Genomic DNA, 60948 nt, shown 5'->3' on the forward strand with positions numbered 1-60948 from the left:
TAAACATCAATATTTTGAAAGTTTATTCCCAAGCTGACCAGTAAAATGGTTCACGTAACACACTCTCTGTACAACTCTGAGTACAAGTTTCATGCAAAAATGGCGCAGATTGCCTGGCGCAAAAGGACCGTACCGATGAACCCCGAGAGTTCAACATGGCGCAGACTGCATGGTGCAAAGGGTGGCGCAGCTGCCTGGTGCAAACCCCTGGCGCAGAGTGCCTTTTCTTGACTATGCGCCTGGCGCAAACCTGGCGCAGAGTACGTAGATTGGACCCATTATATAGCTCGTGCAGACGTACATCAAATTTTACTATGCAGATTTGTGTCAGACAAAGTGTACAATATTACCAAGCTGTGCCATGTCAACTTCTACTTAACACTTTGCCATTGTATATCACCCATCGGATGTGCACCATTGACATGTATACACTCTTCACACATAAACATGGGAAGTGAGTCACGTTTACATTATAATTTGTAAACCAGGAGCAAAGAATTTATCTTTGTCATTATTTGTGTTGGTGCAACTTTCAGGGATGTACAACAATTACACATGCTTGTGTCGTCTTGGATGGTGAAGATAGAATCCAACTTGAGCAAAGGCAAGACGTTGGTGCAGGAACTCAACAATAGATGCACCTTATTTATACAGGTTAGATTGATTTCATTGAAATTTTGTAAGCGATGATAGAAGTAGGACATTTTCATGGTGCTAGTTGATAGTTGGTCAGTTATTTTGATAGAATTACCTGTAATTTGGTTCTGACATTAAACATGTCGTAAATGAAAGTAACATTGATGCGATATATGTAATCAACTTATCTATGTTGGATTGACCTGACCAGTTTCTGTAAAATGTAGAATAGATATGGCCTCTGACCTAGTTTGATTCCTGCATCCTCTATTGCCTTGCTTATTGATCTAGCCATTATAATCCCTTCACATAGAGGGCTAGCATTTGTATCAGTTCATCTCAATTAAGGTGTTCCATATATTCACAAACAGAAATGAACTTGTTTGTACTCTCACTATATCTCCGTACACACTGTCAAAGTTATTTCAACTTGTCCTAATTCTCTGACAGGGTTTGATGTATGCCTACAACATCAGTCATCTAATACGTACAGTCATGAATCTCCATGTAACCATGAACCGGCCAATGACACGAACTGCAGTACTTTCCATGTGTAGACTTATTGAGATGCTTAAGGTATGTTAAATTTGCCACACGAATAGTACAATTTCAATTTTATATATAAATAGGTCAAACATGAATTTGTTTGAAAAATTGTTTTAAGGTCTCTTGAAATGTGAATGTATGTTTTTTGTACATACTCATTTCATGTAACATTTACTCTTTATCCAACCTTTTCCGTTTTGGCCAGTACAGTACCTTTATTTTTCCCTCTACTTGTTTGTGTATCTTGTTGCAGTCCATACAGTATACATTTCATCATCGTACCATGTTGATAGCTGAGACCATTAACCACATCTTACAGCACCTGCAGTTTATGGCGCTAGCATCCATTGGCACTGCCAAGGTAAGTCTGTGTAACGCCAGCCATCTGACATGATGTTATGGTTTGATTGATATCAATATTGACAAACAAGTACAGCAAGTTGTGATGAAGCATTTTAGTATATCTTTGCAAGACAAAGTAGAAACAAAGTTTACTGTTTTGATTATCAGTGTAATGACTCCTGATTCTAAAAAATCTAAAATTGGATTGGTTCTATAATCAACTTTTTTTTATTCATCTAGAAACGAATCATCTCTGACAAGAAATACAGTGAGAAAAGATTGGTAAGTGTTCAGCATCTACTGCAAACAGGATGAGTAAATGCCAGGCATTTAACCTGTTCACCCCCAATTCCCTGTAAACAGGTCCACTACCACCATTGATAACAATGGGATCGGCCAAACCATGGTGGTGAAAGGGTTAAAAACCTAGAGTCATCCATAAAGATATTGATAAAAATTTTATGACCAGAGATAAGTCATTCTAGTCAAGCTGTAGAGACTTTTGACTAAAGAATTATGGTGTTTTGAGACTCCCATTTGGTAACTGTATGTTTCCAGGTTAATTGTTGAATCATGACTGTCTTCTTTGCTTTCAGGATGTGTTGTCAGCTTTGGTTCTTGTGGAGAATTCTCTCAATGGTCCAGGTAAGGTGATCACCTCCATCCACCATTTCTCAATATATGTCAGTCACTATAGATAATAGAATAGTGGTCAATTTCTAGTACCTATAGGATTTTTTATTCCATATTTGAGTGGTTGTGTCCCCTTTCTCAACAAAATATATTCCAGGTTAACTGACTTCTGTCTCTTTCTCAAACAGGAACTAAAGAAAGAAGGTTAATTCTTCGTTTAGGAATGTCAGTAGCAACTCAGATGGTGAGTTCAGTGTTTATAGTCCAATGCTTATGATTTAACTTACTTCTGTACGATATTTAATGCTTACCAATTCCATTTTAGTTCAATATTTATGAAATTTGTGTAAAGATGCAAATTGTTTCTCAGCTTGATCTCAAATGTAATTTGAATGATTTGATAAAACTTTCAAAGGAAAACAGACAAACATGATAATGTGAGAAGTCAGTATCAGTTAGAACTAATAAGAGAACAAGAAATTGCAAACTGCAGATTGTGTGTATTACTGAGGATGTCATGATTACTGATGTCAATGATGTATGTGTTGTGGAAAGTTCTTGATCAATGAAGGACAGATAATTATCACAAAATACAGTGTAAGCCCAGTGTAAACCTGTAACAACCTCAAAGTCTACATATTCACAGCATGACTTTATGTGTTTGGTTATTACAGAAAGCTTTCAGAGAAGATGAGCTGAACAATTTCTATTCTATTCTGAAACAGATAGATTCTGTATGTGACCTCAGACACAAGTAAGTCTTTCTGTGTTATTTTATATATATATTCATTGATTGTGTCAGTGTTTAAAGAGGCACTCCCACTTGGTAACATTTTTAAAACACATTTTTTTAATGCCAACGGTCGACATTTGACATGGCGATTCCGCGCGGATCGCGAGATATCAATAAAAACATGTCATTTCCCAAGTGTATTTTTCACAACCCGAAGTTTTACGATCGTTTCCGGTTATGAACCGAAATCCCCCGAAAGTGTGTTGTTGTGCTGATTGACGATGTTCTAAGGAGTCCAAAAACGTTCGAATGACACAATTAATTTACCTACTGCGATGACTTTATACATCATTATCAATGCCTTTACCTCTGGTAATTCTTTTTTAAAACTGCTCCTTAGTTTTTGTCGTTTTCATTATTCTCAATCAGTTGTATTAAATTTTTAAACAATACCACATAGATATCAGTTTTTACGTGTAAAATATTAGTTGCCTCTGATGACTACATTTTGTCGTCTGCCACACAGTTACGTGTGGTTCGATACATAGTGGCCGCCGCATGGTATGCGCTCATACCACGCGGCGGCTACTATGCATACTATGTATCAACCGCACCTATCTGTGCTAGTCACCTATGCGAATTCTGGTGGAATCAGCAAACTTTGTTTTTCGTTTTTTTGCCGAGTCAGTAGGACTCGGCTTTCTCCCATGGGACATGGCCGCTCACCGACGCGAGTGGTACTGCTGTGGCGTACAGCGGCGTCAGCGTAGACTCGTACTCCATAGCTTAGCTGACAATGGCCCCAGTGCCGAACGTTCTCTGTTCGGAAATCAGGTGGGCCACCGGAATTCAAACTTTAACTTTTTTGAGGACATGTTTTTATCAATATCTCGCGATCCCGGCACAGTCGCCATGTCAAATATCGACCGTTGGCATTAAAAAAATGTGTTTTAAAAATGTTACCAATTGGGAGTGCCTCTTTAATGTGATATAAAAACTCTCATAACTTGTAGCTCACTCTAAATATTATTCAATCCCTCCATTCTTAATCCATTGTATGTGAGTCCACCTACCCCCCTACCCTGATTGAGTTGTGCCAAAGTCTGGGAGTGACAAAGTTAATCTGGAGTTGTCACTCTATAATTTTAGTAAGTTTATGATGGTTTGATTTCTCCACAGACTACACAGTACATGTCAGTGTAGTTTCCTGTACTGGCACAGAGTCATATTTCCTCTCTATCTAGCTGATAGGTATGAACATGCCATGGATACATATAGGATACATGTAAGTAACCCATTAGAGAATAAAGTATGTTTTATACTGTCTACCCCTGATAAAGAAATGCCAGTAATGTTTTTATTTAGTCATTTTCAAAGATATCTTTTGAATTCTGCTGGGAGAAAATGAACTTCTTGCCATCACTATCATCCTGTTTTCTGTACAAGACCTTTTAAATACTCATGGATTTGTGCTATGCCTTTCAAGATTCTGAAAATGATCACATAAAAGTGCACTGGATATTGTCGTTGCTCACTGTTTTGAGTAACATTTGATCTTGAAACATGGCAGTACTTACACAGGACCTATTATTGCTGCCGCAGATATTAGACAATCACTGAAACATTCCATTTGGTTGTTTTCTGTACAACAGTACATGTACGGAGCATTGGCTGACTGTGTACCACCTATGCAGCAAGTCAAACACCTTCCATCACCAGATGTACTCATGGAAGCATACAACAAAGAAGTCATGACTCAGACCAATGATGTGAGTTTTCAACACCACAGTTCCCAACGGTGTGCCTGCCAACTTTGAGTGAACCCAGCGGCATGCCTGCCAACTTTGAGTGAACCGTTTGAGTCAATTTACGAATTTCTGAAATTATCCTTGCATGATCAGCCCAACACCATTATATGCAATATGTGAAATCAGTTTTTGTCAAACACTCTTTCAATGACTCTTCAAATCAGTTTGGAGGGCACACTAGGTACAAGACACTTTTCATGTTTCTCCTACAGGATCTGATAACTTAATGGTATAGGTTATAACTGTGAAAAACAAGTAGCTTGTGGCTTTTTATTGTGCAGTATCAGAAATACAACATCATTTACAGTGCCATAGCATGGATTCTGTCAAGTTGAAAGTCAAATAGTGTGTGAGTTTTCCTTCTGTTTCAGCATCTGCTAGCTCCACTCTGCCGGGATGTTGAGACTGATTTGAGGTTGTCCACCCATAACCACCTTCAACTAGATGACCGGAATCCATTCAAAGTTGGAATGAAAGACTTGTCACATTTCATCAACCTAAGACCCATCCGCTTCTTTGACAAATCCATTGACATTAAAGGTGAGTCAGGTTTTCAACAAACTCAAACTTTGCTTCATACTGTGTGTCATTAATGTTGGTGTCTTTGAATTGAAAATCACAAAATGTGAATGCATTTTATTTTTACTTATTGTCAGTAGTTTCTGTGAGTCAAAACTGTTCATAGCACAAGGCTTCAGAGTTGTACAATTAGATCTTCAGAGGTGGTGCAAATGTGTGCAATTTTTTTCACTTCACAAGATTTTGTATTTCTGTCACTGTTGGCACACTATGCAAACTCTCTATTTTTCACAGAACACAAAAAACATATTTTTTTAGGCATTACATTTTTTCAACAACTTTCACTCTACAGATCATTGTCCATTTTGAAGGTGCCCTCTCAAGGTCTAATGATACATTCTAGAGTTATCTTTCCTTACTAGTATAACATCATGTTATCAGCAATGAGAAATCATTTCTTCTATAATGTCTGTTCGACACCATGCTTGGAGCATAGAGGTTACCATACCAATGGTGGTTTTCATACTTTTACAGCTCATGTGACCCACTACTTGGAAAAGACATTTTATAACCTGAATACAGTTGCGTTACATGATTGGAAGACGTATGCTGAGATGAGGAACCTTGCTTCAGAGAAGTATAATCTCAGAATGACAGAGTCTCATCTACCAAGTCAGACATTGGAACAGGTGAGGTGGTAACCAGTGGTAAAAAATTAATCATTTTTCAATTGAGTTTGGAGCAGTATTGCAAGAAGAAAAGTACCTGGTACTAACAATCAAGATCAAACCCTTCCGTTGCTGAGGATTGGTACATCTGTGCTGTTTTCTTGTCATTATTCAATTGGTGACTTTTCTGAAATGATTTATAATGATGTCCCTGTAGAGGGTCATTCATAGGCCCACCCTTGTACAAAGCTCTAAAAGATTCATCTTTCTTTCTGAGAATTAATTTTCCATCACTCAGGCAAGAATCATCAACTCAGGCTCTTACAAAGCATACATACCTTCTGATTTTTCAAGAGTAGTCAATGTACATATCTACTGCACAATTGTTATGCAGCGTTCATTTCACAATTTAAGAAAACATTATTTATCATATCAACCAATATCATCAACTCACTTTGAGAGCCACTTTGAGAGCAAACTTTAGTTCCTCTCTCTAGACTTGTTTGGTCTTTTTTCACTACCATGTTCTATTTCCTTTATTTTTCCCCCACAGGGTTTAGATGTGTTGGAAATCATGCGCAACATTCATGTCTTTGTTTCCAAGTATTTGTACAACCTGAATAACCAGGTAGGCTGCTTTCTGCCCTGTATTTGAAATGTATCCCTAACCTGAAATGTTAGTAGTCTTCATCTTTTCCAGAATTAATATATGAAGAGTCAGTCCCAGTAAATTATGTTTGTAATGAATTCATAACCTTTGGGAAATATCTGATGGGCATCATGCAGACTTCATACAGGAAAAGTTATCATAGTTTAAGTTTTTACAAAATATTATTGTAAACATTTTGTCTGATATTCTCCCAGGGTTTTTTGACTGTTCAGTTACATAGAATATTTTCAGCACTGATCCTTCAATTAAATGATGTATGAATTTCATCAGCAAGGACCAAAATTCCAAAACTCTTTATTTGATTATTTGTGTGTTTGTTGGGGACTTTTCAGATTTTTGTGGAGAGATCCAGTAACAACAAACACTTGAACACCATCAATATCCGCCACATAGCCAACTCAATCCGTACCCATGGCACAGGTATCATGAACACCACTGTCAACTTCACCTATCAGTTTCTACGCAAGAAGTTCTTCATCTTTTCTCAATTCATGTACGATGAACACATCAAATCCAGACTTATCAAGGTAGGATATCTTATTCATGATAAATTTGCAAGCTAATGATATTACACTCACGTGAGTCAGTGTGAAGTTTTCACAATTCTTACGTATCCTTCAACTCATTGCCCCAGCTCTTCTATAAATATAATGCCCAGGGAAGAGCACATATAATGAACATGTTTTATCAAATCTTTTCAATGAAAGAGTAATACAATTGACAAGCGTGAATGTATTGTCAGTTTAATTGTGCCAAGGATTTAGTAAAATTAATCAGTGCTGAAATTACAGTAACAGTTTACATACAATGAGTGACCAATTTTTATTATCTGGTGACATTTTTTATCACAACAAAATCTACTTTTCAAATCTTTCTTGTAACTACCTTGTCAGTGTTTATAATTGACTGTTATCATCATTGGTAGCACCGTAATGGTACAGTAAAACTGGTACAGGTATTGAAGTACAGTATTCACATCAGTATCTCATAGTGTGTTTATGTCTTTCCCGATAAACAGATTGTTTCCAACTTCCCAAAACAGTGAAAAGATTGTACACCACTGTGAAACACAGTTTAATTCACTGCTGTCATATTATGAATGCGCTTGCCTATTCTCATGTTTTGCTGATTTTTTTCTCAAGGATCTCCGTTTTTTCCGTGAGAACCATGCACTGTCAGATCAAATGTACCCCTTCGACCGAGCAGAGAAATTCAATCGTGGTATCCGTAAGCTTGGTTTGACTCCTAATGGCCAGAGTTACTTGGATCAATTCAGAACACTGATCAGTCAGATAGGTAAGTAATTAAGACCAATGTTTACATCAAATTGCACTCACAGAGACTAAAAGAATCCATCTCAGTGCCCAAACCGTATCATCACAATGCTTCAACGTGATGGGCCTTTGTTCCATCATTGTTTATAGACAAAAGTCAACATTTGACATGTGCAGTGTGGTCTGATTTCATGGTGTGTTTGTAGTTATCAAAATCTATTAACCTTCAACAGACCATGGTAACTGTACACTATGTGAAGTTTTCTTCCTGCAATATTCAAATCTCTATTCTGCACATTCTCTTGCCATATATCACATCTGTAGTCCCCTTGACACTATAATGTTCCCTTTGTGTTGTGTGGTCCAGTAGACCATACCAATACCAAAGGAAAATCAGGGGGGTAAACAGGAACTCCGGGGTGAAAAGGTCTGGCATTCCAATGTCATCTCACAGCAGTTTGTCAGACAGTATTGGGAAAAACATTTTGACTATCATATAGTATGTGGTGGTACTATCATAGAAATCAAACTAATCAACACAGTGTGGGTTAGCAGTGAAATACTTTCCATTGTATTCTAGCAATTGATTATTCTGTCAAATGGAAGAATATCATGTCTTACAGACTCACATAGAACCATAATGGATAAAGGTAGAAGAATCAAAACCAAAACAATAGTTTGTTGTCATTTGCAGGTAATGCCATGGGTTACATACGAATGATACGTTCTGGTGGACTTCACTGCTGTAGCAATGCAATTAGGTAAATATACAACCAAATACTACATACAATAAAAAATAGACTGTGTCACCATTACCAACTAATTGTGTGCCTATGCAAGTGTATTTATGATGTGCATGGGGGCTATGCAAGTGTATTCATGATGTGCATGGGGGCTATGCAAGTGTATTCATGATGTGCATGGGGGCTATGCAAGTGTATTCATGATGTGCATGGGGGCTATGCAAGTGTATTCATGATGTGCATGGGGGCTATGCAAGTGTATTCATGATGTGCATGGGGGCTATGCAAGTGTATTCATGATGTGCATGGGGGCTATGCAAGTGTATTCATGATGTGCATGGGGGCTATGCAAGTGTATTCATGATGTGCATGGGGGCTATGCAAGTGTATTCATGATGTGCATGGGGGCTATGCAAGTGTATTCATGATGTGCATGGGGGCTATGCAAGTGTATTCATGATGTGCATGGGGGCTATGCAAGTGTATTCATGATGTGCATGGGGGCTATGCAAGTGTATTCATGATGTGCATGGGGCTATGCAAGTGTATCCATGATGTGCATGGGGGCTATGCAAGTGTATTCATGATGTGCATGGGGGCTATGCAAGTGTATTCATGATGTGCATGGGGGCTATGCAAGTGTATTCATGATGTGCATGGGGGCTATGCAAGTGTACCGTATTCATAATGTGCATGGGGCAAAAGTATCATGAAGGCAATCTTTGTCAGTTTCCAATGATGTTCTGTATGACAGTGTTCAACTGGATAACTATAAATTGTTGGATATTTTATGATTTTCAATTTGGGGCATGTTGTATGTGACCTTGAAGTTAAGGTAGGAAGTTGCTATTTTGCACCAATTCTTTTCTCAGAGTTAATGTCAAGTTTCAAGTGTTAGAATCAAGATATTTAGTTCAAATTTTCACGATAACTCCCGTAGTTAATATTTTCTCCAAAGAATATAAAAATTGTATATTTGCAGCCATGATTTTAAAATATGACACAAGTAAATATTAAAATTTAATTTTTCATATTCTTTTTACATATTTGAATTTTATAATAATTGGATAGTATTAATATTACAAATTAGTTATAAATATGTTGACACTATTTATTGTAAGATTTGTACGGCAGGATTTGTAAATAAAATTGTTTTTATGATTTTACATGGATTTATATATCAAAAAATTATTAAAATTCTTTCAATTTCAAAATGTGATTTTTCAAAAAGTACTTCAAATACAGGAAAATTGTGCCGTACATATCTTATCTGTAACCTTGTTAATAGGCTGTAAAATTTCCATGTCCATATCTCATTTCAAAGTTGGATTAAATTGGTATACAATTATGTAGGAAAACTGTTATTCTGTCAAAAATGTTGAAAACAAGCCATATTTGCACCCCTCTTTTGAAGTCATAGAGCAGTTTTTTTTGGTTAATCTCACTTTTGACACCTCTTTGACACTCAAAGAATCTAAAAATGCATTTACAATAGCAGTCACTCACTCTGAATGCCAGCACCGCCTTGTCAAACTTTCCTGAAAAACAGCAAATAATGACTTTCCCGTTTCAAACATTTTATTAAAAGCTAGGGGACCTCTACCATAGTTAATACACTAAGGACTCCCAACTTCTTCTTTTTGGTCAGTTTTTCAGAAGTTTTAACAGGTATAACTCTGCAATGCCTTTGTGCCCAAATGTCTAGTTTTTTTTATTCCACAGAGAATGTTGACTACTTTTATATTTTAATAGTTTTGTTGAAATTTATAACTGACGCTCTAGCCTTTCCAACCACCTTAAGGTAGGAAGTTATTAATTTCTACTACCATAACGCAGACAGTTAGTTTTTACCAGGTTATTTCATATACATAGCTTTTTATAATGATTTGTTGATTACTGCCAGGTTTGTTCCTGATTTAGAAGACATTGTGAATTTTGAAGAATTGGTAACAGAGGAAAGTATGTCATCAGAAGCCAAGTCTGCAGCTCGGTAAATCAGCTTACAACTTCACTGGGCAATGTTAAGAACTATTAAATTCATTACCTGTACCAAGTCACTGATTGGTTTCCTGTTAACTGAACTACTCAAAAACACATCAATACTTCTAACCAACAACATTTATAGGGGGGGGAGGAATTTGTTGTAGCATCTATGTGTACAAAAGCCTAGGTTAATTCAATTACCATTGATGAGAAAGTTATCCATACCTGAAACAAACAGAGCAGATGTCTTATCTTCAGGAGAAAAGAAAACTTCCCGAAGATTAAACACAATTATTGCATTTTGAATTTTTTAAGCATAGTGACCTTGACATTAATTTTGCCTTTGACTCTGATCTCACCATTCTTTGCCTCCTTTTCTGGTACTCTGTTGGATGCATAGTATGCATTGATCAGAAACATATTTCATTGATTTGCACCCATGAGAACTCTAGTCCTTGGGACAGATCCAACTGTGCTGTGTACACAGCAATTTTAAACCCTCAGTTTTACCTATCATCTGCTGAATGCAATCATGTCAGTCAACCCTGATCTAACAACATAAAATGGAGGCATTTCATCAAAATGTGCCATAGCAACATATTTTCATGCTAAAAATCTTACAATTTTTCTTAATTGTAAAATTGCACAAAACAAGTCTTTACTTCTTGTGTATCAGGAAAATGAAAAACTATGGTTTTGCTGTAGAGTTGAGAGAAAATGTCATCTATTTTGACTCTTGAAAATCACCATATTCTTTCATTTACAAATTTGCAGGAGAACCCCTAAATTTCATTCTGATAGTGAAGGAGAATAGCTTGAAGTATTCTTTGGCAAAGTATTACAACAAGTTTTTATATTCTGGTTGTGTAAATGAATCAAGTTCCATCATGGCTAATCAGTCTATCCTCCAACTCACAAGATTACTGAGCTCTCTGTTACGTAAAAATTTCCAGGTATTTCTCCGCGTCAGCTTACAGTAATACATGTCCTATGAAATGCTGTTTGTGTGTTAGATCAAAGTCTTGTGTATCATTGCTAAGTCTCATGGTTTAGAAAAATCCCGGAATCATTACATGATCAGTATGAAGTTTGCACCACTGGTAAAGAACAGTTTGGAGTTTGATGTCCTGAGTAAATAGGATGGTCTAGCAGCAAGGAGTGAATGACCACGGTGCATTCCATAAAACAGTTTGAACACAGTGTGTGTTTTGGCAGAGTAGTCTACCAGGAGTTACTTCCGACAGTTTAATGAGCACAGTCAAGCCACTGTCTTTGATTTATGAAATAATCTGGGTAGTATGCCAGCAAAAGCAGAATGTGTATCTGATTCCACAGGGTGTGTCATTGCTACGGCCTGGAAGGCTGGTTTGATTTCAGCTGTCAATAATAGTGTACATCAGTGAAAGCAGAGAAAGAATCAACAGTGAATACACTGTAATGTAATCCACAAGTACGATACCAATAAGTGACACTTGGTGATTTATGACATGATCTGTATATCATGCCTTGCAAAGTCTTGAGTCCTGTAGAGTATCACTGCTCTTGGCAGTGATACTTCTGTACAAATTGAAAGCTTGCCAGATTTCAAAACACATTACTCATAAACAGTGAGAGAAACTTAAACAGAGAACGCCACATTAACCCGTCAAGCCATTTAGCAAAATGCCTTGTAAAACAGAGAGTCATTTGGCCAGATAACAAGTAAATTGGCGGTCAACTTCAGTGGTCTGGTACAGTAATTGTAATACAAAAGTCAGCAGGAAGCCCAACTCTGGCCATAAAATTGATACTGATACTACAGGCTGCGTAAACATCGCACAGTGGTACAAACCATTTCTCTCATGGTGTATCTTAGAAAATAAACTGAATCGAATGAAGAATAATTCACAATTGACACCGATTGAGATTACCCGCTGATTATAGTGTTTGCAATTGCTGTACCCAACAGTAAAGTTGATCGCCAATTTATTTGTTATCTGGCCAAATGACTCCCTGTCTCACTAGGCATTTTGCTAAATGGCTTGACGGGTTAATGTGGTGTTCTCTGTAAACACTGAACTTTCCAAGGATGTGGATGCAAGCTGATAGCCAGCAAAACAGCTTTCTGTGCCTTTTCATACCTCCTGCCTCCCATCCCTCCCGTTCATTCACTCTGCACACCCCTCCCCCCCCCCCCACACACACACACACCCATTCAATCACCAGCTGTTGAAATGTTGTCATCCACCCCTGCACTTTGCTACATCCCTGTGTATGTGATACTTTTGATCACTTTGTCCCTGGTAATTTGCCTGTTTTACTTTGAATAGTGTCCCTGGTAATTTGCCTGTTTTACTTTGAATAGTTTCCTGGTAATTTGCCTGTTTTACTTTGAATAGTGTCCCTGGTACTTTGCCTGTTTTACTTTGAATAGTGTCCCTGGTAATTTGCCTGTTTTACATTGAATAGTGTCCCAGGTAATTTGCCTGTTTTACTCTGAATAGTGTCCCTGGTAATTTGCCTGTTTTACATTGAATAGTGTCCCTGGTAATTTGCCTGTTTTACTCTGAATAGTGTCCCTGGTAATTTGCCTGTTTTACTCTGAATAGTGTCCCTGGTAATTTGCCTGTTTTACTCTGAATAGTGTCCCTGGTAATTTGCCTGTTTTACTTTGAATAGTGTTCCTGGTAATTTGCCTGTTTTACTCTGAATAGTGTCCTTGGTAATTTGCCTGTTTTACTTTGAATAGTGTCCCTGGTAATTTGCCTGTTTTACTTTGAATAGTGTCCCTGGTACTTTGCCTGTTTTACTTTGAATAGTGTCCCTGGTACTTTGCCTGTTCAATGCAGTGTTAAACAAATCTTCTTTCTTGTTCAGAATCTACAAATCCTTGAACACATTTTTTGAAATCATCTTCATTACTGAAAGACAAAATTGTTCATTTTTTTCTGACATAAGCAGAATAAAGCTTGATAAACATTTTGGTTTCCAAGTTGATTTATTGTAAATGATGGACGGATGTTAAAATGCAAAAGAAAACATCATTAGCATACAATCAAAATATTTCAAAAGGCAAAGGAACAAGCAGACCCACCTCACAAAAAAAACCCAACAACACAAACACAGTTAAAGCATGGTTGGTTTAACAGTTCAGAATTGAACATTTTATTCAGCTATAAGACGATACGAAAATGGACTGGCCTGGAAATAAAAGTCACGTTTCAAACAATTCATAATATTGTTATGTAAGGTAAATACATTGATTCTGTTAAATATGTGTAAAAGTGTGGATCCGAAATGGAAGTAGTGTGATTCCACTAATGCTATATGGCATCAAAACTAAGCTAGACACAGACTATGTATAAACACATGATGTACACTAGTCTAATGAATACCAGCAGGTGTAGTCTTATCACAGTGTATAAAAAGTTCATGAGAACAACCCTAAAAAAGTCAAACAGGCTTCTTGTATCAAATAACATTGAAATGTAATGCATCGCTTCCTCACAGCAGGTTTTATCCAAATACTGCATAGTGTAAGTCCCGTTGTTTCTGCTATACATTAGATTTCCCAAAGCAGATAAAATCCTGTTTTCCTCATTTTTACAACCTTGTAGCCCAAATTTCATTTAGTTTCCCAAATCTTGAATTCCTCAGACTCACAGCATTGATTGCCTTAGATCACAGCAGAATACAGTGGTTTGTGTGATTCTGAGATTTTTCCCTCCTTCAGTTGGTGAGTGTCATCTAAAGCTCAGGATAGATCAAGTATCCACTAAATGTAGTGTATCTTCCTTCACTGCTGTAAAGAATGTATCCCTGTCCTAGCTGAAGCCATATCCTGTCTCCTCTCTCCACATTGATGATTAGACTGTTACTTGATGTGTCCAGGTAATCTCCTTTGCTGTCGTGGATGCTCAGTAGCAGGCGACCGTTCTTGATCAGTTCCACGTAGGTGTCGTGTGTATCAGACCTTTTCTGCACGTTGACCAGGAAAACGTAAACGCCGGGCGTGATGCAGGTGAAAACGCCAGTGGATCTGTCAAAGCTGTCTCCAATATCTATGAATATGTGATTGTACTGAATGACTGTGTCTCGTGCTATGGGTCCCAGGGCCTCACCACGGCCAGCAGAGAAAGCAACCCTGTTGTTGGTCCAGGTGCCGGCATCACCCTTCTCTCCTTTTGGTCCATCAAATCCAGGAGGTCCAGGTGGACCCTGGATGACAGAGATTCCGCCCTGTTCAGCCGGATACTCAATTATTCCTTGGTCATCACAGGTAATCTTACAAGACATCTCAGCGGATGTGGCTCCAAGGAACACACACAGAAGCAGAATGATTGCGAACGCCATTGTCCACAACACAGAGGCTGGCTTGGAGACTACTGCAGATCAGTGTTGTAGAACCAAGTGTGGCAAGGGCTAATGGGGATATGGATGTACTTGGGATTTTGGCATTATGTAGCAAGGCAGACACAGGGGGGTATCACCATATATAGCTGTTTATAGTCTGAAGACTGTTACTCATTACAGTCTCATTGCAGAAAGAATGCACCATCCTGTGATGGAATGCTCCATCTGCAATGGACAAACCTGATTGCAAAGCCACATTTTTTATGTTTCCTAGGCTATCAAGGAGCAGGAACAATCAGTTTTATTATTGCTGTCACTGTAACAGTACAGATCCAAGGCATGGTAGAGAAAGACGTCAACAAGACTGTACAGAGCATAGTGGATTGTTTGTACCAGCTTACCAGCAAGGGCATTTCCTTAGACTTTTCTAAATGTACCAAATTCCCCTAAAATGATATGCCTATGTTTTGGAAGTAAAACATTTCATGTACAGTAATATGAATTCATGGTCAGTGCCCAGTAGATAAAAGAATATCAAATTTCTTCCAACAGAGTGATCTTATTGCTCCCCTCTATTTTTCCATCGACAATCTGACTTCCCTCCTATACTGTCCCAACTGAAAGTGGATAGAATGTTTCTTCCTTGGTAGACATCGTAATTCAGCAGTATCATGAACTTAATCAATTTCACAACTATTACACTTGGTGAGGTCCAGAAATATGAAACCTTGCTCGCTCTCTGTCTCCAAGATTGTTATGACCATTTCAGTGAGTAATACAGGTAATATTACTCTAAGGTCATGACCTTAACCTGCAGAGGTCGTGACCCCACAACTCAGTCTATAGCCAACTTTTCTATGGTGCGGTGACAATATTTGAAACAGATGTTCTTGTCATCCATACTGTCACCTGCAGTTGTTTTATGGAGTAAGGTCTGCTATATTGCTGAAATCTCAAGCAATAAACTGCCATTTAATGGAATACTTACAGTATTTTATGCTATGGGACAAAAGGTTTGTGAAACTTTGCCATTTGTTTTACCCTATACTGTAGAAGTGATACTGTCTATAGTTTTACACTGAACAGTGAATGGCTGATTTGTCATGTAGTATTTGTAAGCCAAGTAATAGCAGAACACATTCACTTTCAGTGTCTGTCCAGCAGAACATCAATAAATCTTTCATCCCATTTGGCCAGCCCCTACAGTGGTATATTACTTTTCCAAAGAAAACTTTATGGTTCTACCAAATTCTGGTGATGGAAGGGTCAGATTATCAATATTTTTGCAAGACTCAGAAGGGACTCCGAATAGCTCAGAAATGTTTGAAGTTTGAGGGCCATCTATTCATGTGCCTAGATATAAGAAGGTTTGCATTCTTTTTTGCAAAATGTGCTAATTTTGGATATCATTCATATTGCTTCTGTCTGCCACATCAGTGTGGCAGAGATCTGGTCTTTTCTGGAGATTAGATTGGACCAACTACAGGTAAATAGGTGTACCATCCAACACACACAAGATACAAAAAAGGAATCAACAAAATCCTCAGCTGAGCCACAGCAAAATAAAAGAGTGAATTTAGAAACAAGAAATAATACAGAGATATTTTTGTTGATATTTTCCACAGTAATTTAGATGCAGTTATCAACAACCTAACAAAGAACTTTGCTGAAGGCACTGAATACTTCAAGGTGGGTATGTCTGGCTGCAAACCTAGATTAAATTTATGTTACAGAATAATACACTGATAACGCACATATCTGAAACTATTTCACGTCATGACAGTTCAAGACAAATAAGTGAAGGCTTGCTTGTCAAATTTCTATTACTGTTAGTCCATTTGACAGCAAATAATTATTCAATGAACTTGAGTATGTTACAGTATGTTGAGTATGTTACAGTATGTATGTTGAGTATGTTAATATGGTGTCTTTTTTATCCTAGATGTTGGTGGATGTGTTTTCATCTGAATTCAGGAACCCAAAGAACATGCATCTCCGAAATTTCTACATGATTCTGCCACCATTGGTAAGTATAGTGTCTGCATTTGTAAATCAGACTTCATCAAATATGGATAGGCAAACACTTAAACCAGACATCTCATTATTGCCCTCTTCCTTTCATTTGCTTTCCAACTTTGTTGATTTCAGACATTGAACTTTGTGGAATATTCCATCAGCTGTAAAGAGAAATTAAACAAGAAGAACAAAGTTGGTGCAGCCTTCACTGATGATGGATTTGCAATGGGTAAGGCACACCATTCTGCATCCATTGATGTCTCAACGTTCAAAGTCATAACAACCATGCATTATGGGATATATTTGATTTGCATAATCTTGAGGGTGATTCCCATGACTGCACTGTTGATATTGAGGCTGTGAACAAAAGTACCAAGTTATCTACATGTGATGACAGCCCTCAGTGGTAGTGTGCAAGAGGTTTCACATTTTGAAGACAAAGATTCTTTGTTTTCGAATTGAAGATGGTACATGCATGAATAAATTTACCACAAGTCACAGTCTTTGTTGGTGGTTTTGAAAAATGTTGTACTTTGAATATATTCAGTCTGTGACTACCATGTTTTAATCACCACCAACAATGCTTAGAGACAAAACTAGGATTGTGATCCACCAATCATGATTATGAATATGCAAGTGGAAGGCTGCCCTGATGTCTAACAGTCCACCAACTATGTACTCCATGGTACACTTCCGCCTCTGACAGGACAAAACAACTGTGATTCAGTTTTGTGACTATAACAGGTGTGCAAACACACACAAATGTTGGCACACTGGACCCAGTAGGAAGTTGTTGTCCAATGGCACCATCTAATTGAATCCATTTGAGGATCACCATGACCTTAACCCTAGCCTGATCCTGAAATTGACTCTTTCATTTGATGCTATCTGACAGCTGACTCTATTGTTCATAATATCAGCAGAAATGTTTGACATTTTGTAGACAGTAGCACACCATTTCAAGGTGTGATTGTGAAATTTATAACATGGACTGAAGTGTTAAATCATTGTACCAAGTTTTGATATCTGTTTATTCATATCTGTGAGACTCCTCTATGCATCCTCTTGTCATCATCAGGTGTTGCATATATCTTGAAATTACTGGATCAGTATCATGAGTTTGATTCACTTCACTGGTACCAGAGTGTCAGGCACAAGTATAACACTGAAAAGGTAGGTCACAGAGATAAAATGACACCCACATCTACAAACAGCAATAAAATCACTCAAGTCTGTCTGATTGTTATATTTTATCACTCTCTTTGAAGAAAAAAAGACAGAAACTTCCACAAAAGAAATATACAGTGAATTAGTGAATTTATTAATGAACAGCTAAAGCTAAAATTCGATATGCACCAGCACTTAAGGGATACAGTAGGGCAAGGAAAGAGTGTCAGAAATTGTTGTCTCTTATTGTGATACCTCTCATAAAGTTTAACCCTTTGAGTGCCAAAGTCAATACCGTATATGTTGCCTTTACAAAATATCCCAGTCAAATTTTGTCAGATTTTTGCCAAAATTTTGATTAAAAACTGTAACTAATTAAATGTGATGTCCATTTGCTCCAAAATCGTCAAAACATACTATACAGTAAAACCTTTGAAAACGTAGCAGTCTCTTTCCTAGGAGTCAGTCTTTTTAGATCATAATATGTAAAAAATATCTCTAAGACTGAGCAACACAGGGTCTCTATACGATCCATAAATCAGTTTTACCATAACAAGTATAAATAAAACGGAATGTCACGTAGTACCGGTATTAAGAAACTTGAATATTTAATAAAACTATCAGACAGTTCCAATGCTTGATACTGTCTCTTCGTGCAAGTCACCTTCCAGTTCTATAGCACTGTTTCCAAAATACCATTCTCATGTCAGATGTTTTTGTGATGTGATCTTTTTTGCCAAGATGTTTAATTTGCCTAACAATGGTTATGTTTGTGTGTAGAAATCAGTGTCCAACCAACAGAAACCAGGCTTTGGACAGAGTGATGAGAAGTTAGAACAGACTATGGTCTTGACACTCAAGCGGCTGGAAATGTATCAACAGGTAAAAATCTGCATGTATACCAGTACACCTACCATTCAAAGAATTGATACAAAGTCCCCTACAATACACAGAGTTCAGTAACCACTCATTCACTTTGGACATTTTAAAATTATCGATATTTGTCCAGTAAGACAGAACTTGGTGCATAGATGTCCCTATCCAGTGTGTTGCAATAAATACATGTAGGCTACATCCCCTACATCTTTGTGTCTACAAAACACAGTGGTGCCTCCTTTAAACCCTAATACCAGGAACACCTTTGTTTATTAAGAGATCTTACTCAATCACTCAGTCCAGATTTGAGTGTTGACTTCTTGTTGTCCATGTTGCATCACAAGACCTGTTTAGTCACACCTCAAAACAAGAAATAATCTTAAAAGCACACGTTCTCTCGAGGTACATATTTTTTGCATCTCAAGTAAAATATGTATGCTTGGCAATTGAATCTACAAATTTAATATCTCTAATTGTCTTGATCCGTTCATATTTGACAGGAATTTGATTTACTGCACTACAGCCTTAGCAGTGCCAGGATCTTCTTCCGAGCTGACAGAACTGCTGCTGAGGAGCAGAAAGATGAAAAGAAAGAGGAAAGCAAAGGTATGCTGGACACATCCATATAGATAAACCCATCACCATCACATCTTGGGTTATATCTCATTGCATTTGATGGTGTTTCAGGATGTACACACTGAAAAACAAGGCTGAAAGACATTTGAGAGTGTTATCATTACATCTTGATCATGTATTGAGAATTTTTCATGTAAAATTGTCCTGTCAATAACATACCATTTCCCTGATTTTCTCACATTTTCAGCAGAGGAAAAGCCAAGCAGTAGTGGGGAAAGTGCTGAAGCACCAGGTAGTCAATTCAATATTAATTTGTAGAATGCCAACATCAATTACATGCATGCTTTGTGACCACATTGTAAACAAGATTAAACAAGATTTGCCTTGCATTTTCCAGAAAATTATGTAATTATATGATTTTACAGGGGTTCAGTTCTTTCCTATATCAAGAGTTCTTAGATCGTAAACCAGATATCCGAAGTTCTAATGTACTTGTGATTATCCATCTCACAGTAATGCCGCGCCACTGACATTTGAATTGCTTCAGCAGGGTATGGTATTTCCTTACTGCATACTCAGATTTTCTTAAAATGTTTCAAAGAGACAAGTATTTTTTTGTTAATCTCAGCATACAGCAAGCTATGAAATTGTCAACAAATCTAGGTTAGTTATCGGCCAGATAGCTACATATCAGTCATACCAGAACTTGCAGGACCTAGTCTAATGACTTTATTATCCAAATGTTACTTTTATCTTTCAGGTCCATTGGCACCACCTCCTCCACCACCACCTCCCCCGACCCCTTTGATTTGAGGAAAGACAGTAGCACATCCAAGATTTCAAATCTGGTACCCACGATTCATAAATGTATGATCAGATAAGAAAGAAAAGAGTGTCTCAATATTACTGCAAATGGTTTTAATGATGCAAAGATTATTCTCATGAAATTTCAATTTATACACAGAAATAAAAAGCAGTGTATATTTCATACAGAGCCATTAAATATCTGGTGTCAAATGTCAAAATTTCAGTTTGTAGAGACTGAATATAAATGTACAAATTGTTTGAAAATCATGAAAACTAAATCGTCATGCAGGTATTTTGATGAACTAAATGAGTTTCTTTTCACTTTGAAAATATTTCAAGACATGATTATGACTATTTCCAGTGAGTGCATTATTAAGACATCTAATATCCCCCTTCTTTCCTGTGAAAGACAACATGTTCCTCTTGTGCATATTCTGCTATTGTAATTTCATTATGACAGAGCTGTGATTGTTATGAAGGGGAGGATGAACCCTTTCATCATCAAAGTTTGGAATACCCCTATTGTTTTATATTGTTAAGTTCAGCTATCATGCAGGAACATAGGGGTGGCAGGGTTAAGAGAATGAGTATTTTGTAAATGGCATGATCTTTATGAAATAAAAGTGATTTATCCAAGTGTCTCATATCATTTCAGAAGTTGAATTCATTGCATCATTTCATCAGTGAAAGTCATTGGTTGAATCTGGTATGTTCATTGATCAGTGCTCAGACTAGGTAGGGAATTTAGTGAAAGTCATTGTTTGAATCTGCAATGTTCATTGATTTGTGCTCAGAATAGGTAGGGGAATTAGTGAAAGTCATTGGTTGAATCTGGTATGTTCATTGATCAGTGCTCAGACTAGGTAGGGAATTTACTGAGACTGACATTGTAATTTGTTTGTAAAATAATTTGCAGTCCCAATGCGTGTATGTGTGGGTGTTCACTTGTGTGTGTCACTCAAATTCTTGAATTCCAGTCTAAGGTTTATGTTGTTTTGAAGTCAATATCCAATTTATAGGAGATATGAAAATATTATATCAAGAAAGTCACCATCAAAGGCTTTTAGGGGTATTGGCCCATCCACCTAGTGTGGGGAGATTGTGGGCAAGTATAAAAGAGAGAGCAGTTGTCCTCTAGCTGATCCCCGGACCCCCCCAACACACACACACACTCACCACCCCTAGGTGGTAGACATTCCTTGCTTGACAATGGTATTTTTAACTGTGACAATTAATAAATGTCAGTGGGACAGTGTCTCCTGGTTTAAAATTCCTGGCTGCAGCACAGTTCTGTTACTTCATTCATGTTCTGCCACGTGATCTATGTGGTTATATCTCAATACAGATATCACAACCCATGCATCAACGTATAATGTAACAAATCCACAAACCATGCATCTGCGTTCGTGTGAGGTGAACACACTGGGTAGTGAATTTATGCATGCATGGAGTGAAAAATGATCGACAATCAGTTTCTCCATGAATCACAGACTTTGTGAATTTCACTATAAGTCCACTACATCCCAGTCAGAAAGAAATCACAATTACTCGACTACATTACATTCAGTTAATTAGATTTTCTTCAAAGACTTGTAACAAGTCTATGCACTTGGAATGGCTTAATTATCATTTATATTCAAACAATACTCTCAGGAGATGAAGAATAAATCTTTTATAAAATAAAAAATGTTGAAAGCATCAAAAGTTTAATTCTGCTGTTGTCCCCTCGGGTGAAATGTAAAAAATGGTGCACATCCTTGCAATCATCCAGGACTATCTAATTAAGCAATAAAGCACACCCAGCGATGGTATACCACGAGATTTTGACCAGTTAACAACATATATGCACGAGCGATAGCGAGTGCATATATGAAGTGAACTGGTCAAAATCAAGTGGTATACCGTCGCTGGGTGTGATTTATTGCTATTATATCATAACAGTTTATTGAAATTCTGGCATGGAACGTCATAAAAGGACTTTTCCTCAAGCCGAGAGCTAGTGCGCATGCCAGCTGTGGTATATTGCCAATATATCTGATTCTTTTCGCGTCTCGACCAATCAGATCGCTGTATTTGCACCATCAATATACTGGTATGATATAATTGAAAATATAAATCCATCAATATACTGGTGTGTCATAGAAGACATTAACTGAAGATAAAATTCCACCTGTTGTGTATGTTAGGAACTGAAAAATGTTTTACCCATCCCACGAGGGGAAATTCAGTTTATGAGATAAGAATGTCAATGACTGGTAATGTAATCATACAGATGATGTTGAAATACATATGTTCAGTTTTCAAAATGGCACTTTATTGAAACAAAACTATTTGTGTAACTGGAAGGACACACACTTGTTGTTACTGGTTTTCAAGTTTACTAAATTCCTTAAATTGTTGATGGGATTTGCAACATACAGTACCTATAGGCACCCAGCCAAGACACAGTGAAACCCCCTTGGCTAAATCCTAAACCTTAAAGCCGCACTTTTCAATCCCAGGTTCTCGCATTAGTGGAGTTCTCCTCCCAGTCAAACACTTGGCCAGTACGATGTTTGATTTCTATAACATTAATTACACAAACTGATCCCAACCTTTTGGCGCCTTTTGTTAATCCCGCAAACTGAGTTTATACAAGCGTTTGATTGACGGTCGGTTCAAATCGCAAACGGTCATGATTCCCCACCAACAACGCTCGAGTTTCCTAAAAAATTGCCTTCCAGTCACGTTAGAATTTGAATATAACCACTGAGTACGATCGGCAGCAGCGTTGCGCTGACCGCTTGGCAGTCTGTCTGTGTTTTTGCGGCCGGAAAAAAAGTAAAAAGTGGCATTTCCTGGAGCGTGGGCCCGTGTCTTGCCTGTTCGGTGTCCACTTAAACAGTGAACGCCGCCATAGCTTCACGTCTTTTTAAAGGGAGGCTCTGCCTTTAAACGCAATGTTTGAAAAAATGCTCTTTTGGTAACACTGCATTACGCACTTTTACACAAGTTGCATTTGATTTCAAACCATCTTATCGAAATAAATGCAAAAAGATGTGGAGCTTTCAGGGGTTTTTTGGTTTTTTTTATCTTGTAAAATATGTGATTGTTTCCAATAAGAAATGGAAGACTCATTTTCGCAAGTCAGAGCTTTTTTCTGCTCCGCAATGCTGTGCGCAAGCTGTAAACAAGCTGTAATGCCTGCAACTGTTGTCACAAAAGTGTTTGTAATTTATGACAATGCTGTAAGTATTTCAGATCCCAAGCAATGAGACATGTTAAGTTTTGACAAATGCCTAAACGTGCAAGTACTTCTAAAATACAGTTCACTTTTTACATTAAAATTGGCCCAACATTTGACACAGAGATGTCAAATATGGTTCACTGGTAATTCCAGAAAGCATCTACTTCTCATGTTCAAGGGTAGTTTTTGGTGTCTCGTCTTCATTGGATGATGACGCCGGACCAAGTGCTATTCTCCAACACGATCCCCGGACCAAGTGCTATTCTCCAACACGATCCCTCAGGAGCCGCATTATATATTCCCTGTCTAACAAACTCCGTTAAACGTCTGTCTGCTTCTTCATCACGGATGGCACCTGGATAATATGCTGACATGATCGGTCGAGGTTTAGCAGGTTTAGACTTGTCCTTTCTCACATCAATATCATCAATTTCCATCGGAGTTGAAACCTTGCGGGGTTTATCCCACTTACAGGGAACATCTGTCGCCATTTCTGTACCTCTGTCCTTGTGACGTCCATCAAAGTCATGTAAACTGAATAACAGCCCAACACAATGTTTACATGTTCCATGTTCACCGCTGATAAAATAAGGAAGGAACCATCATCACAGTTTCTGTATTTAAAATTTACATCTATATATAGCATGGGGGGTTCAGGCTGAATATTAAACAAGTAGATGTAAAGATACACAAACAAATAAACAATACAGACAGGAGGAAAAATTCCAAAGACAAACCTGACAGTGCACAAAAAAACGTTTTACTATCAAAGCATACATGAACAGTGTGAGCAGGGTTTCGGCATGCATACTATTCCATTCAGCATCATTTATCATGCACTTCTGTAAACTGGAGATGACCTTTCAAAAATGGACCATCAAAGTTAGCATATATAACTGGGGCTTTTTAAATGGAGGCACCGTGAAATAAACAAACATATAAATTGGGGCCTGAAAAATTAGCGAAATTAACTTACTCCACACAGTTACATCCTCCACATATGATTTCAGAGTTTGTTTTCATTAGGAGCCACATACGGTATGGTTTGTCCCTAGGGTGAGAGGTATCTCTTCTACACGCTGATGTTACGTAAATATACTGGGTGTGTGGGACACGGTATTGCTTTACATCAGTGATGTGTCCATTAACGAATAGACGGTGACCACTATCCTTACGATATTTAGCCATCCTATCCCTTGTCCACTGACAAGTATCCCATAAGTATATCATAACATCTGCGATTACAATCGGGGGAAGGGAGCGGAGGTTACTGTCCCACTCAGTTATTGTCTCTGGGTTCGGCAAAGTAGCAGGCTTCTTTCGCCCGGAAAGGTCGTCCTTTGAAAGACGTCTCCTCTGACGATCATCATGCTGTATCGCTCGAATGTCCAGCTCGATTGCCAATTCTGCTAAACGTACCATTTTTTCCTTGCTTGCATCGTTACATGTTAGCCCTCTTGATGTCAGAAGGTTGCGTAGTTGGGGAGCTTCCATTAAGCCTACACGCTGCATTTTGACTTGCCACAATCAGGCAAATCTCTGAGCAAATCCCGCGCCCAGGGCTGAGGCAAATTCCCAACTGTGTGCGCCCTCATACGGTATAACCGCTTGAATCGACTGTGCCACCGAGGGACGGTGAAAACACTGATTTCTCGTTTAGGGAGAACCATTTGATTTCGGGGGGGATATGGAGGATTTTGAGGGGAAAAAATTGTCACCAGGTGAGATAGAAGGAAAAAAAATTGATCCTGTCATGGCCTGAAAAAAAAATTGTCATAATAGACAGAAGAGAAAAAAAAATTGTGACTATGCACCAGAAATTAGCAAAATTTGGAAACCTTATTCTCATGTATTCTATGCCAGTGTGCCGCAATAGGCGGCGCAAATGTTTTTACCACAAGCAAATCTTATGTTTTTTTCCCAGCATTTATGATATAAGCATGCACTACATAAGTCTACTTTACACCTCAGTGCACTCAATGTTTTCCTTCCCTTTTCTGACCCAAAAAATCATATTTCAGGATTTCTGTTGCAATATCTCAATGGCATAGGCACTATCTAAAGGGGACTATTTGATTTCTGCAAATTGTGAAAATTTAAAACACAAGACAGGAGTCAATAAACTAGTGTTAAAACAAATATATTATTTTCTCAATATAAATATGTTAGAAAGATGTACCTTGACAATGAAAAATTGAGGAACAACAAATATAATGAAGTATAATGTGTGAGCCTTGTTTCTCTGACCACAAAAGATAACATCTTCCCTGAGAACTTACATCAATGCCACACCGGATCGCAAACATACCATATTCAGGCTTTTCATTAGAAGCTGGCAGCTGGAGAAATGACACAAGAAGGTCACAGATTTTCCGTTCCTGTATATTCATTTGTCTTCAGTCCCTGGCAAACAGAACTGTTTTTCACAAATTGTATTGTCATTGTTTGGTTGTTGTATATTGTGACTCAAACACTGATCATGCAAAAAATGTAAAAAATATCAGTGGTCAATGTCATTTTCAAACAGTTTTACCGAGTGCAAAATAAACTGAAACTCCTCTCAGATTGCACCATTAAACACATCGATTTCTCAAAATTTCCAATACGAGAGGGGAACCCCCCTCTCGTGCTCTCCCCCTTGGGGTATTTTAACAGTTTCACTTAGTAAAAAAATTACTAAACACCTTTCACGTTGCACCAGACTGCACCATTACACACATCAATATCTTAAAAATTCTTTCTTTGTCAGGAAACACAACTTTATAACGATATCAATATCAAAAGATTAGCAATTGCAGGAATCAAAATGATAATAATGCAACATCTGACATTATTTACTGTATTACTTCCTTTGTAAAATACACAGTTTGGAATATTATAAATTCGGTTACTCTTGATTGGATTAAAGTATCTTTACATCTTCAATCCTATGTTATGCAATTAAAATGTTATCTTTCCTCATGGATGAATACATTATATTTCACTTATAAGATGATGAACAAAACTGAGGATTTTATCACAAAGTTTTCAAGCCTTGTAAGACTTGAAGGAGAAGAATGCACCCTGAATGCATTTATATGATGATCTTTGATCATGTTGCCAACTGAACACACAAACAATATTCCTCATCAAAGATGACAAGAAAACCCCCTCATACTATATGAAAAAAAGAAGCTAAGAAATCGGGTGGTTTGCATACATTTGCATAAATTAACACTTCTTTATCACGATACTTTCAACTGCTTGACAAGCTACAAGGTGAACCCAACCAATATTTAAATTTTGGGTTAGCAAATTAGTTAAAAATTGAATAAATATTTGCAAAAAAGTGATTTTTGAGCAAAATATGCTGTGTTGGGTGCAACGCCCCCTTAAATGACTGATTTTTTGTTTTTATCAGACAAGTTGCATTGTAATTTTAACGCATACACAGTTATGTAGATTTGTTTTATTTGCGACCTTGTTGAAATAAATAAATTTATTTTTCAAAAAACAAAATAACAACAATCTGCCAGTATAAAAACACTCAATGTTAGGTCCTATGTTGGGTGTGTGGACGACTTATTATTGCTCCCGAAAAGTGTCTAAACAGAGAGAGAGAGAGAGAGAGAGAGAGAGAGAGAGAGAGAGAGAGTGTGTGTGTGTGTGTGTGTGTGTGTGTGTGTGTGTTTGTGTTTGTGTGTCCGTTTTGCACGAAACGACTAGGCTGAAAGCGAGTCCGAGACAAAAATAAACCAGTCATGTCTAAAAATGTCATTTCACAATGTCAAGAAAAAAGAATTTTATTGCAAAGTGATGGAAGTAATATGTTGGTATATGTTGGACACGTATGGCCGGACAGGTTACACTGTACATGCAGTTACCATTTTTGTCGTTAAAAAATCAACACATTTAACTGTTGATTTTTAGTCTCTTCTACCCATGCAATAATTCACAAAAAGTTCAGCTCGTGTTGTAGGTACAATTACCTTTCTTCTATTTACAATTATTTTGATATTGGCAAAAACAAATACAAATAATGAACATTTATTTATTCCGAAATAAAATATGAATTAAATACACAAGACCAGCATCAACAGATTAATAGGTAGGTCAAGGTGGATATGTATGTATGTATGTATGTATGTATGTATGTATGTATGTATGTATGTATGTGTAGATTGGTCGGTCGGTTCGTCGATTAATCGGTAAATAGGCAGAGTTATCTCTACTCCCATTGGCACGCCGATAATAAACTGTGCTTAATTTTCAACGCTTGGTGCTCCTGAAGGAAGAGAGTTCTTAAACTCGTTTGATGTTCGCCGACAACTGAAGAGTTTTCTCAGAAGTGGTTTGTTTTTCTTTCTTGTGATATCTTCAGCGCTGCCGTCGTCGTAGTAGTTGCTGCAACTCATCTCCCCAAAGATGGTGTCCATAAGTTTAATCACGTTGTCGTCATTGAGGGCGCTAGTTTCAAAGTAAGGATAATTGTCGATAATAGAACCCATAAGTCTATGAATTTCTTCAGTCATGATAACTCTGTCAGGACTGTCTGTTTTGTTACCGACCAGAGTGACGCTGTATCGTCTGCTACCTGCAAGATAGAAGATAAAGTCATCATGACTTTCTCTTTTTGTGTCGTCAGCAAAATATTCCATACTTCCTACCTTAGCTCAACCCGAAGAACAGAAAAAAATCCTTATTTATGACACTAGTTTGCTGATATATTTAGGTTTCTATTTAGTCACATATATTAATACAAGCCCTAATCTGTATACAAACATACAAATATATTGCACTAAATGTGTACTTGGAGATAAATGGATATGTCAGGACACACATGTACCGTACATGGAGTATTTTTGGAAACATTATTGTTCTAAAATTTGAAACTTTGGAGTGAATGTCCTCTATTATTTCGCAAGACTGAGAACAATTGAAATAATTGACAGTTCAAGCTGTCTATATAACAAATATCTGTCTTTTACCTTTTCATTATTTTGAAGTAAAACTTTCAAGCGACTATTTGTATTCTTGTAACTTATCGATAAAAATTAAATTACGCATGTAAATAAAGCTTTATTTGATAATTAACGTTCTGAATGTTAATCTTTAACATATGTAACTGATGACTTCTGTGCTTCCACTGTTTAATGACTGATAATTGAAACTTCTAACAAAATACGATCTTACCTTTAAGGTTTTTAATCAGAGCGCATGCGTCGATGGCGTCACCCAGTGATTTCAAATCATCCAACGCGAAAACAATCATGAAATATTTCGATGTATTGATCCAGGATTTCTTCAGTTCAAGAAATTCTTCACTTCCGGCTGTGTCAACAATCTCGACTTCGAACCACCTTTCTATTATAGATATAAAATAACCCGTGTGAACGATTATACTTGGGTCAAATCGTTGACAGCGCGCTCTTCAACAGTAAAAAACTGAAGCCGCTGAATTACACCTCATTATTACGTGACTTAGAGTAAACAAGGATAAACAAGTAAACCATTGTTTTCAGTCGTTTGCAATGAGCTGTATGGTTCACAGCATGTGAATTAGACTGGAAGCAGAGTACAAATGTTGTGGCATTGATTCTAAAGTTATCTTAAATTTACTCAGCTAAAAATTTTTGGAAGATTTTAGAATGAAAACAATGATGACACGTCCACCAAACACTAACTCTTGTCTGGCCCTGTGCCTTGGTAGAGAGAATAAACAATAATATTTAATAAGTTTAAAAACAGATTTTCTGTAGCTTTTTGGTTGGAGTAAGAATTTGAATTCAAGGGAAACTTCTTTTTCAAAATAATAGACCTCGCCATAGATGTGATTGTTAATGTATGTGTTGACATTATTTAGTTTATTTGTAGCAGTTTAAGAAAACTTATGAAAGTTCGTTTGTTTTCTTTTCGTCGAATTTTTAGTTTGGCAGGAAAACAACACATTCTTGAGTGACAGACGATACTTTCAAATGATGGCGTCCGAAACTGTAAGATGTTTGTTGATCCTATTTATTGTACAATCTCTGGCAAGTTCGTCATGGACTGAGTTCAAAGCTCAAAGAGCCAAGCCAGTGATTTCAATGGGATAACTGTGTTGCCATTAAGGTAGAATAATGGCCCTCTGGGATAGATATTTGAAGTCTCAATTTTTTGTAACTGTTTTCTAGTCTATCACTTGTTGTTGGCGGCTCATTTTAACACTCTTTGAGTAAGAAAAAATTTCACCGAATTTATTTTTCAATAATCGGAAAATTAATTTTTTCCAATTGGGTTAACAGGATTGGCGAACATTTTGATTTTCAAATATCGGAAAATGTTAGGGAACTTGTTCCTTGTACCAAATTTTGAACAGCTTCCCCTGATTTTTATTCTTGATCTGGTGAAAAAATGGTTAAATGTTTACTTGGGAAAGTGTGAGCAAAAGTTTAAATCTTTCACTTTCGAGGCGCATACTACCTTAAAGCAAATCTTTATTTGAATGTATTTTTACCATCGGGTTCAACTCATTCAACATCACATTTTATGTCTATAGCCCCTATTTCCAATGTGACGGGTTGGTTTGCAAACGATAAATTAAGAATGAAAGTTTCAAAAGTAAGATTTACACGAAATATAAATAGTAGTTTGAAAAAGAATAGATCTTACCTGGCCTTTTCACCAAATGCAGAAATAAATCTTCAATGGTGTTTGATGGATATAATGTATCCTTTTGAAATAAATAACGGCGCGATATCGCCGATTCGCCGAGACCTTTCCCACCAAGAACCACCAGTCGCTCAACAACATTCAAACTCATGATCGATTTAGAAGTTTCCGAGGAATATTATTTCGGAAAAAAGTTATGTCTGAATCGGGGAGTGAAATAAACACTGGGTTCCAAGACAATAAACAAACTTTAATGAGAAAATAGTACGTTTGTCTCAGATATTTTGACTTCATGAAATTCTTACATAGAGGATATGGCCGAAGTGTGTTCGTTATTTTGTCCTTTTCAAACAAATGATGAAATCCTACACTAAGTTATTATTGGTCAATGATTAATCTGCATAATGTTTACTGCAAAAGGCCTGAATAATATCTGCAATCATTGCAAGCGATTAAAATTTGCGTTAACGTAATCTGCATATTCTTAATTCTCAAACAAGGAATTTATTCAGATTTGCATTTAACTGCCTTGCAATTTAATAATTATTCGAAAATTATTCAAGTCTATATAACGCCAAAGAGTTTGTGGATCCTACCTTATCTATTTGCTGAATTGTTTGTAAATCTGTCACGTGATCCTCCAAATATCATTAGGCTTTAATATAAGTATTTCAAAAAACTTACGGCGTCATATGAAAGTTTTAAATTTGTGTGTAAATTCTTTTTAATTATAAAATTGCAGATGTTAAATTCTATTTGGTAACGATTTTCATCAGTCACTTCTGATGTCCATAGTTGTCAGACAGATCGCCATACGCCGCCTTACTTCAGTCAAATTTTACGTCGTTCGGTCATAGACAATTTGATCCGTTAGTCAGGTCAAGTAAAGGCCCAGTCAGTGTACGTTAGGATTATGGAGTGAGAGATACACAATATTGAACGAGAAGCACTCATTTATTTGTTAATTTTTCAGGGTAATATCCCTCTGCTTGGCAGGGGTGCCGCTTTAATTGTCCACACTGTCAAAATATAACTATATGTAAATTACCCAAATCCTAAGTCTGCTTGGTTATCCCCCGGAGACGGCTTTTTAAAGTAAGATGTATGAGAAATCTGGTATGGGAATAATTCAGTGACTCACCCATCCATAAAGTTATCCAATATTTACCCAAATTTCAAACGCTCTATTCCCGTTGAGCGTGCGAAATCCGTTGTTTGACTGGTGAAGGTAGAACGCACCTCGGGGACAGACATTCGGACTCTTAAACTTTTACAATTCTGTTCGGATATACCACTTGTGGGGGTTCATTTTAAAGCTCTTGGTGAAAAAAAAAACTTTTCACCGGCTTATTTTTTCGAAATTCGAAAATTTTTATTCTTCTCCATAGAGTTAACACAGGGATGGCGGCCATTTTGAATTTCAAATATCGGTAAATCTTGTGTATTTGTTTCTATAGTACCAAAATTTGCACGGTGACCCCCTATTCTTATTCTTGATTTTGAAAGAGAATGTTTAAAAAGATTCCTCGAGAAAGTTAGAGCAAAAGTTTAAGTCTTTCACTTTCGAGGTGCATACTACCTTAAGTAAGCCTTCCTGAAAACAGAATTACCTAGCATGGGATACCTGATTGACTGCATGGCTAACTGAATGTCTCAGAAATGGCTGACTACTTGACTCATGACGGACAACTAATACACTGATTATAACTGACCGACTGGCTTACTCCATTGTCGAGTGGAAATGAATGGAAAATGTTTATCCAAACACGGCCCCTTTGTTGAGGGACGGTGATCCAAATAGAAGAAAAGACAGTTTGATGTCCAGACAAAATCCAACTGATCGATATACCCCCTGCTCTAAGAGCATCTTAAATTTGACTGGAAGACATGAGCACGTGCTTCTTACGTAAGATTGTTTTAGACACATTTAGGAAACGATGAGGTTCAAAGGTGAGCTAAATCTTAAAATGGATTATGGAAGTTGTACAGCATTTAGTTTGTGGCAAAGATGATGAAACTGTTTGTGAATTACAACTTGAAGAAAATCACTAACTATAAGAAAATTTCAAAAATCTTTGTTACTATCAAGTAATTCTTTGCAGTGTAATATTTTAGGAAATATGACGACACTACCGAAATTATATATTTAGGCCTAATCAATTTATTTCATGTTACAAAAAATAAATTTATGTTGCGAAAATCGGATGAACAATTTTGAATATTATGCGTAAATAAATATTGATTGTGAAAATTACTGATAATAAGTGGCGTTCAGAATATAGAAAATATGTATAAAAAATCGTTAGAATGTTGCCGACAAAAACAGGAGTACGAACACGTAAAAATCAGTCAAAATCGCATGTCGCAAAATTTATGTATAAACACTTTATTACGCAAATAAGAAAAAGAAAAGGAATTCAAACTATGTTACCTGGTCACTCGGGAAATGATAGAGGGCGTTTAAACCTGATACAACTTTTGATGAAAGTATCTAAAATGTATCTACATATTTCCTCCGAAAATCATAAATACCATTCCTCTAAAAATAGTATAACAAAATGCATCATGTATTTTTTGTCGTATATAAACGTGTTCATTGCCATGTCACTTGGACTTTCCGTAAGTGCTTTTATAGTCGTAAGTCCACGTCCACTGAGTTTCCCAGTTTTTAAGACCGAGGCCGACTTTACGGACTTTTTTCCCGCTGGTGCCAAAATTGTGACTGCAGTCTAAAAAAACTTTGTGTGCCTGTTGACATTTGAGGAAGTTCTGGTATCAGAGTTCATGTGAGTACATTACTGTTATTTGGAAACGTCCTAGTGATAGGAGTTTCATGCTGTGACTTTCTACGACGATTATTGTACTTTTGCGTCGAGCTGCTTCGTGGCTGTTCTCCATGGACTGATGCATCCGGACGGAGTTAGCAGTGTGGACAAGCGTGTTAAGAGAGCTCTCGTCGCAGTACAGGGTCTGTGGACACAGTTTTTCAAAGCTAAAGAAAATACACATTTTGTTACTTGGTCACGTTAGAGTGGAGATAATTTTCAATATTATAAAGTTAATTCTTGCTGCTTCTACGTGACGTTCATTAATAAAATAAGAATGTGGAAATGTTATCAAAACTTATGTATAATTTCCTTTATTTGACAATTTTTTGTTGCGACAAGCAGTTCCGCTTGGAATTGTACCACTTTGCTAAAGACAATTTAAGACCACCATTTCCATTTGCCTTGCCGACTTCCAGTGGTCGTAACAATGTATACATATATTGACGACATTTTACAGTTTTAAAGGCATACATAATGACTTTTTGGATCTATCAAAATGACACAATTAAGTTCTGATTAATTGGGCCTAGCATCAACAATTGTTTAGTTTTGGACACAGAAAAAAGAAAAAAATGTTGACATTGAAGAAGACTACATAAGGAAACTCGTATAAAATAAAATGTCTATTGCCATGGTAATAACATTGTACATAATGAATTAAAATGAACATGGTTCCTAGTCTTTATACATAACACGTAAAAATTAAATTCCAAGTAAGGTTTTTAATGGTTGCAAACCACTCCTATACAATGGCTTGTTCTACCTTTCGAAAACGTTAAAACTGCAACAAAAGGTTCTTGTACAAAGAAATCCAGTGGAAACGAAAGTAAAATGTATATGCTAGACACGGGGGTACTGAACTAGAGTAATATCGAGTTACAAATTAAACTTATGCTCATTACATCATACAAAACGGTAATGACTAGAATTGTTGTATTATAGCCAACGTTCCCGATGTACAATTATAATGCTCAGAATAAATAGCTGTGAAATCTTAAATGAATATAGATTGTGTGAATGTGATCTGATGCCCGTACCAATATTTTCCACCAGAGGGAGAGTGCGTGTAAACAAGGGATATTGACCGCAAATCGTGACCGCAAACCCGTAAGGGGGTTGAGGGTGGGGGTGTTGACAATGCCACAAAAATTAATGGTAGTTTTAATTTCGACTGATATCACCATCTTTGGTATTTGACATATTTTTGTAGCATAGGGGTGAGGAATTTGACATGGCTTAGAAACAAATGTAAAATTCCCCGATAGGCCCTCTCTCACCCCTCCCCCCGCGTGGGCCCTCTCTCACCCCTCCCACACCGATGGAAAACATTGATAGGTCCATTTACACATGCCTGATGAAAACGATAATAAAGCGAATACTTTAAAATGTTTAGGTGGCGGGGCATTGAGTTACGAACGCTATGTTCTTCCCTCGACAGTTTTATTGTGTTGAAAATATATGTGAATAACATGTTTAAAAAAATATCCTCATTTTTGCTTTCTGAGAATCATCTAATCGGCCACACGTGCATATAATTGAATTTAAAACACTGCCTTTCTGAAAAGATAACTGGAATCTGCCTTTCCCTCATTGAAATAATACAATCCAACTGACCTTAGACGGCAGTAAACAAGGACTATCAGTGTCATTTCTTACATATAAAACTGAAAATTACAGTCCAAGCAAGAATTTATACATGTAGTTTTAATACTGACAATGCACTGCAAATTTATCAATGAATCTGTACCGTTTTGTCTACCGTTGGAAAACGTTAAAAGCACAATAAATTAAATTATCAGCATATAGATAGTACACATGCAAGAATCAAGTTTATGATTGCTTAAATAAGTGTATAGTTACACAAATTGCATTCAATTAGCTTTTGCTTATTTGATGGCAATCCGAGCATAAATGACAGTGAATTGCGACATACGAACAAAACTCAATAATTCAGGTTCTTTTAGAGAACCTTGCCCTATTTTAAGAGTACAGGAAATACAATATAACGCATTATTCTACATCTACCATCGAGAACAATAGAATTTAGCGTGCGCTAAAAAGCCGTACGGAACTCGCGTCCGTTCCGTACGGCACGGTTTCAAGGCGCCCCATTCCCTGCGGCTGTATCTGCGCGTTCACTCTAGAACGGTTTCAAGGGACCCCTGGACGAGTGCCAGAACAAGTCTCGCGCGCGCTCTGTACCTCAGTGGGTAGTGCACACACTCCAAAACTTGCAGAAGCGCGTCCGAGGTAGCGTTCCACACTGGCGCGATAAAATCGGAAGAAAAATTGTTGACATTGCACGAAAACGGTCATTACTCCGACATTTTGATGCCCCGATCAGGAATGTAAGATGTATAATAAAAGGTTATTACGAAAATACCGCAAAGGATGCACTCGGACATTGGCGCCGCGCATCGCCCTCCGCTTCGCGTCGGGCGATACGCTACGCCAATGTCCTCGTGCATCCTTTGCGGTATTTTCGTAATAACCTCATATTACATATCTACTATTTTCCTCTGCAATACATTGACATTGCAAGCCGTGTGTCGTTTATGACAGAAATTGTCCTAAAGAGAAGAAACAATTGGTGTATTAAAATAAGAAAGATATCGACAAACAGGTGCTGCATTGCAATAGTAATCGCACTGTATGACATTGCAAGACTTCTCGAGTTTAAAAGTTCGTAAGAAAATGTTGGAAATGTAATAAAAAAGTCAGAAAATACACGTAAGAATTGTATGTCACCTCATTCGGTGTGTTAATGATGAGAGTATAAGTTTCCAGGCAAGACAATAATTAATACGGGAAAACATGACAGTGTTTTTGCATGAATAAGATTGATAAGAAAATAACTGATAGCCAGCTAATAGCCAGCTAACATTGGCTAATAGCGTCTAAAAACGGCTATTAGCTTGATTAGCTGAATAGCCAAGGATTTTGGTATCATAGCAGAATAGCTGAATAGCTGCTCAACAACCCCAAAGCAGCTATTAAGTTTCCGTCATTAGGTCCCAAACTTAATAGCTGACTAGCCGCTAATTATCCATTGAGTCATTGTTGTAAACCCTCTTAGCTGAATAGCTGCTAAATATGTCAAAGTTGGCTATTTTGGCTATCCAGCAATCCCGCACCTTTATGGCTGACCCTTACCTCCATAGGTTGACCCATGGAGCTAGAAAAGGACGTCTCTTGCTCGGAGGAGGGACTGTCACAGTGATAAATCGATACCGGTTTTGGCCGTGCGATCCAAGAGTACATTGGCACTTGACCATGTGTACCTAGACATGTATAGATCATCAGCGATTATACAGAGGTACAACGTATTGGTGTAAGCATGGAGCCAGATCCGTTTCTAGCTCCATGGTGTAAGACTACGACTGTATTTTTTGACTGACTGCACCAGCGATGGTCCGCATCAAACAGTACTACAGGAGAAAATTTACACGGCAAATTTCCATGGACTTTTTCCATTTTTTTGCAACCACATTATACCTGCATTTATTGTGAAGTCACATTTCCCAGCCGCAAAACATTAGTTAAAGTTAGGTTTTTCTTATCAGTGACGTGTGCATGTGAGCAATTTTACTGTTGCTTATTTATGGCCTGGGGGGTCGGAGGAATCTGAGGGGGGTTACTCAAAAATGGAAAGCTACAAGGGGGGTTGCTCAAAAGTGGAGAACAAGAAAGGGGGGCTACTCAATTTTGTTGATATGTACTGAAGCATTTAGTGAAGTTATGAATTAATACAACAATAATAGTAAAGAACAGCAATATGTATGCTTGAGATATGTATGTTCATATCCGGTATATGTACACACACATATAATATATATATATATATATATATATATATATATATATATATATATATATATATATATATATATATATATATATATATATATATATATATATATATATAATATATATATATATATATATATATATATATATATATATATATATATATTTAAGTATAGGATAAAGCCCGAGTACGAGGGCTCTTCTGGTATATAAAGTCCAACCCAACGATAAAATGTCGAGGCCGCAGGCCGAGACATTTTATCGTAGGGTTGGACTTTATATACCAGAAGAGCCCGAGTACGAGGGTTTTATCCGACTTAAAAACTATTGCCCCTAACTGATATATTTTCGTTTTCAATGTGTTTTACGGTCAACCGTCCCCTTTGTCAATGTAACATGTTTAGGATATGAATTAAACTTTTATTTGTGAAATAGCCTTCCCATGTAATGGAACATCCTATAAATGCCCTAGGGCACATTATATAAATGCCCTAGGGCACAGCAGATTTTGTGTTGCAGCTGGTTTCCGCTGTGTTACCAAATTTGAATATTAAAACGTACCAGATGTCTACAGAATATGACATGTTCACTTTTGATTGGACAGTACTTTACTACGGCGCTGTCATTAGTTTCTGGAATTTGGTGACCAAGGCTTTACGAGTAAATAAAACACCCTGAATTGAGCACTCTGATTGGTCAATCAACAGTAGATAGTTTTTAAATATATATATATATATATATATATATATATATATATATATATATATATATATATATATATATATATATATATATATATATATATATATATATATACAGATGGTTTCAAGTGGAAACTAAAATCTCATTACACTATGTGTTTCACGTTATTGTGATCTTGAGACGAGAATGATCAGCTATTCGACGTGGCAAGCCTTTAATGTTACAGGCTAGTACTGAGTACATTTTGATTTTCAACTGTGCCTGCATTGAACTGTAATACCGACAGGGGCTCGTTAAATAAATTTGAATTTAAAAAACAAGCACTAACAGTTACATCAACGAATGACGACCCCATGGAATGTTTGAACATGGTAAACGCTGCCACTCCAGGATCATCCGAATGTTGAATTGTTCGCTGATCGCTGAATGCGGTATGACCACGATATAAATCAAGACTAGGGATTCATGTCAGAATAAATGACAGACAAGATTCTCACTCGACAGCATACGCCCTCACTGTCTACATAAATGCCACACTTAATCAGGTTTTATCTTTTCAGGTGACTTGTGAATACCTGTATAGGACATCCGGGGATGCCTGCTCCTGTTGGGACAATATGGGTATACGTCTCCCTTTGATGTACGATCTGCACAGAAGCGGGAAGTAATATTTGGTTCTGGTTCGAGCAGTGAGAGAGTCATGATTGGAATTCTTTTTCTGTCGTTAAGGGACTGGTCAGTTTCTTCAGCCTGGGGGGGTGGATTCATGGGGGGGGTGTCACCCTGTTTTTGACTTTGGTGATAGGGGGGGTCACCATGTTTTTGAAATGCCCAATAGGGGGGGTCAGTGTGTTTTTTGAATTTTGACACAGGCTCATCATTGCCTAAAATGCTAGTGTCAGCCACAAATTCATCATTCAGTTGTATTTTTCGGCGCGCCCTTCGGGCGCGTAACTTTAATAATCAGTCATATTTTTCAGCACGCCCAACTTTAAATATCAAGCATACATACATCAGAGATATCTGTATGTTCAATATTTTTCAGCGTGCTCTTCAAGCTCATTACTTTAATATATCATACATCTTTCAGCATGCCCTTCAGGTGCATGACTTTAATATACAAGGCAATATATCAGAGATATCAGGATGTTTCATATTTTTTGGCGCGCCCTTCGGGCGCCATACTTTCAGAGATATCTTGATGTTTGCTAAGTGAAAGTGTACCATTATGAAATCTGCATTTCATATGAAAAGGATGACAAATTCCTGATACTTTTCTGTTCTCTCTGTGAGAATTCAGTATGAGAAAGCAACATGCACAAATATTTCACAATATATATTTGATACAGTGACTTATTTTAGAGATAAAAAATGACAAGATATCTTTCCTTCTCATTGATGCAATTATTTTCCTTTGTTTCATAGGTTTTCTGTAGAAAGATGCTTTTTTATGAACAAAATAACAGTTAAAAAAGGCAGTTTTTGTCATTATTAGCTGTGCTTTTATGGTTTCAATGTTACACAAGAAAAGATCCTCTCAGACACTGTACACATCAGATTTGGCTAAAAAAGCTCTCTATGGCTCCTCAGTAGATTTAATTGGATGGTTGGCAAGTCTTAACACCCATCAAAGTTTTTGATTCACTGCTTTTTCCTCTTTGATATTAATGATTGACATCCATTTCTGTACAACAGTTCAGGACATCTGGTTAAGCAGAGAAAGTGTGAAATACATTCACAGCTCATTCAAAATACAGCTCATTCAAAATGTACTGTATTTAAACTTTAAGATTGACACTTTGAAATTCCTATCTTACAACTGACATGTCAACAATTTCACTAAAACATAGAATGACTATTTAAAATATAAATATATGTAAAATGTAAAACATAATATATATATATATATATATATATATATATATATATATAAAATTTATGTCCATCTTTTGTTTTACCTTTGTCGCGCCCGGGGGGGGGGGGGGTCACCCTGTTTTAGAAATTTGGAATGGGGGGTCACCCTGTTTTCAAAATTTGGAATAGGGGGGTCAGCCACTTTTTGACGTCGGCAAAAAATAATCCACCGCCCCCCCCCCCCCCAGGCCGAAGAAACTGACCAGTCCCTAACTTTTTGATGTAAAACAAATTAGAAATTCTTTCCTGGTCCAGAATATTTTGGTTTCCGAGGGGGACACCCCCCTCCTGACCTGCTTTTGCACCACATCTTTGCCCTCTTGTAAAATATTCCTACGGAGAACACTGCATGTCATCAGAGCACTAGATATAGACCTGTACATCAGCCCCTGTCACAGCGATGGAACCTCTTTCCAACACAGACCTGTACCACAGGGTTTAATCAGGGTCTGTACAGGGCCTGTCGCAGCAGCAATCCATTTTACAGGGGTCACTCAAAATTTCTGTAGCAGAGAGGGGGGTTACTTAAACACGTCATGGTTGGCAGGGGGGGGGGGTTACTCAAAATTTTGGAGTTTCTTAAGCAATTCCTCCGACCCCCCCCCCCCCCAAGGCTGTAAATAATGACGGCTCCCTAATATATGGCACATCGGCACAGGTTACATCAGTATTTTAGGCAAAGCAGGCATGTGGGACTTGACAATCTAGCTTAAATTCTTCCTTTGAAGAGCCAAACAGTATAACAAATGTTTCTGCACTCAATATACACTGTGACAGCATAGGGACTTGCAGAACAGTACATCACTAGGATTATCAGAGTCAGCGATTCATGGGTGTAAAAATGGAGGAAAGTGCACATAAACACACACACACAATGACATCACTTCTATGAGAACTGAGTTTTCAATAGAAATGTTTTTAAGCCAATCAGATCACAGAATCCCACTGACATCACATCTTTGTGTGCCAGTTCCAGACAATGGGAAAAAAGGCAAACTTAGGCTTGCAATACTTTGGTGTGTGTTATCCACAAACAGGTTAAATATTTTCGTGTATGTGTTAGAAATACTTTGATATACACTCAGGTTTATTTTAACCCATCACATTAGACCAAAAATTTGCTTATATTACAAATAGTCAACAGCAAGTTGTAAAAGACAAGTCTTGAACAAGATCAAAATAACAGAAATCACAACAAAAATAGGATACATAGTAATTCCTGAGTGCATAAATACAACTGTATAATACACATCTTCCTCCACTGCCTTCTTGGAGTTCTTTCAAAACTGAATCATTTCAAATTTTGCTGAAGTGTTGAGAGAGAGAGAGAGAGGTTGTATTGAGTGAACAGACTTAGTTCAATGTAGGTGGTTCCACAGTGACCATTAGCGCATCATTTAAACATGTCTCAAAGAATGGATTTGATTTCAGTTTTTTGCTTTCTTTTATCTTTTAGTGGAGCAGGCACTTCATTTGGAGTTTCTAGTTGATTGACATATCATAGTTTACACTATGAGAGTTACATAACAGACTATAAAATAAATCAACCATTTCTATATGTCATATCTATATATTGTCACTGACATATGCTGATGAATGTAAAACCTGGGAATAATTTATGAAAGAAGTTCTTGCTCCTAATTCCCAACTGTATTTGATTCTTGTTGTAGAGAGTGTTATTTCTTGGAGTGCTTTATCTTTGATACATTTCTCAACTGATTTTTAACAATGTAGTGTGTTGAAAGTTGAAAACTTCCATGTGACAGGGAATAAACCTGATGAAGCACAGTGAAGGCAATTGTTTTGCAGTTAGATGCAGGGTTATGGCTGTTTCTTTTCATATACATTCATATATTATGTCATTATGGTCATTATGTACGTAAATAGCCCATGTGATGAATATTCAAATTACACTACCATAATTTACATATATGAGAAGTCTGTAATGTCAGTTGTGGGCGGTACTTTTTTCTGTTGAGTTTGCCACGGCCAAGTACAATGTGCCTTCAGTCGTAGTGTGCCGGAGCGCCCACACACGACGTATCTTTCAGTCTAACATGGGTAGGGCAGTTGCACGTATTATCATAACACTGGCTAGTTACAGTGGCTCTCAAGATGCATGCTAAGTGGATAACAGATTTCAATTCTGATAGGAGAGTGTACTTTGGGCTGATCGTGCATTTCATTGACCTGGTCAGGTCAGTACAAAGTGTTAACATGACAAAGTCCACTATCATTTAATCTCTTGGAGGACAATCAATGCCATTCATAAAACACAAAGGAAAAAAATGTTAGGTTTGTCGCTTAGAAAAAATTCAGCTGCTTCAACTCCTCCTGGGAACTTTGCAGAATAGACAAACCCCTTTGTTACCTAGTTGTACTTATTATCATGTCTAATGTTGGCAAAGATTACAGAATGAATTGTCCAGCATGTGAATAACCCATTTTCATTTTCTTTCATTTACTTATATTTTACTAAGAATGCATATAAGAAGGTACCAAGGTGTTCATCCCACTACCCAGGTATGTAAGCGGTCTGAAAACACCAAAGTGCGCCGGCAATCTGCGCCGGCGCATTTCAAACTGCGCCCCCATTTTGCGCCGGTATATTGCGCCGCCCAAACTGCGCCCTTACTCTGCGCCAAAACACTTCCTCCGAGTGTCACAACATCGAGTAGTCGCATCGCACTTGCGTAGCAGGACGCTTTAGCAGTGTAGACTGTAGATATTAATATCCGTGCCCTAAAAAATGCAGCTCGAAAAATGACGTGAATTTGCAACAAGTTACGCTTAATAGTAGTTGTTTTGAGACTACGCACATACGTACGTGGACACATGGAGGTAGTTAGCGGACAGTACCATAAGTTACTTCTCAAACAGGAGCTTGCAGTAAAGAAATTTTCTTTCAATAAGGTGTGAAAATATATCTTTCGCCAGTAAGATTTTTGACATGTTTTCAGAATGGAGTCTTGGAGGTACAAGACCATGGGACGATTACACTCACTTGGCGGTATCGTGAAGGATATGGCTTCAGCAGCAGTCAAAATTTGTGAATTTTGCATCTCCATTAAAGGCCAGGGACTTGATACCCGGGATCAAGTTAATCCCGTTCACCTTTGACATTCACGGACGGGATCGAATGTTTATGTCTATGTAAATTACGGTCACGATTAGTGTGCACTGGAGGTTGTACACAGGCTAATGTGTTGACATGCAAACAACAGATTATACGACACGGAATATAACGGCAAAACCAGTATACAAGTACAGAGAAACAACGTTTCATGAAGCCCACAATGCTTTTAGCAATAATAGGTGTACTTCAACAGAAATGACAAAGGTACAGTCAATCTAGGACGCCGCTGCAACTGGCGTTATTACGTTCCGAATTCGGCTTACCCAGTGCTCTGGCTGCAACTGTACAATTATTGCAGCTAAACGATAGCGTAGATGTCGTGCCATTACCAAGATACTCTGCTTTTCGATCGTTTTGTCTACAGAACTACTAAAAACTCTCTCATTCGACAAGAAAAAATAATTACGGTTTGAAATCGGTGCATTAATTTATATTTATAAAATAATAAAATGTGACATCACCGATCATCAGAAACGTGGTGTTGAAGAATATATATTTTTTGAACAGAAGACTACGGCGACCATTTTCTATAAGTATACATGTAATCTAACTTTAGCAAACTTGCGAGTCAAACATCCAAGAGTAACGTCAATATTTTTGGTTTTGTTCTACTCATGTTATAAAATAAGTCAAATTTCGGGAAAGTATCTGTACATTTTCGATATCTGTGCAGTGCAAATTTGTAAACAGACCCTGCATTTATCCATCCTAAAGACCATGATCAGTTCGCGACTGCAGAAACCCCCCCCCCTCCCTCCCTCTCTCTCTCTCTCTCTCTCTCCCAAAAGTTTGGCCATTTGATGTTTTATTTTGCCGACATTTATTTAACGGTTCACGATCACCGCTCAATGTTGATGTCGATTTTGATTTACGAAGTTTCTTCGTAACTAGAGACATGTCACGGCCTGGAGCTAGTTTTCACTATAAAAACATTCTGTGTAAACATTTTTGCTACCGAATGGAGGTGACAGGTTACTTCGTGTGTAAAATATTGAATGGCAATATGAATTTCACCGTTAAGAAAGTCTATGACTTTCAAACTAGTCGCACAAACAACAATAAACATGGCGGAGCAACGATACCGACATATTTTTTTTCCTCGACCTCTGATGAGAGCGACTCGCTGAAATTTTCCAACCTGGTATTGGTAAGTACAGTATTTGGCTTTGCCCCTTGTGCTGGGTTATGTACACGTAAACTAATTATACAAAAGTTGTATTCACTGTAAATCAATAAGCCTTTCGAACACGTAAGATATTCGGATATCTGAACCTCAACATCGGTTACGCAGCTCGAAAGTTATCCTCCGAAACAGGACAGGAACATTGGTCAAAGCCGGATTTCGTATGGTATATAGATATTATGGAAACAGGCGGCTCATTGTTAGAAAGCATGCAATGCATGATGCTCCCTAGCTTGGTCCTTGGATTGTTGTTGCCTTCCGTCTCGCCCCTATACACCGTCAATTGTCTAACAATCACAGGATTTAGTCACATGTGTCTTCAAATTTTGATACATTAATTCTACCAATCATCAAGCGCGGAACAGATAAAAAAACAATGGTCGCGGCTACGGGTTCATGGACGTTCACGGGGAGAAACACCACGGATTTGTCGCAGAATTGTTATGACTAGCTTTATGTTTTATGGAGAATATGGGCGATCAGCGTATGGTCGCACATCGACCGATGCCAAGATAAAAATATGATGTCAAAAAAATTTCGTTTTGTTTTATTCAACTGAGTCATCGCCTTTGTTATCGCCTAAACATCCTCGGGTTTTTTCGGGCCGACTGCAACATGAATATATCTTCCCAATGCATAAAATACGGCCGTTCATGCAATCATAGACCCAAGTTTTTGTACGTTGGTAATAGAAACTAATGACAATATAGGTGAAGATGTTACATCTATCAAATTAGGACAGAGTATTGAAGATAAAATTACTTTTATCGATCGACAAAGAAGAGAAAGAATGAGTCAGTAAATATGGAATCATAGACGGGAGAATCGAGGGTTTATGATCAGTTGGGAACAAAAATATTTAGATTTTATTGACTAACACAACCAGAAAGGAAATTTTATTCAACTTTGAAAAAGTCACCGCCTTTCGTTGACATAGGATTCCATGGCAATGAACCAACACATAATGTCGTTTAGCGCCTCAAAATCTTCTAAAACGGCACGACGATAATAACTAAAATGAATGAACAATTAAAGCCCGTATTTAAATGACACGATATCAGTTGTCGTTTCAAATCAAACGGGAAATGCCATATTCTCGGTGCTCCGATTGATCCATCCATTGAGGTAAATTTCACTTCCATGATCCGCCCATGGATGTAAAAAAATAGATGATCCGCCTCAGTAAATATCTGAAGTTTCTACAGGAACCTCTCGTCCGTTCACGGATCTTTTTTCGTCTTTCATTTTAGTTTCAAGTTGTTTATAGGGTAAGGAAGCTAGAAATCCATCAAAACATCGCTCCAGGGTCTATGATCAAAAGTATGAGCGCGTTTGTCATCAGCTGTCAGCAGGTCGTTTTCCAAACCGCGACAGGGACTCGGAAACCCGCCATAGTGTCACAGGACTCTAGACCTAGATTGTATGTAATTGTGTGCTATCGTTTGGTCAGTTTCAAGGTTAATTGACTCTGAATACCTAATCACGGTCGTGACTCCCGTTTTTGACATAACTATATAAATACCCATCGGGATTTAGTGAATAAAGTTCTTTGTAGTCAGATATAATATTCTATTCTCCATTATGTAAAGATGAATGTCTCATTCATATTTTTATTTAGACGAATATATTCTTGGTGTTTGAAAATAAGTGTGTTGCAATAATTTCCATCGGGGACTTCAATGATGAATTCACTAAGCGGTTCGCTCATGATACACAGCACTCTGTACTTCCATGGAGATCGTATCGCTGTTTTAGCAATGACTTTGATCGTAAGTTTTCATTCGACCAAAGTGATGAAATAAATGCTATGTACAGACCGAGTTCACTTCACATACTCACTATCGCTCACACTTTCAAAGTGAGCACGTACACTTCAAGCCTTAACATTCGCTCTCCTAACTTTAGCCATGCACTTGTCGATTTCCGGAACCCTTACATACCTTACGACAGGAAGTCAGTCACAAGAACGGTCGCATTTGCTGTTTGCACGTTAAATGAGAGTCTCAGACCAGGTCTCAAATTCACTCGCAAATACATGTATACATCACAAAGCGAATGGGTGTCTCAACTTCAGTCGCAAACATGATCGCACTTTGACTCTTCTATGAACTGAGTCTCTCAGAATCAGTCGCATTCCTTATCATTTGGGGTCATATTATTGGACGATTCAAAGGTCGCAGAATTAGAGCAAGAATTACGGTCCACGAGGTTCTGATCAAAGGAGGGAACGAGTATGGAGTGTCCGGTTTACGGCTGCACCACCTATTCAGACACTGAGACAGAGGACACTCTCGCCATATACTGAATATAGAGTTACCCTACGAAACGTATAATGGCAGAGATATTTGGCCATCGAAATAGTTTGAGAGTAAAATTTAGCGTCTTTTTTAACTGTGAAAGTATTTACCGACAAGGTTCGGGTAGAAACTACAAACAGATTCAAAGGTCGATTTACGATGCAAATGACACTCGACTGGCAGAGTTACCTTCCCTCTCGGGTGATGTTATTACATACTTCACATACGTGTCGGAAAAATTACTCCCATCCTCCGCATTTTAGTGACACATTTCACCATATTCCCCACGAAAAACATGAATATTTCTTTGAAATCGCCTGACTAAACCAAAATAGACTATTAGTACCGTGCTTGACATTGAAACTTCGCAATGGCGCAGAGTAAGGGCGCAGTTTGGGCGGCGCAATATACCGGCGCAAAATGGGGGCGCAGTTTGAAATGCGCCGGCGCAGTTTGCAGGCGCACTTTGGTGATTTCAGACCGTTTACATAGCTCCACTACCATACTGCAACGCTACTGTCCAAGTATTCAAATCTGCAAAGATAGACTTTTCTGAAGTGTGCATTCCTTAATGTCGGGGCTGCGGGCTTATTGTGTGGCATTCACAGATATTCAAATTATGTATCTTTGAAAGGTAACTGAGACAGTCTGCATTGAGTTACCTGAAAGAAACACTGGCCTAGAGAGAAGATTGTATAAGTTTACCTTGAGTTAATTAATCTGGAACCATATAGAGAATTGCTTATCACGTTAAATTGACATTGATGATGCTAATCTATTGTACTGGAGTATGATTAGCATTTTCAAGTATGATGAATTGATCATATGACATTAAATATTAACCCTGATGGATTTCAAAAGATACAAATTGCACTCCCTATGTGTGCAGTTTCATAGCTATACTTAAAAAAACTTTGACTTACACGATAAAATCATCCAGATTTATTAAAGTACACATTCCTTTTTACATAAAAAATAAACATGCTTCTTGTAAATCTTCTGAATTATTCAGAAACTTTGCTCAATCATGCTCAAAATTGCAGGACTTCACTCACAAGTATGAAGGGTAAAATTTCCCATCAATTAAACATTCGGAAATTCTTGGATTTTCTCTATCATATAATTCCTGCTACGTGTTAAACTCAACCCTCCCTGCTGACGACCACTACTTCGTATGCAGACTTTGGTCTAGGATCAAATGAATTTGGCAGCACAGATTATAACAAATATGATGGTCCTACAGCTGGCTGTTGAAGCATCAATGCTGTCCAATGATTGCCTAGCAACAGAAAGCTGTGGTAACAAAATGTACTTGTGCAAATCATAACATAAAACATGGCTAGTTAGAGATTATGTTTGATTAGTACCAGTCCGTGGCCTACACAGTGGACGTTTAGCATCCTAACATCAATGAAATTCTCAAGGAAATGTCATTTTGAAAAGTCTTTAGTATTTTCACTGTTGTCTAACCACATATTACTTTTGGCAATACTAAATACCTTATTCCTGTCTCCAATCTCCTGGCCCAATCTTTCAACAATGTATCCAACTTTGACCCATTTCCACGCCTATTTTTGAGTCCACCAGAACTAACTTTGCTCACTGAAAACTAAATTTGTTACAGTCAGCAGTGTTGAAAAGGCTTCACTTTGTAACTCAGCAATGTGACTTAAACTGAAATCAGGGAAGCTGAGTCAAATTTTCTTAGAAATCATATCAAATCTGATCAAATTATTTTCCATTGTAAAGCTGCTGCAAAAAGAAGGAAAATGATTGGGTTTTAGCTTGCTGCACTGTGTTGAATGTGGTTTTCTGTGAAATTGTGTTGAGTATGGTCTTCTTCACATGTTTTGGAAGTTTTCCTGTACACATCCAGCATCATTTCTCGGATTTCTTCCATCAAACTGGGGATGTCATCAGTTGTTTTGCCTTCAGTGGGCACTGGTGGTAATACAGTGATGATTACATTGCCTGTAATTAAAAAATTCAAATAAGCTTTCATTTTACAAACTATTCCATTTGGAAATAGAACCTGATGATAAAGAAAATTGTGCACTTTATCCAACTTTGAAATTTCTGACTCACTCATTCCAATGAAATTTTCCTCTGTCGTGTACAAAACTGATTACATCCTTAATTCTCCCACTCCTGAACAACACTTGCAAATTGCAAATGAACAGAAAAATACCAACCACTATACCACAGTGATGACATCAGAGGCACTCTAGACAGACAGAAAATATCCTGTACAACAACAATCATGATCAATTCATGATTATACACACTTCAATACTACTGTTCAATGTGAAAGCAAGATAGGATATTGAAAGAACACTGAACAATGATAAAACATTAACTTACACGGGTCAAACCTGTATTGCTTTGGATTGTAAGTGTCTTTATAGTTGGAAAACACCACTGGCGTAATGGGTACCTGTTTTCAAGAACAGAATTCTTCTCTTAATAACATCTACAGAACTGATTAATAAAATGGAGGATGGATGTCTTGTTTACATATGCTAATACATTGCTTATTTTACTGGTGAGCATGTGAAGAATTCAAAAGTTGCACATGCTACATACATGCTGTGAAAGGTGCAGGCCACTGGGAAGCAGATACATTTTGAACCAGTGAAATGCTACAGACTTTCGCCACAAGATTTCATGAAAGAATTTGAAAACATGACAAATTCTTACCTGTGCTTCTACTGCAATGAAAAAGGCACCTTTTTTGAATGGCAACATATCCCGGCCTGTCCCAGAACTGCGAGTTCCTTCTGGATAGATCCAAACTTTTGTCTGAAAATTACAACGAACAATTATTCTGAAGAAAAGGGTTTGTATATACAACACTGACATTACAATGTGACTTTGAGAACACTGTGAGTAAAATATTTTCATGTATGCCGCAATGTAATCTGTAATCACAAAGATAGATGACACTCTCTTGCAACAGAAATGTTCATGATTTTTTGTAAAAAATATAACACACTTTTCAAATACAAACACTGTTTTTTGAACATAAAATCTAAAATCTTTGTGTTTCTGTACACTCAAGATAATTGTTGGAAGTTATTACACTTTTGATACACTTAAGTTAGGAAATACTTCTTTCATGTTTTCTTATATCTGTCTTCCTCTTTTTCTTTCTTTCTTTCTATCTTTCTTTCAGCCCACAGTACATGTGATCTTTCCAGCAATAATGATGACACCTATTTACCAGTATTTACTTACTTGTTTTTTCTTGATGATGTCTGTGACCTTCTTTGTAAATTCCTTGGCTTTGGCAGGGTTAAATCTATCCACAAACACCACACCACACAGCAAGGATGCAATGCCAAAGGTACCAGCATACATTAGTGATCTCTTAGCAAGCATTGTACACCGACCACTTGGCCAGGCTTCCATAACCCCTGCCAGAAATATGATAAAAACTGATAAATTAAATTAAATTAAATCAAATTGTTGATGTCATCTAACCTGGTCAGTTTTTTTGCAGGTTGATTACATTCAACACCTTTTCATTTTTCCTTCACCAAATTCTTGTGCAATTTTTGCAGTCACATCCAGAAGCACAAAGCATCATATTGAAAATTCTCAATTATAAATCTTAAACCCATACAATAAAAGCATCTGTCTGTTTGGCATCTGTATAAGGCTTAATTTTCAAACTTTTCCACTAACATTTCAAGAATATGAAATGTGAGAACCTCCACACACACAGGGAAGCTAGGATAAACAAACAGACACACAAAATATAAATAAACACAATAAAAAACCTAAAAAAGCAATCCTACAAACAAATCCACAAACAAAGAAAACAAGATAAATAAATAAATATTAGAGGAAAAAGCAGACTGAATAAGAAGTGAAATAACTGACATGCAACATATTCAGGATGCAACATCAGTATCACTACTCCAGGGAGTAGAGATACTGATGCCACATCTTGAATATATTAATGTGTTGTTCAGTCAATTATTTCAATTTTTATTTTCTATGTTTGTTTGTTTGTTTGCTTATTTATCCCAGCTATCCTGTAATATACATTGATCAATTATACTGATAGTCACAAAAGTGTTGATTAAGCCAGGTTAATGCACACAGAAATTGTTTATGTAACTGAAATCAGTGGCATCGGTGTAATTAATGTAAATTTTCCTTTTGGCTCCTTGCTGTCAAGACTGGATATAATTGTAATAAAAATTACTTCACGAAAGAGTAAAACGAGAATGATACAGCACAGTAAGTTAAATTATACTGCCACTGATTTTCCGTTACAAAAACAGAATTTGTCTCTGCATCAACCACACTCAATTAAAACTTGTGACCAGCAGAGTATTCTCTTCATAGTACCTGTATGTTATCATGTGTCGTTATCAATTATTATCAATCCTAAATGTGAAACAAGATGCAAGCACCACTTTTTGTTCAGATACAGTGTGGACGTTAAATTTTGACTTCAAATGTTTTCTCTCTACCATGGCAAAGAATTCTAATGCATTGAAATATATGGGATAAATCAGAGAGTTACTCACTCACCAATTTGATCAAGAGCACTTTGATGGTTAGATAAAATCACTGTGGGCTCCGTTCTTTCTAAATAATGTCTATTTTTCACGTCCATCTTGAATTGAAATATGTATTTTGTACACAGTGCTTTACACCAAAATGAAAAATAACTGTTGAGAAACAGAAAAAGAAGAAAATTGTATACAAATTTTCAGTTTTGCATTCCTGTCTAGAATCTCCCTGTAGTTTTGGGAAGTTTTCAAGTGGGATACCAGAACTACAGAGAGATTCTAAACAAACTTTAACAATGTTCTACTTGCTGTGATTCAAGTGACACAACTAGACTGAGAAATTGAAAAAAACAATTAACAACCACATGAAGATGTGTTATGGCTCCTTTTAGTTGAATATTTAAAATGAATAATCTGAAAAGAATAACATTAGAGTTCAAATCAAGCCGTTTGAAACATTTGATGACAATATCAAATAGAAGACAATGACAAATGTCTGTAAACTGCATGAACAAAAATATTCTAACAGCCTATGGCAGATCTATGGTTCCTGACACTGCATAGTGATACCATTCAAAATAGTAATGAGATTGGCATTGCTTAAGTATGTTCACACTAGCACAACTACCAACTTATAATAAGGGAATACTTGGTATCAATCTGTACAGGTCATTCATAATGTGAAAAAAGACACTACGGTATCTATCAAAACAATTCATAGTAATGTTTTGATGTCAGGACTTTACATCCATCATATAAACCCTCATTGGTCTGAACATAAAATTTCAGCATAATATCATGTCCTGAATAGTATGTTTTCCTGTTTTGTTTGTTTTTTCATCAATCCAGGACCTCTATAATTCAGTAATTATTTCTTTGAGGGGGAATTTAAATGGTTCAGAATCATATTGATATGAACATACACGTCTAACATCTCTGTGACATAACATTACGTAATACCATACACATACAGACAGAATCATAAACAACATGGCACCAACCAACATAAAATATTTCTCTTATAAAGGTCAGAGGACAATATTACACAGGCTTTGCTTTTGCACAGTCTATCTTTGAAGTAACTTTTCTTTCAAACGTAGAGAGAGCTAACAATCATTTGAATTTATCCAGAGGCAAATTTTGGTCGCAAATTAAGTTTGCACACAGTGAGAGATACTTATGCAGTCATGGTTTTGCCAAGAAAATTGCATCCCATCATATCCATAGTAAATCCCTGAGACAATCGTTCACCTTTGTAACAATACATATATATGATATATGATATGTAACAATACATATGATGTGTCTGCAGTCTAGAAAGCCAAGGTAACTTTTCTCCTCAGATGGTTAATACTTTTTCTCCAATACCATACCATGGTGCAGTCCAATTCACTTGCTTCTCATCCCTAACATGTCTGTTTACATTACTTTCAGGGGTAACAATATTGTGCTCTGTAATTGGGGGTTTAATCTGATAACATTTTCACTCACATGCATCCACAAATTAATATGTTTCAGTCATCAAATCTGATATAAAATCAGTCAAAATAGACTCGTTTCTTCCTTGTAGCTAGCAATCTAAGCATTTTTTGACAGTGATAATTCCAAGTCATTTATTTGCTGACAGGTTTTGAACAAAAGTGCTGGTCTATTATTGTGTGGCTACTCAGACCACACAAGGGAGGTGGCTGTTCTGTAAAGGACCTTGAGCATGTAAAATGTTACAGGGCTGCCATAAGGTGACCACTATAAATAGGTGATTGCTCTGTAAGGCTAAGACAGGTTGACTGTTAACATTAGGGGAAAACAACTTTGTTAATTTGACCTATTCAAAGTTAAAACTACTACAAATTGATAAGAGCTAATTAGGCTGCTAACCTACATCTGGTACAGATATGTCCCTCTTAATTCAAAATAGTGAACTAGTTAATAAGGTCCTCTTTCCATTACCTGAACCTCTTCATGTAATTTTAATATAGAGTTTGTTGCCATAGGAACCAAATACTGCTACCAAGAAGTTACACAGGTTGCAGCCACAGGTAAAGGTGAACACAATGTCAGTAACTGGGCCATGTTTTTCAACCATATACATTTACCTTAAAAACCAGTCAACATACAAGTCTGAATTCTCAAAGTTAAATAATATCATGCCGAATGATCCTGTCTGTCTCTCACCTTGAATTGGCCATTTCTCCTGGATTCAGCAATGACACCGGAATGACAAGGATTCCAACCAGTATGTACCACACACCTACTGCCACGATTTTCAGCCAAAACCGTGCCACCTTACTCAAACAACAGAGAAAGTAGAGGACCACAGCAGCTGCTAACACAAAGACACCCATGTCAAGATTTTTCCATCCCATCATGTCTGCTAAAATCATCAAGGGATTAACACAATGTTCTCAGTCACAGCTTGTGAACTTATGACATGCTCAGTAGATTTTACATTAGTACCAGCACTTAGCAGACACAACGTACAAAGTCTAAATACAGAGAGTAATATAATCAACCACACCTGTTAATGTATTGTTTCAAACCGCCAATATTCTCACTTTACATATCAGCTCACTGTGTAAGGGACAGTACAATTAACCCACAGGAGGGGTAGGTGAATGGAAAAGGTAAAATCCAGTTGCTAAAAAATGCAAACCTGTTGATTTAGTGAAAAAGTTAACTGTGGGTGAATGATTGTTATTTCATTTCACTTTTGTTGAATTGAGGAAGAAGTAATTAAAAGTAATTTACTTTACTGTTTACATGGCTGGAAAGTTCAGTTGTTCAACTTTTCTTTGCATTGCTGAGGGGTTAATATATTCATCGTAAACAAAGATCAATGAGTTCACTTGCATTATAAAAACAAAATTACCCTTTATGATCAAAGCAAAGAGTGCAATTAAAAACTGGTCCCTGACATCACAGAATGTCTGTGGTGCCCCTATTAATGACCTTGAAGACCAAACTGAGCCCCTAGATTTTTCAAAATTATTGTGATAGGATTCATTTATATGTTTTCTTTAGATTTCCCATTGACAGTAGACTGTCTGCTTTGGCCTTTGCTTCACCCACCCTCATGCCTGTGTGCCTAGCTGTGGGTAGATGCATTCAAAACACACAGTATATAAATTGCTTGCCTATAATAACACTGGCTACACTGGTAGTTCTCACAAAGAGGGTACGAGGGGACTATCCTATGTTGTCATATGTATCATAGATTGAAACCCTGTCTTAACTGGAAACCTGTCAAATCTGAACATTTTTCTCAGTCATATTCTAATGGATCCATGATAAAGAACCTCTACAAACCAAACACCTCTTTTAAATCGAAAAACTTTCCTCTTTAAATTGAACAACTTTCTTATTAATAAGTGTCCTAAGGATTCAGTTTAAACAAGTTTTGACTGATATTTGCCTGCATTCTGTGTCAAACTTGCAGTATAATTTGTTCACTCTATTGACACTGTAAAGGGTAATACACTGATACTGAATCTCAAAGTTTAAGTATCAAACTATGAGGACTTTGAAGTTTGGACTTCATAAATATCTATTTCTACTATACTTTGTGCAGTCTGTGGTTCACATTGCCCAGTGTTGCCATCTTACTTTTGAGATACATATAATCACTTAGAAATATTTTTAAATTGCACCTTTTGAATTTATACAGCTAACATTGCTCTATGGCAAATTTCAGCTTTCAAAGATGTTGGAAGCTGATGAAGAATGAAGCATCGCCATTTCATTTGACTTTAGATTTTTAAATTTTGCTTTTACAGATGAATTTCAGTTGTATGCAAAAAAGGAGGTTTTTGACCAAACAATGAAGATGCCCCACCAAAGCTATACTTTTCAAACGCACTCAAAGTAAAAACTGCTGAGTCAGCATTTTTTCACAGTTTTTTTTTTTTTAAATTGTGAAGAGAAATGTACAACCGTTGCATGTCATATTGAAATCCAGCACAGTTATCAAGATTTTGAAAACCTCTTTAAAAATGCGTTCTTGTACAAACTTGTGATACACTCAAGGACATGATATTAAAGTGACATATTTTTGGAATCTCTGCATGCAAATCAAACCACAGCCTATGAGTAGTCCCCTATGGTAAACACCACACTCCCATTGTATGTTAAACTGTAAATCATTGGCATACACAACTTATGTTATGTTTTATACCATCTTGAACCTCACAAACATCACACGAACATGACGTGCCTCTCAACCTTTTCTTCCCCATGGCACCATGCACCACTGTGCACGTGAGAGCTTGGAGGACACATTGGAGGTCACACAATCTTTATACCAAAGTATACAGACAAAATTTTCACAACCCTGTTACAAGATACTGTTTCCATGCTATTGTTATTCACTGCAAATAATTTGTTTCATCGTGGAGTCCAACTGTGAAAGAATTTACTTTAGCAGCGAATAATAAACTAGACGATGAATCGCTATATGCAAATGACTCGTACACATAAACAACGCCTATTATTGAGGACCTCTGTCATCGTAAACCTTTCACAAGTGTTCAAAGGGTGGATTCTTACGCATAGACGATAGAGTGCACGAAAATTGTAATTTGTATGCAATGCTAAATTTACTGTATGTTCATCTATCTGTCCATTTTAATTACAGCCTGGCAGGTGTACCATACATTTATCAAAAAAAATTACTTGTAGTTGTTGTACAGAACACCATTTCATATAAGAGTAAAACTTTTCGAAGAAATTTTTCTTACACTTTACAGAATCAGAGTTCTGTTGATCCTTCTGCTAGGAAAATATAACAAAATGAAAATTATTAATTTCACCCCATCCCTCGCGGCGCGATCGCGAACGGTTACCCCAAATCACTGTGTGTTGGATAGTGCAATTGGCATACGATACAGCAGACTGATTGAAGGAAATTTGTAAATATTGTCTCTGGGTAACCATGTCTTATGTAACTATAAATAACTATACTACTACTACTATAGATAGCGGTCGCCGTTATTACCATGCCATGTCGGGGATGTTATTACGCCATGCAAAAATACGCATGATAAACTTGGGCGAAGGTACAACATAACAAATCATGTTTACATACATGTATTGCAATGCAAGCAACTGCGGCGGCTTGCAAGTATGAAGACATGCGTTGCATCTCAAACACATCTTCATGATTTCTCACCTCATATTCGCCTGATCACCAGGATTTGTCAGTGTAAACGGGAGGACAAATAGTCCTAGTACCATGTACCATGCATTCATGGCGATGTCCTTGGTATGAAAGCGCATCGACTTGTTCACTTGGCATATACACAGCCAGATAATGATAAATCCGACCAAGCAAGTCGCAAGATATTGCACAGCTACCAATAACGCCATTATTCATGAAAATAGCCGATGCGAATGTGAGAGAGACGGGGGCTTAAAGCCAGCAACTGCCGTTAGCCTGTCAACACGCTCTCCAATGCGTTGAATGTAGATGAAGTCGTATGTGGTCATCTGATAAGAGGGCTTCCAAGTTGAACGCGGGATGTTCGAATGAAACAAATTCTCGTCAGCAAGTCCCCTTAAAATGGGGGCGCTGTATATGTACGCGTCTCCCACGTGTCTCGTGCAAGCAAAACAAAACAAAAAACCCCAAAAAACACAGTTCAGGTAACAAGTAATAATCCAGCTAAAGATGTTGTTATGTTGTCCGCGAATGTCGAATCAAATTGGAAGTTACTTTGTTGTTTTCTTTCTATTGTATCTGTTTCTGTTGATTGATCTATACCTGGGCCATAGTCAAAGTTAATGGCAGAAAACCACAAAAAGTTTACGAAAATGTCAAAGCAAAGTAAGTTATAACAACAATAACGACATAGGCAACAATAAGTTAAACGTAAAAATAAGCTGTCTATATACAAAGGAGTATTCAGTTCGATAAACTCTTTCATATTAAACTGTACAATATTAGGAGAATGTCTTATGTCATTTATAAACAGAGAATTCCGGAGTTCTGTAGCAGGGTGATGAAAACTCCGATGACCAGTAAAACTGACTTCGGATTAGGGAGCGTTCAGTTTTTTACGGCCTGGGGGGGGGGCCGGCAAAATCTTGTCGCCGGTGTTCAAAAAAATATAGACCCCCCTGCATTTTTTGTGAAAAAATGACGACCCCCCCCTTTGTCAGACAAAAAAAATTGATGACCCCCCCCCCTGAAAAATAACCAAAACCCATATGTCAAATTTACCCGCATGGTTTGGATTTGAACTCCGGTACGCGGCGCACTTTATTCGATGCCAGTGCACAAACTTCTCAGCCACATCCATTGAAACGTCTGTTAATTAGGACGACTGTAAGGCAATTTTTAACTTCATTTCCATAGACAACTCATGTCCATGGACATTGTATAAAGTAAACTTTATCGGAGTGGTTCGCCAAAGGCAGCCCTCCGGTTAAGAGGGTCATGGGCCATTACGTAAAGTCAACTTTATTCTAGTGGGCCACCAAAGGTGGCACGCCGGTAAAGAGGGTCGATCATGGCTATTGCATAAAGTAGACTTTACTGGACAGGGCCGCTGAAGGCGCACGGCCATTACCATTATTCAGTGCGTGATCCCAGAGGTCCCTCAAAAATGTTTCTAATACAAGCCGCGGCTTCAATTGGGAATTTTACGGTAAGATTGCTGTGGGGTATTACATAAAGTCAATTTATTGTGTGGGCCGCCAGAGGCGGCCCGCCGGTAAAGAGGGTCAATCATGGCCATTGCATGAAGTAAACCTAATTGGAGTGGGACGCCAAAGGCGTCTGCCCTTAAGAGGGTCATGGGTAATACATGATGTATATTTTTTGTAGTGGGCCGCCGAAGGCGGCCCGCTGGTAAAGAGGGTCAATCATGGCAATTGCATGAAGTAAACCTAATTGGAGTGGGCCACCAAGGCGTCTGCCCGTTAAGAGGGTCATGGGTAATACATAATGTATATTTATTGTAGTGGGCCGCCGAAGGTGGCCGCCGGTAAAGAGGGTCAATCATGGCCATGGCATAAAGTGAACTTTATTGTTGGTATTATGTTTTTGAAAATGTGGTGACCCCCCCTTTCCTACCAGTGAAAAAGCGATGACCCCCCCCTTTGCGGATTCCAAAATTATGATGACCCCCCCCCCTGGATTTTGCCGGCCCCCCCCCCGGCCGTAAAAACTGAACGGTACCTTATATGAAAATAGCCACCATAAAAGTACACCATGTAGGACCAATGGCAATGTTTTTTCGGACCTTTCTTTCATTTTCTCATGCAATTATAGGGAAGGTGGACCGGAATACGAAATAGGACCAAAGAGACCATACATGTAAGGCCCACACTGTTCATTATGATACGATGGGATGCGGGCGTTGCATCATTCAGAACGAAAGCAGGAAGAACATCTTAGCCAATCCCGTTAACTTCGTTCCAGACAAAATGAAAAGAGTTCGTTACATTGACACTAGTTATCTTCCACGTTTATCATGAGGTGGAACCAGTATACCAGGGCGAGTCGTGAACTTTCGGCCAATGACCGCATTGCACAAGGCTGAAGCCTCGTTCTCACACTGGTGCGTAACTTGATTTAGTCGATGTCTACGGGTGCGATGTCCTTTTGTTTTTACAAACGCATCAGATCATATATAGACCCTCGAGAAATTTTCGAGGGTCTATGATCAGATTACGTTCCGATAACTATGTACCAGTTGGGCAAATCTGGGCCACCTGAGGTTAGGGTAGCAGAGTACATTTCCCGATAAGGCAGGAATCTTTCAAAATTAGCATCTAGGCATTCCATAAAAACAGAACATAAAAACGCTCCGCCTAGGTTTTGGCTCAGGTCCATTCAACGTCCTATATAAGTGCTAGTTCAGAGCTGAAGTCGAGCAAACTGACGTATACTTTTTTTAATTGTTTTAACAAAGAATCATTCATAGTATTCCGATGTAAAATACATAACAAAGGGTCACTTACCGCATACTGTATAGCTGTCAAAAAATGTCACCAATAAAATTTACCGTATACTGTATAGGTGTCAATAAATGTCATCAATAAAATTTACCGTATAGCTATCAATAATGTCACCAATAAAATTTACAGCAACAAGAACTAGCACTTGATTGGCCACTTCCCGTGTATTATTGAATGTTTTACTCACCTCATGCACGAGTGCCGATCTCTTAAGATATTTACGTACAGACTAGGAGAAAAAATGCATCCAGCGCCAACAACGGTATACCAGAAATTCAAAACGGCGTTTTTTCTAAAGAATCGCCATCGCCTTGAGGTGACTGATAAAACAGATAACACTGATAGTACGAATAGAACCCCGTAAAGTAAAGTGTATACAGCATCAGCCATATTTTGAAAGGCCGAACACTGAGTCGTTGGTTCTCAATACTTTTCTGATACAAAATAAAATCAGGTTGGTAACATTCAGAAAGAATGCGCACGAATGACAATTTTCGCAAACGATGACCATAAACTCTGATTTACAATATTAGTCCTATAGAGCCAGGCCCGGCGGGTAGATTCTGCTTTCTGTCTTGGATATTTGCCCTACCGCAAACATTGACCTCAATATGGTGTGACAAATGTTCCTTAGAATTTAACCCTATACCTGTCAAACTTTTGTTTGTTAAACTGCGGTCAACTAGTTGCTGAAATGGAGCGATCTGCAGAACTTCGAAATTTTCTAATCGAATCCACCCGCGCTTCGACGAACATAAACTCATCACGTGGAATTCGGAATCGGAATTAAGAGAACGTAACATTTTACCCATCCATAGGTCAGGCCCAGAGTATTAAATTGTCGTAGTATTCTGATATTCTGCATCTCTGATAGTATTCAACGGAAGACTTTTATCAACTTTTTTAAAACTCTAATGTTTGATTTTTCTCACTTGTGCGAATGCAATATTTTTATGCAGTTGTAGCCTAGGCCTAAATATTCTGAAGAAAGTCGCGCTCATTCTGATTAAATATTAGCTGAAGATGGTTATAGCCTAATTTTGCAAATTTTAAAAAAGCGGACTTGTTTGTCTTAAAATGTCAAGAGGTGTTTCACAGCAGCTTTTGGCATGGCATGTAGGCTTATGTCAAATGCGTCTGACTGGAAACTTTGCCTTCCCTAATCCGTAGACTTGACGGGAATAAAAAACTGTCGTAAGGGGCGCTTTTCCGCTCATCATTTTAGTAAAAATGGCGGAGACGTCGTCTGCTGCCGTGTCTCAAATACAGTCGTGGCCCATTGCCAGGTACGCAAGATATATCAACCGCCCGTCAAAAGAAGGTGCGGGTAACGACACTAATGTATCAGTCGACGCTGCGAACAAAACTTTTGGTCACTGGAAGGTAAACGATCACGTCTAATTTTATCATAGTAGATAAAAACTGCCGCCAGCTCGCGCGCGGTTTTGCTGCGGTGTGTAGTTCACAACTTTCCCACCAAACAAAATTGGCGTGAAGTTGAACTTGTGGGTGCGGAACTGCAGCAAGCTTTCCTCGCCACAAAAATCGCCGGGGAAAGTTGCTGGCTGCAGAATTGCGACAAGATTTCCGCCCGATGTATTTAAGGCCGCGTTCAAAAAATGATGTATGTGCGGGGGGGGGGGGGGGGGGGGGGGAGAGAATTCATGGGGGATTCGAATTTTTTTGGGTGGTCGAGGGGGGGGGGTGACTTGAAAGTTTTAATCTGCCTATGGGGGGGGACCTGAAAATATTTTGACTACCAACATTTTGATGTCATCCAATGGTTCCAATGTTAGTAATAATTAAACAAAATCTAGAACCGTTTTGTCATATTTTATGTCTTTAATCTCGAAAAAATCTAAAAATCTATGAATGCCATTAAATTTTCGTAAAACAAGTTGGCCTTGTAATGGGTCAGGAGCTGCAACTGTTGATAATTTTTCAATATTTCTATGCAATGTATCAAACATAGTTTCTTGGTGTCTCTCTACAGCATGCTGAAAAACAATATTCAGTTTGTCAACAAAGCCCATTTGTCTAAATATTGGTGATAATTGAATGATACAAATGCTGGATAGCTCAACATGCTGTAGGGAGTAGAACAAGAGCGCAATTGTATAAAGTGAACAAAACTATTGTCAAAATAAAAAGTTAATACAACTACTGCCCTGCTACTACATACTGGCAGTGATAGTGATACATGTAGCTCTGACTCTGATGTAGTTTACATGTAAGAAGAGTTTCGGTCATAGGACACTCAATTGATAGTGAAATATACATGTACACAAGATCCAGCCAGAGAGCAACACATAGAAGACTAGGGAACTAACAGTTACCATGGATTTTTGAATTCAGGCATATGAGAACAATCTTATCTTGATCTTATACAAATGTACGATGTAAGGCTGCGTTCACAA

General features: G+C 37.6%; 3 protein-coding genes across 6 annotated transcripts in view; 1 reads left to right on the forward strand and 2 right to left on the reverse strand.

The window, feature by feature from the left end:
* LOC139134624 (WASH complex subunit 4-like) overlaps nucleotides 1-20978 on the forward strand; it is a 73460-nt gene extending 52482 nt beyond the window's left edge. Inside the window, exons 14-37 of one of the 2 annotated variants that reach the window (XM_070701557.1) lie at nucleotides 537-654; nucleotides 1087-1212; nucleotides 1436-1543; nucleotides 1765-1806; nucleotides 2121-2169; nucleotides 2346-2401; nucleotides 2832-2911; nucleotides 4070-4175; nucleotides 4543-4659; nucleotides 5070-5238; nucleotides 5752-5906; nucleotides 6439-6513; nucleotides 6888-7082; nucleotides 7698-7851; nucleotides 8524-8590; nucleotides 10476-10562; nucleotides 16513-16576; nucleotides 16830-16913; nucleotides 17036-17132; nucleotides 17982-18076; nucleotides 18851-18952; nucleotides 19447-19552; nucleotides 19770-19814; nucleotides 20283-20978. In XM_070701557.1, the coding sequence (XP_070557658.1) occupies nucleotides 537-654; nucleotides 1087-1212; nucleotides 1436-1543; nucleotides 1765-1806; nucleotides 2121-2169; nucleotides 2346-2401; nucleotides 2832-2911; nucleotides 4070-4175; nucleotides 4543-4659; nucleotides 5070-5238; nucleotides 5752-5906; nucleotides 6439-6513; nucleotides 6888-7082; nucleotides 7698-7851; nucleotides 8524-8590; nucleotides 10476-10562; nucleotides 16513-16576; nucleotides 16830-16913; nucleotides 17036-17132; nucleotides 17982-18076; nucleotides 18851-18952; nucleotides 19447-19552; nucleotides 19770-19814; nucleotides 20283-20335 (2350 nt within the window). In that variant the 3' untranslated portion in view covers nucleotides 20336-20978. The remainder of the gene's footprint in view (nucleotides 1-536; nucleotides 655-1086; nucleotides 1213-1435; nucleotides 1544-1764; nucleotides 1807-2120; nucleotides 2170-2345; nucleotides 2402-2831; nucleotides 2912-4069; nucleotides 4176-4542; nucleotides 4660-5069; nucleotides 5239-5751; nucleotides 5907-6438; nucleotides 6514-6887; nucleotides 7083-7697; nucleotides 7852-8523; nucleotides 8591-10475; nucleotides 10563-16512; nucleotides 16577-16829; nucleotides 16914-17035; nucleotides 17133-17981; nucleotides 18077-18850; nucleotides 18953-19446; nucleotides 19553-19769; nucleotides 19815-20282) is intronic. The other variant, XM_070701558.1, reaches the window with a different exon arrangement.
* A 2641-nt stretch (nucleotides 20979-23619) lies between these two features.
* On the reverse strand, nucleotides 23620-25122 carry LOC139134625 (uncharacterized). The gene is made up of 2 exons (XM_070701559.1): nucleotides 24532-25122; nucleotides 23620-24134 (listed from the first exon to the last, which is right to left on the reverse strand). The coding sequence occupies exons 1-2, from the start codon at nucleotides 25065-25067 to the stop codon at nucleotides 23756-23758; spliced, it is 915 nt and encodes a 304-aa protein (XP_070557660.1). The 5' UTR covers nucleotides 25068-25122; the 3' UTR covers nucleotides 23620-23755.
* A 21849-nt stretch (nucleotides 25123-46971) lies between these two features.
* Nucleotides 46972-56097, reverse strand: LOC139134610 (1-acyl-sn-glycerol-3-phosphate acyltransferase alpha-like). 3 transcript variants are annotated; one of them, XM_070701534.1, is made up of 7 exons: nucleotides 55740-56038; nucleotides 52751-52898; nucleotides 50595-50734; nucleotides 49287-49465; nucleotides 48750-48851; nucleotides 48414-48486; nucleotides 46972-48023 (listed from the first exon to the last, which is right to left on the reverse strand). In XM_070701534.1, the coding sequence occupies exons 2-7, from the start codon at nucleotides 52762-52764 to the stop codon at nucleotides 47833-47835; spliced, it is 699 nt and encodes a 232-aa protein (XP_070557635.1). In that variant the 5' UTR covers nucleotides 52765-52898; nucleotides 55740-56038; the 3' UTR covers nucleotides 46972-47832. The 3 variants fall into 3 exon arrangements, with proteins under 3 accessions (XP_070557635.1, XP_070557634.1, XP_070557633.1); XM_070701533.1 differs by having other exon boundaries at nucleotides 52751-52946; nucleotides 55740-55875; XM_070701532.1 differs by lacking the exon at nucleotides 52751-52898 and having other exon boundaries at nucleotides 55740-56097.
* Between the last annotated feature and the right edge of the window lie 4851 nt (nucleotides 56098-60948).

This window comes from Ptychodera flava, chromosome 6 (assembly GCF_041260155.1).
Source record: "Ptychodera flava strain L36383 chromosome 6, AS_Pfla_20210202, whole genome shotgun sequence".
NCBI lineage: Eukaryota > Metazoa > Hemichordata > Enteropneusta > Ptychoderidae > Ptychodera > Ptychodera flava.

Excerpts from the sequence above, each read along its gene's own strand:
- LOC139134610 (XM_070701532.1), bottom strand. The coding sequence starts at position 55,936 with ATGGCGTTATTGGTAGCTGTGCAATATCTTGCGACTTGCTTGGTCGGA. Across the intron at positions 48,852-49,286 it reads ACATCATCAAGAAAAAACAA|ACAAAAGTTTGGATCTATCC; the intron begins GTAAGTAAATAC and ends TGTAATTTTCAG. Across the intron at positions 48,024-48,413 it reads GCAATACAGGTTTGACCCGT|GCAATGTAATCATCACTGTA; the intron begins GTAAGTTAATGT and ends TTTTAATTACAG.
- LOC139134625 (XM_070701559.1), bottom strand. The coding sequence starts at position 25,067 with ATGCAGCGTGTAGGCTTAATGGAAGCTCCCCAACTACGCAACCTTCTG. Across the intron at positions 24,135-24,531 it reads GGAGGATGTAACTGTGTGGA|CGGTGAACATGGAACATGTA; the intron begins GTAAGTTAATTT and ends TTATTTTATCAG.